The following is a 72,089-nucleotide window of genomic DNA, read 5'->3' as shown; positions in this document are numbered from 1 at the left end:
TGGTATCCAAAATATCCCGAAACTCTACCAAAAGTTTCGAGAAAAAAAGAAAGGAGAAAAGTTATTTCAAAGTGTTTGTATTTTTTTTCGATACGTCAAAACTGGTTGAACTACACGGATTTGATTCTCATCGGATGTGGGATACGTAGGCAACCCTCATCGGGTTCAGCCCCGCTTTTTAAAATCTTGAAGAAAAAAAAAATATGAAGTGTCGTCATTTTTGTCGTAAATAAAGTGGGTGATATCTTTTTTGTCTAAATAGCCGAATGTCCCAACAGGACGTCGGAAGGCTGTTTTTGCAAGAATAGCCAAAAACGGTTTCTTTTTGGCCATTTAGCAAACACAGCCCTAAAATCTTCCATTTCGAAGTGTTGAAGGGCCGTATTCGCAAAAGTATCCCTGATTTATTTTATTTTTTTATTTTTATTTTTATTTTTTTATTTTTTTAGATCAAAACCATGAAGGCAAGTGAAATATCCAAAGATAAGCTATCCCATATGTAGCAGGGAAAACAGTGTCAAACTCAGATGAAATTCAAATAGTTATCATAAATCCTCCATCATAAGATAATAATCTCAAATTGCAAATCTATCTTTCTACTGTTGTCTTGCTTCAACTTTCTTCTTTTGCCAGAGGCGATCCAGTGCGCTGTCAGCATCACCCTGAGCACGGATGAAACCGCAGAGAGCAAAAGTGGTGAAACTGCCAAGGATATACAAGCCCTTATCATCCAAATGGCCAACATTAAGTTGAACAGAGGCATGATCCTTTGAAGTGATCACCCATTTCCTAGGGATGTAAAGATCAACGTTTTGTCCCTCTTCGTTCTGCATCTTGGCTAGTGTTTCTGAATACTCCGATCAAGCTTTAACAACCTGAGATGAAGGGAGAGCTCTTCAAGGGGCCCCCTGATTTATTTGATTTTGTAAAATAAACCCTTTTTATCAGTTTTCAAAATAAGATTCATTTTGTCTTTAAACTAATCACCTTAATCGAAATGTACAGAATGAGCACGAGTCAAAATTTACTAATGAAGGTCATGACCAAGATTTTGTTGGAACTACACATGTGGTGGGAAGATTTAGGTAAGCCAGGACGAGACATGGTTAACCATTACTTGGGGGCGCTCACCGGATTGCTAAAGATCAGGCCTAGGGGAGATATAATAAAAGCACTAGTGATATTTTGGGATCCAGCTCACAACATTCTGCATTTTTCGGACTTCGAACTCACACCTACTTTGAAGGAGATAGCGGGTTATATTGGGAGTACCGAGGGTCTAAGACATAAATACCTGGTCGCTCCAAGGGTCATCACCCTGCACAAGTTTTTGGATTTGTTAAAAATAAGTAGAGGGGTCCAGTATGCAGATTTGGCAGGTGAGTTTTCCACTCTATACTTCATATACCACCAGTACGGACATGTAGGGGGGTTTGAAAACCCGGAAAGCAGAATTTGTAGTAAAGTGAACCGACTAAAATGGGAAGAGCATAGATGTTTCGCTTTTATGGTAGCCTTCTTGGGTCTTCTAGTATTTCCCAGGAAGGACGGGAATATTGATCTACGGGTAGCCCGAGTCGTCAATACTTTGATTGTCAATGCCAAGAGCACCCTTGCATCTATGATAGTGTTTAAAATATTCTGAGCCCCCACAGCTTGTAAAGCCGGAGTAGATTTTTTTGAAGGTTGCAATTTGTTGCTACAAATGTGGATGATTGAGCATCTATGTCATCGTCCTCGGTACATGAACTATGGGTCGACAGGGAAAAGCTGCATAGAGGAGTTTGATACAAGGGTCGATGGGTTCAAGATGCCAGAAGAGGTCGTAGATTGGATATCCTGCCTCCGCTCCATAACTGCTGATCAGATAGAGTGGACGTTGGGTTGGCTTCCTGTTAATAAGATTATATACATGCCTGCCACTGGTCCTCACTTCCTCCTAATGGGTCTCAGAAGTATCCAACCTTATACCTCATACCGGGTTTTGAGACAGCTAGGAAGATGTCAAATAATCCCCAAGGACGAAGACCTTAGCATTCATGTAGTCGAGATTTGCTCTGATGGCCAATTTCATGAAGCAGTGGTTCACCAGATCTAGAGTGAGTGCCAATACCTGACGGCAAACACCCAAGTGCGTGATTTATCTAAGGGTGAAGTCTCATCTGGTTACCTTGCATGGTATAAAAGAAGTGTTGAGTTTGGAAGACCAGCCAAAAGACCCCACCTCCAAGAATTTGTTGAAGCATCACAGGAACAATGGGATTGGCTGGCCAAAGAAAATGAGTATAGGGCCACCATAAGCAAGTTGGAAAAGCAAGTCAAAGATCTTCAATTTGAGAGTGGTTTGCAAGCCGCTGCGGATAAGGGTAAAAAGAAAAGGTTAGCCAAAGAAAATGATGCCCTCCGAGCCCAAATCCAGAAGATAAAAATAGCAACTGAAAACCCTGCCAGAAGTGAAAAGGATGAGAAACTTATAGACAGCCTTAGGCGAAAAGTATGTGATTACGGGTTTGATATGGAAAAGACTGAGGGCGAACTAGCAAAGGCCCGAGCAAAGTTGGCCAGGAATGCGGAGGAATGGGCACTTTTCGTTCAAAAGTTAAAGGAAAAATACGACAAAGGAATCATGGGGTTGGAGAAAAGGATCAATACCCTTGAGAACGAAATGACCAAGCAAGCAAAGAACTTCAAAACGGAAAGAGAACACTGCTATGCCTTGATGTCACAACTAGAAGAGGACTTGCAACAATTGCGAGAGCAAAATCATACGGCCACGCAAGTTTTGGAGGCTAGATCTCAACAAATTGGATGCCTGTTACAAGAGAAGGGCGTCGTCAGGGAGAGGGTTAGAAGGAATGCTGACTATATTGTGATGAAATGCAATTAATGCGAGGACATGACCAGGTCCATGTTCTTCGCTGCAGTTATGATTTTTGTCCGTCAGATAATGGATGACCTATATCATCTCTAAGAAGCTATGACACGTAGGCCCGCGACAAGACCGACTGATGTATCGCGGGCCCCTGGAGTAGTAGTATAGGTACTTATGTATTTCTGATTTTATTTTTCGAGTCTGTATTTTCAGTTTCTTTTGGAGTCTGTTGGTCCACTTTTGAGTCTGTATTTTCAGTTTCTTTTGAAGTCTACTAGTCCACTTTCGAGTCTGTATTGCAGTTTCTTTTAGAGTCTGTTAGTTTTTATGTTTAAGTCTATAGGATGGAGTCGTTGTAACAGAGGAAAATCAGAATGTTTTTATTTTATGAAAATTTGAAAACCCAAAAATATTTCTTCTTTTTATTTCGCATTTATCTCCTGAACTACGTAATGATCTGATTTATGTGGCGCCATGATATATAGGCAATCCCCATAGGATTCGAACATAATCATAAAATGAAAAAGAGAAAAAAGAGAGAAAAGAAAAAGAAAATAAACTGAGTGAAAGAAAGAATGGAAAAACAAGAGAACAAAAGCAAGAGAAAAAAGATGAGCGACAAGAACCGAGTGGAAAAATCAATAGTGAGTGAAAAGGGCAATAGTGAAAAAAAAAGAGAAGAGAAAGTGCAAAATGAAAAGAGTTGGTTAAGGCCGGGATGAAACATGCAACTGTTCAAATACATAGTAGAAACTTTTAACTGTTTAGGTGCATTGCATCCCAAACGTGCAGTTGCCTATCTGTTAAAATCTTAAACACTAACAAGTGTGCTGTTGTTATTGAGCACAGGAAGGTGGTTAGTTTGTTTGGCATCCTGGCAACCCACCCGTACAATACCAGGTCCAAACATAAGGTGATCATGGCTGGCAAAGAATTCAACGCGAGTGCTATTGACCCGCCAAGAGAGGAGGAGGAATTTGAGCCCGATTTGAAAGAAGAGTTACATAAGCTATAGCACCAAATGGCCGAAATGTACCGGGCATGGATGAAAGGGCATCCTCCACCATTATACCCTGCCAACCTTGCTTTCATCCCATCACTATCTCAATCTCAAGAGCCCCCCGTTGTTCATTTATCCCCGCAACATGCACCAAGCTTCACCCCTTACCACCATTATCATGGCACCACTTCCCAAACCATCCAAGCTCCACCATCCAAAACAACCACATACCCCCTCTTCGCCAGCCACCCTTGTGTTCTTAGCACCTCAACCAGCTACACTCCATCGATCTTCCAGTGAGCCGGTATTCCAAGCCCAAGATAACCAGTACTATGCCCCAGAGTCCACTTTCAAAGTCCCAGATCACTACTCCTACACTCCCCACTTTGAACTTCTTGTCGAAACTGAGAAGCCACCAAAAAACATGGAGCAAGAGGAGATATTTAGGAAGGTAACGAGCTTGGAGCAGTCGCTGAGAAATATGCAAGGGTTAGGGGGCCAAGTGAGCGTGGCTTATAAGGATCTATGCTTGTTTCCCGATGTCCAACTACCTGCCGGATTCAAGATGCCCAAATTTGACTTGTACGACGGGCATGGAGACCCCATGTCCCATTTAAGAGGATTTTGCAGCAAAATGAGGGGTGCTGGGGGAAAAGATGAATTGATGATGGCATATTTTAGTCAAAGTTTGAGTGGCGCAGCATTGGAATGGTACACCTACCAGGACATCAGCAGGTGGTACACTTGGGATGACTTGGCTCAGGCTTTTGCTTGGCATTTCCAGTTCAACGTATAAATTGTCCTAGATCGCCTATCTCTGACTAAGATGGAGAAAAAGCCCAGTGAGAGCTTCAGGGAGTATGGTTTCCGGCAGAGAGAACAGGCGGCACGAGTCGACCCTCCAATGAAGGAAGATGAAATAGTGGATTGCTTTCTTCAGACCTTGGAGCCTACTTACTTTGGTCATCTGGTCTCGTCCATAGGTAAGTATTTCAATGAAGTAGTGAAGATGGGAGGAATGGTAGAGGAGGGGCTCAAGTCGAGCAAGATCATGAGTTACTCTGCTTTAAAAGCCACAACACAAGTAATTCAGAACGACATAGGAAGCTTGCTGGGTCAGAAGGAACATGATGATGTTGTCATGGTTGTCTCAAGATCATGACATGGTCTAACAGGTCCGCCTCACCAATATACTCATCCTCAACCCCAACCCCAACCCCAAACCTATCCCTGAGCTCCACATAATCCACCCATGTATTATCCTCCGAACAATGTCCGATCATTTGTCCAACCACCGGGTCATTCCTTATGGCGAGCGCCAGCACCGTGTAATGCACTCTTACCTTCACAATGTTTTTGAGCTCCCAACAACCCTAGAAAACTAGGGCATGTAGGGGAACAAAGGCACAGAAATAGTTTTACGCCAATCGGAGAATCCTACACAAGCCTGTTTGAAACGTTAAAACACTCTGGCCTGATTGAGCCGCTCCTCGGCTATACTCTAGACTCATATGCAAAAGGTTTTGATCCTACTGTATGATGCATGTACCATGCTAACGTCCAAGGTCATAGCGTTGAAGATTGTCGTGCTTTGAAAAGGGAAATAGAAAGAATGATTCAAGAAGGGATAATTGTGATCCAGGACAGTGACACCCATAATATCGCGTAGAATCCTTTACTCGCACATGATAATACACATTTTGTGGGGATGATGCATGGTGATAGGGAGTATGCGAATCCTCTTAGGAACTTGATGACTGAAGTTAATGATATTGAAGTTGATAATGGTCTTGATAATTTTGATGTGGAACTTAGCGGCTAGGATGCCGAGCTTGGTAATTGAAAAGATGCTCCTTTCTTGGCTAGCCAAGGAGAAGTCTTGGTGGTTTATTTTGTTGTCATTTTTGTTGTCCGGTTTATTTCAGGGTTGTAATTCGGATATTGTCTTGTGGCTCAAACCCTTCTATCCTTTTATTTTGCCGAGTTCGTTTAGTCGTAGTAACTCATTTAGTGTTATCTAGGCTTATTCTAGGGTTGTAACCCCAGTTTATTTTGCTTGTTTTGTTGTTCAAACTCTTTCACCGTATGTCTAATGCAATTTTCTGTTTTCTGTTATTTCTAGTCATTTTTTGTTTAGTTCTCTTCTCCTTTTATAGTTCTTTTCATGCTGGCTCTAGTGACATGACATGCACGCATAATTCTAGGCCTGGTCTTAAAAGTTAGTTTAATCATAAAGCAATGAAACAATTTTGAAGATGATGGAAACATTTGAGGGAAATAAGTACAAATTTGGACATTTTGAGATCATTTAAAGCCCGAAATATGTGAAACTAGGGCATATAATTTGGGAAGTTAACAGGATGATAAGAATTCGTTAAAGGAGAATGCATCCCGAACAATTTGAAGCGAGCAGTTTTGAGCTCAAGTGCACCTCAAGTAACAAGATAAAGCCAAGAGAGTTTGCTCCGAACTGACGGAGGGTATCCATTATGAAAAAGAAATTAGCCAACGAGAGTTTTGTACCTGACAAGGCACTAAAAAGTGAAAGGCATATCAGTGATATCAATGCCGAAGCTGTAAAAGAAATGTTGTGTGTGCTCTTCCTTTTTTTATTTCAAGTTGCATGTGTTGTACTTGGCATTTTCAGGGATTGGGAGACCCTCTTTCAGCTACCCAAACACTTATACCATTCGATACCTTTTTGAGCCTCTACTGATTTCTTTGACCTGCCCTTTTTTGGAATCAAGTTAGAGTCATACGGAAAAAAAAGTTCATGATCGCATAGGTTTATTTTAGAAAGTTCATTCCAAAAGGAAAATTCAAAAAAAAAAGAAAATGAAAAATAGAGATAAAGAAAAAAAAGAAGAAAAAAAAGAGAAAAAAGAAAAAAAAAAGAAAAAGGTAAATAGTAACAAAAAGTAGTCTTGTGAACTACGTTCGACCTAATTCTTGTCACCACAAGATACGTAGGCAGCCTTAAGGTTCGGTCGCACCAAATAAAATATTTCATTATCCCACGAAGTCGAGAGTGGGGAAGTCTTTCTTAGAAGTTCCATTTCAAAAAGAAAAATAGAAAAAAAAGAATCAAATTCCATTGTTTTAGAAATTGGGGCAACATTTTTAAAATGGATTCCAAAAGTTGTAAATAAATTAACCCCATTGTCTTAGTTCTTTCTATTCTTGTCCAAAAGCCATATTACAGTCCAAAAAAGACCTCCCAAATAATATTTGAGAGTGTTGAGTCAGACATGCCAGGAGCATATGATATTTCTATCGTGGTTAATGCCTTGTCATCTGCAGAATCAAAGGGAAAAAAGAAGAAAAGAATAAATGAGAGAGTTTTATCGGTGAAAACCTTCACAGGCACCATAAGGCGACGGTAAGTTGAGAGAAAGAATGAAATGAGAGAGGCTTGATGGTGAAAACCCTTCGGGCACTACAAGTCGAATAAGGATCATGAATCATATAGTATATTGGAGCATGGAAGCCCAGTTTCACGACTCAGAGATACAACAAGAGTTGAACATTAAACATGCTTGACAGATTAGGCCACTTAGTCCAAAGGTGCATGTCATGTTCATTAGAGTTGGTATCCACATCTGATAAGTTTCTACTTTGTAGTTTTTCTTGTTAGGTATCATCTCTTTTCATTGTCCCTTATTATGTTCCCTTTGTTTTGTTTACTCCTTCTTCTTGAGTCTGTTTGGTCAGAACAAGTGAGAAATGACTTCAAAATTTGCTACCAGCCTTCCAATTGCACAAAACGGAATTTAGCTAGCACATCAAAGCGGCATAAGTCAGGAAAGAATAGTATGCGCACTGAGTGGGTAGCAATTGACGTACTTTGGGATTCATGTGAAATATAAAGGTTTGGTATATGTAAATGCATGAGAACAATGCAACAGATAGAGGGCTTGGGTTTGAACGGATCAGAGGTATTTTCTGTGATAAGGGTGACAGAGAAAGTGGTTAGTCAATAAACAAGAAAGGTCTTTCGAGTTGAAATCAAAGTTATCATGGGAAATAAAGGAGTAATAGCCCTCAAAGTCAAGGGCACAAACCAACCACCATGTTTAAACTCACAAGTTTTCTTTGTTTGAAAAAGGGAAGAAGACTATGTCCAAATCAAAGCTTGGAAGCTTGAATTTTCAAGTGTCGTGCCCAAATTTTGTCACCACAAAGGTGGTTTGAGAAGGGATAGAAAATTTGTTCGATCTGCAGGAACCCTCCATGAGGAAAGCATGGTTCAGGGGCAAGGAATTTTGTTCGTTCTGCAGAGATCCTCCAGGAAGAGAGCATGGCTCAGGTAAGTTCATTCTCGGCTTTTCAGGACTCTCCTGGATAATGAGATTTAGTTTCAAGTTTCCAGGACCCTCCTGGATAATGGGATTTAGTTTCAAGTTTCCAGGACCCTCCTGAATAATGGGATTTAATTTTGAGTTTTCAGGACCCTCCTGAATAATGGGATGTAGTTTTAAGTTGTCAGGACCTTCCTGGATAATGGGATTTAATTTCAAGTTTTTGCATCAGGCGCCCACCTAGATAACAAGGAAATACATTTCAAGTTTGACATCAGGCTCCCACCTGGATAACAAGGGAATACATTCCAAGTTTCAGCATCAGGCACCCACCTGGATAACAAGGGAATACATTTCAAGTTTTTGCATCAGGCGCCCACCTGGAAAACAAGGAAATACATTTCAAGTTTTGGCATCAGGCGCCCACCTGGAAAACAAGGGAATACATTTCAAGTTTCGGCATCAGGCGACCACTTGGAAAACAAGCGAATACGTTTTAAGTTTTGGCATCAGGCGCCCACCTGGAAAATAAGGGAATACTCTTCAAGTTTCGGCATCAGGCGTCCACCTGGAAAACAAAGGAATACATTTCAAGTTTCGGCATCAGGAGCCAACTTGGAAAACAAGGGAATACATTTCAAGTTTTGGCATCAGGCGCCCACCTGAAAAACAAGGGAATACATTTCAAGTTTTGGCATCAGGCTCCCACCTGGAAAACAAGGGAATACATTTCAAGTTTTGGCATCAGGCTCCCACCTGGAAAACAAGGGAATACATTTCAAGTTTTGTCATCAGGCGCCCACCTGGAAAACAAGGGAATACATTTCAAGTTTTGGCATCAAGCGCCCACCTGGAAAATAAGGGAATACGTTTAAAGTTTTGGCATCAGGCATCCACCTGGAAAACAAGGGAATACATATCAAGTTTTGGCATCAGGCGCCCACCTGAAAAACAAGGGAATACATTTCAAGTTTTGGCATCAGGCGCCCACCTAGAAAACAAGGGAATACATTTCAAGTTGTGGCATCAGGCATCCACCTGGAAAACAAGGGAATACATTTCAAGTTTTGGCATCAGGCGCCCACCTAGAAAACAAGGGAATATATTTTAAGTATTGGTATCAGGCGCTCACCTGGAGAACAAGGAAATACATTTCAAGTTTTGGCATCAGGCGCCACCTGGAAAACAAGGGAATTCATTTCAACTTTAAGTTGCAGGCACCCACCAGGAAAACAAGAGAGTTCATCTCAAAGTTTAAGCATCAGGCACCCACCTGGAAAACAAGAGAATTTATTTCAAGTTTCCAGTCAGTAGCAGGCACCCACCATGAGAATGAGGGAAGTCATTTCGGAATTCATTTCAAGTTTCAAATCGGAGGTAGCACGAGTTGCTTGAAAAATAAGGTCTTTATCTCGAGGCACGGGGGTTTGAAATGACCAAAGAAGAAGTCTCAATCCAAGAAAAAGAAAGAAAAGGAAAAAAGAGGGAAGTGAATCCAAATGCTGAAGTAAATGAAATATGTGAGTTGCTCAAGACATGGTTGAAGTCACGAGCACTGCATGTCCGGTCTTGATCCGAAGAATCCATGTAAGAATGAACTAACACTTGCAACTATCAAGCGTCAAGGTTCAAATCTAAAGTCTGCATGAAGAACCATTCAAGATTCAAGATCAAACTTCAGAAGACTTATAGATAGGAATTTTGTAACTCATAGTTGACATGTTTAGTTAGTCTTTTTCATTTATTGATTTTGATGTAATAACAGGACCGCAGACCGGAACCTCGACGGAACGGCACCTCAATCGGCTCTCCACCTCGGTATACTACATCATTGTTCCTACTTCTGAACTACATGTGGCATGATTCCTTTATAGCCAAGGATATGTAGGAAGCTCAGATACCAGGGCTCGGTCATATTCTCCTTTCTTTTAGTTTTAGGTCTCTCTAAATAAGGGTCGGGTCAAAAAACCTATCTCGTCATTTTTTGTCTGAAAACTCTTCGCGTTTCCAATCAAAGAGAGACAGCTGTAGACATGTAATTTTTGATCCTCCCCAAGATTTTACATATTTTAGCATTTAAATATTTAGTTTAGGTTTAATAGCGCTATTTTAAATAGTTTTGTCTCTTTAACTTTATTCTATCACAAAAACAAAAATTACAAAAAAAATATTTTTCATCTTTAGTTTAAAGTTAATTAGTATATTTATATTCATAGTATTATAACATTTGAAAATACAAAAATAGTTTCACTTTTAGTATTTAGTTTTATTCTAGTAATTTATTTTAATGATTTCACAATTTTATAGTTATTATTTTATGAATTAATATTTCTTAGTTAGTAGAGTTAAAGGGCCATTTTTAAAGGTAAATTTGGCCAGAATTTGGCCCAATTCAGATCTAGCCCATAATAACCCAAGCCCAATACTCCTAAAACCCTAGACTTGGACTTAAAAGTAACCCTAAGAGACCTAGACCTGGCAAAGACAAAAATTCCACACTCAAAAGAGAGCAGCCATCTCCCTTGATGGAAAAAGGAGCTAATTTTTAAACTCTTAATTCCTAATTCCGTATAACGGCAGACCTCCAATCTCCAAGCTCCTGCAATATACTTGATTGCTTTGGTGCATTTTGAGAATTCTGCTCACTTCATCAGGTCCACCATATCTTTGAAATTCATCACTGGAAAGGATAATTTCCCCACATCTGGTTCAGTTCTTGTTTTTCTTGGAAGGCTCTTTTCTAGTGTTGACATGAAGCACCAATCCACCAAAGGGGAGGTTGGAATTGTGCCTATCGTAGTAATTGATCTTGAGAAATAGGAAAAAGTAGTGTTAAGTATTCATTACCCAAACTGTTGTAACTAGCTCAAGGGTGTGAATGTGAAAATTTTATATTTCACTCACAATCAAGAGAAAGGAACAGCCTCCCCCTTCAGAGATTTCACAAAAATCGGCCATTTCCTGATAATTCCTTTAAGTCTTAGCACCTCATCCCTTTCCTTTTCCCATTCAAAAAAAACAGAAAACGAAAAATCATGAGTCCAAGTATTTTCTGACCCTTAGTCAAAGACTCAAAGGGAATTTGTCTCGTTGTTTTCACCCACCAAGATGGAGGGAACAATTGGTGCAATTGATGTTTGAAACATTTAACATCTAGGGGTTTTATGCCTCTGAGCAGGCAGTATTGTCTCTTTATGCTGTTGGACGCATATCTGGCTGCACCGTTGATGTTGGTCATGGGAAAATTGCCCAAGAGCTTGAATATTCTCGACTTGGTTGTCCTCTTTGTCGTGGCTTAGATGCGGTCGAGCAAAGCCTTATTCGAGGTTCCGATTTGTAATTTTGGTGTTTCAGTCCAAGGATTGTTGCTTTGTTTAGCCCGATTGATTTGCAATTTTAAGCTTTGTTCCATAATAAAAGGTTCATTTCTCAATTATCATTCTCATTTCATTGTGTTATAATAGCTTGGTGCGCGTGTTGGTTGATTTGTGATTCTACGTTGTTTGAGTAGCATGTCTTAGTTTTCATTTAAATTGTTTTAATTAGTTTTTATTTCGATTGTGATGTATGTAGTCTTGGTTCTTGAATAAATGCTTTTAATTGGGTAGATGGAAAAACTGGAGTTGTTTCTTTCTTGGCAAGGAATAAGAATGGGCCATAAGGTGGGTCTTGAACCATAGGGAATCCGGCCAAATAATAGATCATGTTAGCTAGCCTATTTGCTCCCCAATAATATCTTGTTCATAAATTTGTCATCACAACAATCTCAAAAGATTAGAAAAATAATTCAAATGCGCTAGTTGCTTTAGGCGCGAATAATAAATCATTACGGCTATGGGTACGGTTCCCGTGGCATGGTCGTGGTACATAATTCCCAGATTTGGGTGCACATTTCATGTGACCTGGCCACAACTTCTAATAATGCTAATAATTTAAACATGTTGTAAATCGTGGGTACGGTTCCCGTGACACGTGTCACTACCCAAACTGATGGGCCGCGACGGGCACCTGGTGCCTTACTCAACTGAATACCAACATAACATATCATAGATAACTGAGCTGGAAGGTGGCCGTGATATAACTAGAATACAACGTGAGATACCAACTTATACATAAGACATACGGTCCTATAAGACCAAATATCCACGCGTATACTGAACATAGGCCGACAAGGCCATACAATCTTCTACGTACATGACGTATGTCTACAAACCTCTAAGAATACATAATTTTCATAAAGGTCGGGACAGAGTCCCACCATAAAACAATACACGTCTAAATCATACTAACCACGAGCAACTTCGAAGCAAATGGAGCACACCAATATCTTCTGCTGAGCTGATAGCCTACTTGGAGGGATTTCAATCTGTCTATCGGGACCTGTGGGCATGAAACACAGCGTCCCCAGGCAACAGGAATGTCAGTACGAATAATGTGCCGAGTATGTAAGGAACATAAATAAGTACATAAAAGATATGGAAGAAATATAGAGTAAATGACTCAACCTGTAAGTCTAGATAACTCTGTAAATCATGAAATCGTTATAGTGTCATGTATATGCATATGAATGCCATGTTGTGCATAGGTACGTGTGTTTATAACATCATCAAGCCTCTGAGGGCATCCTATCATATCATCTCGGCCACTGTGGGCAATATCATCAACGTATACCAGCTGATCAGGTGGTGGTGCGTGTATAACGCCGTAACCTTTTTTCATATATATATATAAATATATATATATATATATATATATATATATATATATATATATATATATATATATATATATATATATATATATATATATATATATATATATATATGTGTGTGTGTGTGTGTGTATGTGTATATAACACTGTATGGTCATGGGTCAATGTATATGCATGCATACAAATATGTTAAAAATCTCAATATTCTTTCCGGATAAACTTTATCAACCGCGTATTATTTTGAGACCCATGAATAGAAGATATAATAATATGTCACATGGGGAATCAAGAACAAAGAGAACCCTAGTATTTCTATGAATAGAGTCGTTTATAAAAACTGTATATTTGCTTATTTCTTCTGTATAATTGGACCGTGCCAAAAAGAGGGAAGGGGTAGCCTTAACATACCTGGAGTAGGAAAAAATCTGTATGATATTCTTGAAAAAGGTTGCACCGTACTTTCTTAGAATCATAAAATCTCGCATTGTTAATGTGCTAAGAAAATTCGTCGGAATTGCTTTGTTGCGAGACTTTTGTTAAAAGCTTGTTAGATGGAGTTGTAGTGTGTGGTTTGGACATGTCTTGAATTTGTATTAAGAAGAAATCAGACTTGCATCAAACTTGTAAGAATTGCTCATGTTTTTTATTGTAGTACTTTAGTATATAAAATAGAAGGATTGAAGTGTTTGTTTTAGAATGAAATGTATTGAAAGCTTGATGAGAATGGCTAATGCCCCCACCCCCACTTCTGATTGTAGTATTTTATATGGAAAAAGATTTGAATTGAAATGAATGTGTAACTATCACATTTATTGCCACCGAATCAAAATTGTTCCAGAGTCGCTCTTTTAATATGTGGCATGCTGCCATGTTTTGGGGTTAATCTTATCCAATATATCCCCAATTAATTAGGTAATATCTCGTTATCTGGTAATTAACCAAATATTCGTATAGTTGAAAAATATTCTCACTTCCTTAAAATACTACTCACTTTTCGCATACTTTATACACCTTATTATCATGGTCATGTGGTACCTCGTATGGCACTAGTCCACAAATACCGAGTATTTTAGCTCGGACCGTATTTTATCCCAACATGCCAAACTTGGACGAAAATTCATTTTCTTTGACTTGCTTCCCCTCTCACCTTCACGAATTTACTTATCACTTGCTTAAAATAGCATAATGCTGAAAATCTCAAAATAATCCCATCTCCGAACATACGACGAAACTTTAACATATGAAAATGCGGGATGTAACAGCACGATTCGCAATATGTACCAAACAAACAAGTGTACGACAATCGTAACTTGTTCCAGAATAATTTCATAAATAATTAAAAGCGGTCAAAGGTTAAAAATGCACAATAGGTATAAAATATGTAATTAATCAGATAATTAGGCCAATAATAATAGTTGAGCGACCGTGCTAAAATCACAAAACTCGGGAATCCCTAACACCTTCTCCAGGGTTAACAGAATTCCTTACCCGGATTTCTGTATTCGCAGACCACAATTAAGAGTCCAACTTCCTCGATTCAGGATTTTAAACTGGTGACTTGGAACACCATAAATCATCCCAAGTGGTGAATCTGAATTTGAAATAAATAATCCTGTTTCGATTATTGTCACTTTAATTGGAAAAACTCCCTTATGCCCCTTCCGGGATAGAAAAAGAAGGTGTGACACCTTTGATTGGGATTGGATTTCATCGGCCTCGGGAACCGTGCTTCCTTAATGTTCCTCATCGCCGATACCAGCTCCACCATGCTGACATTGAAATTATACTCGGAGAGTCTAGGGTAGGTGGAATCCCGGGAACCTGATATCTCTTTGTCCTGCAATGATCAGCCTCCACCATGCTGACATTGAAATTATACTCGGAGAGTCTAGGGTAGGTGGAATCCCGGGAACCTGATATCTCTTTGTCCTACAATGATCAGTTATTCCAGCCATGGTCAACTCTCCTGTTGGTAGCGAGCCTATCTGTTGACCGAAAACCTCTACCACGTCTTTCATTTTTAGGGAAAAAACCTGCCCTTAGAAAATCGTCGATCTGTGTCAAAATCATCCTTTGACTTCTCCTTGTTTTTTTCTCGATTCTGACCCTTGGTTGATATCGGAAAACCAATATGGTCGTCTTTTATTCTTATCTTTGATTCGTAGCGATTGTGGACATCTGTCAATGTAGTTGCCTAGAACTCAACCAGACTTTCTTTCAGTTTTCGAGAAGCGTCGTAGCTCCTCGAGTTCAGCCCCTTAGTAAATGTCTCAGCTGCCCATTCATCTGGCACGACTGGTAGCAGCATCCTTTCCTTCTGAAACCTGGTCATGAACTCGTATAGCAATTCGAATTCTCCTTGCACAATTTTGAATATGTCGGCATTTCGAGCCTATACCTTCCTGGCCCCCGCATGGGCATTGATGAAAGAATCCGCAAGCATCTCAAAGGAATCTATTAAGTGCTTGGGTAAAAGTGAATACCATTTCAGGGCCCCCTTCGTGAGGGTTTCCCTGAACTTCTTCAGTAGGACTGACTCATGAATCTCGTGCGTAGCGAAGCTGTTTCCTTTCACCGCCGTTGTGTAAGTAGTGGTGTGCTCATGAGGATCCGAGGTCCCATCATATTTTGGTACGTCTGGAATTTTGAACCGCTTCGAGATTAACTCTGGCGCGCTTAGTTTGAATGATAACTAGGTGTATTCTTTGAGTACGTCCCCTTCAACACTGGAGGTGTGCCCAGAATTCGGTCCATTCAGGCCTTTATTTCCCTCATAAACCATATGAGTTCAATTTTAAAGGGAATCATTCCCGTTGTTGATACCAGATCGTTGTTGTCTCCCCCAGCCCCATCGAAGCCGATCTCACCCCCGGGGTATTGTTATCAACCCTTTACGCCGTTTGATTTGTGGGAGCACCGGGAGGGACTGTACCTCTTCCATTTGAGTTGTTGGAAGCACTCGACAACACTTGCCTCAACTTTGTCATGGCCTGGTCTTGGCGCGGGAGATGGCCCATAATAGCCTTTTGTTGTTCTCTCAGGATTCTCACCATTTTTGCAACGTGCTCGTCTTCAGCATCCTCAAGAGTTGCCTCCCATACATGTCGTGGATATTGCCCGCCATGGACAGGCATGACTAAGTCATTCTCATTGCGGGTATCACTAATCGAATCTTCGTGTTGAGGCGGATTTCATCGTGCCTCAACGTTATGTGCTATGTTGACATCGTTATCTGCCATCTTTTACGATTTTTTGCTAAGAAACAAAGAATTAAACAGATTATTAATAGATTCAATGATCAACTCAATTATGTAACTGTATAAGCTCCACGGTGGGCACCAAACTGTTTACCCATAAAATGGTACAGTTGAATTTATAACGTGGTTTATAGACAATCGAATCAATTTGATCCCAAAATGATAAATAAATTAAATAAAATATAAGATTAAACATAGAAATCGAGATAAGACAGCAAACAACTTGGTTCCGGAAGCAAAGCTTTCCAAGACAGCAATGAGAATATCAATAGACTAAAAATAAAGTATTATTGGTTTAGAATAATGTGTAGCATAAGTTTGTCAGAATTTTCATGTCTTACAATGGCTGTTGAAGTCACTATTTATAGCTACTCCTCGGGAACAAGGTCCTAGGATCAAGCCCCTCTTAAATAACAATTATGGGGGCCATTGATGAATGTGTAATGGCAGACTATGAATGCCAAAATTCTCTATAACGGATTGTGTATTTAATACTGAGGAATATTCTTCATTGAATGTCATCAGGTGGCAAATATTATTTGTCCCTATTAGCAATATTCCTTTCGGGGTTTGCCCGGTGCCAACCGAAGTTGTTGTCCCCGGTCTTGGTTTTCACTTGCCTCATTTTCCGGCTATCTCCGGTTCCACGTGTCGCTGTATTATTCGAGTATTTAATATAAATCGATTTTACCCTATACAACATGTCTAGCTTCGTTTTATTTAATGCCAACATACCCGTATAAGATTCGTTCACCTTTATCGATCTCGGATTGAATTATGAAAATTTTAAAAAAGGTGTATTATCACGTTTAGGCCGTACCAGAAACTATTTATACTTGATAGCTGAAAAAGTGTATATATATGTATATAAAATATATGTTTTTATTATTATTTTAATAGCGGTTATACAACATCATTTTCCTTTTAAAAATGGTAGGGAGCGTTATTATATGAGTCCAAAATGTGAATATTGAATATTCAAGTGAAAAATTAATTTTTTTAAATTTGTCTGCCTATTGTAAACCATTGGGCCGAGTCGAGTCCGAAACTGAAATGATGCCTTTTCGGGCATAAAATATGTTTATACAATTAAAAAAAAGTTACATTTCTATCTAAAATGCAGTATAATACTGCGTTTTACAACAATCAGGGCCCAACAAATAAGTGTTTTGCAGGACTGACAATTTGTTTGTTAGTGTAAAACATATTATAATACTACGTTTTACTTAAACATAGGCGTTTTACACTAATTTTTGGGCCCTCCAATAAGTGTTCCGCGGATAACTGACATAACAATAATTCAAATACATAAAACATGATATTATACTGCGTTTTACATAAAAAAAAATCTGCACCCCAAGCTAGGACTTGCCTTATTTAAAGGCGTTAGAATTTTATGAAAATCCATTCAAAACTTTCCTTCAAACTTCCGTTCATACTTCTCTTCTTCTTATCAAGTATTTTTTATAATGTCTGAAGAGCCAAAAATAAGGATTTCATTATATTGGGGGGTGAGGATGTAATGGAGAATAACTCTGTGAGGTATAGTTCACCTCCACAGTGTCATGTTAAATTGACACTTACAATGGAGTACGATGAATTGGTATCGTTGTTATGTAAAAAAATGAGTGTGAGGAAATGTTCGGTGAACCTTAAAATAACCGGTAGATTTCCGTATTCTTTGAATCCGCAGGGGTTTGCTTATTATTCTAAGTTTAACATCGAAGATGATAAAACTCTTAGAGATTTTTTGCGGATTCCGGATGAATACATGGAATTTATTGTAATAAAATTGTTGGAAATGTACGTAAAGGTTGAAGACGTTCCCAATAATGAGGGTGTGTATAGTAGGGATAACCCCCCAGTCATCGAGTGGTTATTCTGGAGCAGTTTTTGCCGGACAGATTCCTGATGAAAGAGCTTGCTTTGATTTAAACTTGTCACCATCGACGAATGAGCAGCCACAAAATAATTTTTCGACTTTATATAATCCACAAGACGACTAGTAAACTTCAATTTTTCTACGCTTTAGTGATGTTTATTTTATGTTTGAATTGGATTTGTATTAACACTCATATTTTTCATAGGGGGTACCATCCGGATATGAATTTTACAAGTTATGACCCCGCTCCTAGTTGGAATATGCGTAGTTCTGGTGTGTTGGACCATGGTGGTCCATCCGGGAGTCATCACCAACAAGAAAATATCCATCATGGAACGTCAACACAGTACGACTTGTAAGTAAAGTGATATAGCTATATGTAAAGTATTTATCTAGTTGAGTAGCTTATCATTTTCTTCTTTTTGTGCAGTGAAAACGAGCAATTTGATGTTCCTGACCTCACACAGTTGCCCATAGACGACGTATTGACTCGTGATTTGGCAGATGCGCAGAGTCAGGAAGATGATAGTGATTACGACAACAATGCCGATGAGTCTGGAGATGACACACCCTTCCTTGATGAGGGTGATGACGAGGAGGAAGTGGATGTCGAACCTAAGCTGACGAGGGAGCATGCTCCTCTACCTCCCGTTAGACCAAGAGTGTACGAGTCTCACATGCTGTTTCATGAGTGGAATATTCCCTACCTTTATAATCTGCCAAGTATGCCGGACATGGATGCCCTCACAAGGGATGGTGACGAAATTCGGTAGCAATGTGGGATGAGTCTAGACCAGCGGTGCTGGCAAAGGGCATGTATTTCCCCGATAAAGCTCGCTTAATCAGGGTTGTAAAAATCTACAGCGTAAGAGAGTGCCGTGAGATAATAGTAAGGGAGTCAACTACGGAGGTATACAAGGCTGTATGTCGTAGAGACTTTATGGGTTGTCACTGGATGTTGCGTGCCAGCAAGAAGAAATCAGGATTGTGGAAAGTGGGTAAATTTATTAGCACCCACAGATGTGAAATGGACACATTCAATGAGAATCACTTCAACTTGGATGTGGACTTGATTTCTCTTGTCTTGATTCCATATTTGGAAATGTCCATTAGGTTCAAGATTAAAGAGTGTATTACAGTCGTCCACCAGGAGTATGGTTGTACTATAACCAAAAGAAAGGCATATCTCGATCGCAAACGTGCCTTTGAACTTATTTATGGCGACTGGGATAAGTCTTTTTCATCTCTGCCCAGGTACATGGCCGTACTGCAACACTTTAACCCTGGGACTGTTGTTGAATGGAGGCATGAGCGGAGTCCGGACAGACCCGAATATATTTTCAACTATGTGTTCTGGTCATTTAAACCAGCAATTGATGGTTTTGTGCATTGTCGTCCTATAATTTCCATAGACGGTACTCATGTCTATGGAAAGTATGATATTAAGCTTTTGATTGCAGTTGCAGTAGATGCCAACGGACAAATATTTCCACTAGCTTTTGCCATTTGTGCCAACAAAAGCGAAGAGACGTGGATGCTTTTTTTGAACCATTTGAAGCAGCACGTTGTCAAACAGCATTCAGGTATTTGTCTAATATCTGATCGACATAGTGGTATTTTAAGTTCTGTACAGCATTTTCCTGAATGGCAGGAACCCTATGCATACCACCATTACTATGTGAGGCACCTGAAGGCCAATTTCCAGAAGAAATATCCTGACAAGGCCTTGCATGATTTAATGTGGATGGATGAAACTGAGCACCAGCAGTGCAAATCATAAGGCGCATGGAAGCGATCTGGCAGTTAGATCCACGAGCATATACTTGGCTTATGGGATATGAGCTTCACATGTGGACATTGCATGCTGATGGAGGCAGACAATAGGGAGCCCTGACTACAAATTTGTCGAAGTCATTCAATGGCTTGTTGAAGTCTGCCTGTGGATTGCCTGTCACTGCCATGGTCCGCATGACATTCAAACAAACTGCAGAGAGGTTTGTTGAAAGGCATGGAGCTGCATCGGCATTAATGGATAGGGGTGTTCAATTTATTCCAATACCGATGAGAAGATTTGAAAGGTATAGGAGGCGAGCACATTGGCATTTGTTTTTACAGTACGATCACGACTGGGGTGTTTTTGAAGTTAAGATCGTTATTCGCAGACATCGGGGGAATAATCTACAGACGGTGAATAAAACCAGCAGGTTGTGTTCATATGGGAAATGGACCATCTGTCACATGCCTTGCGCACATGCCTTGAAGTGCTTTCAACAAGTTGGTTTAGGGGCATCCAACTATATTGATAGGAAATATAGTGTTGCTGCATACGTAGACACGTATAGTGGGCAGTTGCAGCCATTGGGTGCTGAGCATTATTGGCCGTCGGAACCTTTTAAAATAGTGTGTAACAAGGACTATTTGCGCAAGCTGCAAGTGCAAAAGAGAACACATATATAGAACCAAATGGATGTTGGTGACACTGTTTATGCGCGTAAATGTGGCATATGCTCGCAAACAGGACACGACCATCGTAAATGTCCTTCAGGTGGTGTGCGTGGCGGTGGTAATCCAGCTACTAGTGCAAGTTCGTCGAATGTAACCAACTATCAAGGATACACCTAGTCTTTTGTTTTCGTATTGTTTTTTGTAATACGTGTCTGTACTTGTGTATGTTGCAATATCTATCAAATAAAATTACGTTCCACAATCTTGTTACATCTTATTTTTTAACATGACCATTTGAATTGGGATGTTGATATGGTTGTTCAAATATTCAACTTATTTGTGTTAGTAAAGAAGACGAATCTAAAAATTACAAAAAAAAAACTATAAAATCAAGACATCCTTTATTATCCTTCTTAAAATTTAATATGTAAAGCGTGGTACAATACTACATTTTGTGTGCTGAAAAAAGCTGAACCGACTGCGAAAAAGCTGTTTTGTTTCAAAAATTTAATATGTAAAGCGTGGTATAATACTACGTTTTGTGTGTTGTCTTGTCGTTCTGAAAAAAGCTGAACCGACTGCGATAAAGTTGTTTTATTTCAGAAAAATTTAATATGTAAAGCGTGGTAAAGTACTACGTTTTGTGTGAAATATTGCCTATAAATAACGGGCGCATTCTAGTTATTTTCGGCGCTTAACAATAACCAATAGCAAATATTTTCATAAAACCAAGGTTTCTCTTTAACAAATGTCTCAACAACCTATTTATGTCCCAAGGTGCGAGTGCGGCAAAAATGCATGATGCACAATTGTTGGGAAGAAACTGGACGCCGCTACTGGGCGTGTATGAACAAGTTTTATAGGCAACCCGATGAACCTACATGCAATTTTGAGGTATGGGTTGATGAACCTTGTCAGCAGGAATACTGCAAAGACAAGCTCCAAGATCTTGGTAATTTGTGTTTGAAGCATTGGGAAAGAGAGCGAAAATCCAAATAAGAAGTTGCGGAGTTGAAGGCGAAACTCAAGGAGGTGGAAGAAGAAGAAAAAAAGCTGGAAGACCAACTCAAGTGGTTGGAGCAGAGAATACTAGGCGGTTGTGACTAAACAATGAAACAATGATAGGTACGTGTTGAGCGTAGTAGTGTATCTTTATGTTTCCCTTGTCATGTGTTTTCATTAGTTGTACTGTTTGTGTTTGTTATGTGTATCTTTAGGTTTGCTATGTTTGTGTTTGTGTTGTTCTGTTAAAAATAAAATTATTGTTCAAATTCTGTTAATATAAGATTGTTGTTAAAATACAATCTTAGGCGAACCTATGGTCGCCCTGTAACACTAATATCTGATCCGCGGCTGGTCCAGGATGCATAGGCGGCAAGTCCATGTCGTCTACTTTAATTTAAACAATATTAATTGTGTGTTTGTGTTATAATAAATGACAGAGTAATTATCTATGGGTTCCAGGCTCGATATTTGAGGCCCAGTAGCACCAAGCTATCCTTAATTATTATGTGTGTCAATTTCAGTATTTTTAAAATTTTGTTAGTTTAATAAATTAAATAATTAATTTTATAATTGGACAGAGTAATTATCTATGGGTTCCAGGCTTGATATTTGATGCACAGTAGCACCAAGCTATCCTTAATTATTATGTGTGTCTATTTCAATATTTTTAAAATTTTGTTAGTTTTATAAATTAAATAATTAATTTTTAATTGGACAGGGTAATTATCTATGGGTTCCAGGCTCGATATTTGAGGCCCAGTAGTACCAAGCTATCCTTAATTATTATGTGTGTCAATTTCAATATTTTTAAAATTTTGTTAGTTTTATAAATTAAATAATTAATTTTTAATTGGACAGGGTATACAACTATGAGTTCCAGGCTCGATATTTGAGGCCCAGTAGCACCAAGCTATCCTTAATTATTATGTGTGTCAATTTCAATATTTTTAAAATTTTGTTAGTTTTATAAATTAAATAATTAATTTTTAATAGGACAGAGTAATTATCTATGAGTTCCAGGCTCGATATTTGAGGCCCAGTAGCACCAAGCTATCATTAATTATTGTGTGTGTCAATTTCAATATTTTTAAAATTTTGTTAGTTTTATAAATTAAATAATTAATTTTTAATTGGACAGGGTATACAACTATGAGTTTCACGCTCGATATTTAATTTGACAACATATATTAATTTGTTAGTTTTGTAAGTTTATTTTATAAATTAAATAATTAATTTTGTAAAGTGTAATTGGATAGAGTTTGTAGTTATTACATACTTAAACTATAGAGACTCTACGCTAAAGGGCTCTATATTATACTACGCTAAAAGGCTCTATATTTTACTATGCTAAAAAGCTCTATATTTTACTACGCTAAAAGGTCACTATTCTTTAAACAAATAAATAATCTAAACTAAATAAAAACAACAAACATAAGAACATAACATTCACGAAATTACATATAAAAACAGTAAAAGATATTTGTGAACAATTTCATTAACAATAAAAATTATTTATCAAGTTTTAATTATTTTTTAAAACACTAATAATTCAATCCGGATAAAAATAACATACAAATTTAATCGCAAACATAACACAAATCAACGTGGAAATACATTCAAGAAAACAAATATGTATATGCTCTACGAGTTTCGACATAAACTAAATCGGAATACCTCGATTTATGTTTTTTGAAATATCAAAAATTTGAAATTTTGACCCCGAAAGAAGGAATCCAAGGCTTGGGTTGTATGCGAGACCTACGCTCTTCACTTCTTGTGTGACGGGTGGGGCCCAAGATTTTTTTTAATTGAGGGGGGGGGGGCAGCAGAAATGGTGGGGGGGAGGGTTTAAAAACTCGACTGAACCCGTCGTGGGGAAGAAGGAGGGTTATATTTAATTATAGGAAAACGCAGTATAATACTATGTTTTGCTTAAACGTAGTACTATACTGTGTTTTTCTATATAAAAAATTATTTTTTTAGTAAAACGCAGTATAATACTGCATTTTACTTTAACGGCTAACTTTCTGTTAAAGTTAATATTGCGTTTTATGTAGAAATGTAACTTTTTTTAACAGTATAAACGTATTTATATATAAAAATACATCATTTCAGTTTCGGACCCGAGTCACCTCTAGTTGGAAAGCACTTATTCATCGCTACAAAACCAAAATCAACCCCAAAAAGGAATTATAATTAAACCCAAAATAGAAGAGCACAACAAAGCAACAACAAAACTATTGCAGCATTCTCCATCTACATCTAATCTTTTATTTATATACTAATCAAGATAGATCTACACCCATTCTTTTCCTAATTTTATAATACCAATAACTCTTCCACCATAAAATTCAACTCTCCCCATCTCTAGCATTGGTTTTGTCGATTTCATCAAAACCCTATATTCCTCGCTTTTGTAACACCCAAGTGATTCGCTTGCTTTTAACATTTATTCTTGTTATCTATTTTTCATCATGAGACAGAGGAAATCAGCAAAATCTGACGCTCAACAGCTAGACCAACATCAGAATGGCCACTTGTCTAAATTCAGAAAAGTTTTCGATCCCGAAGCTTCTTGGGACAAGGTTCGATTTTTCACTTTTTTCGTTCAAGCATGGATACTTACTCTACATGGCTTTCTGTTATGGATATTCTTCTTCTTTTTTTTCCCTTTTATGCTGCTGATTGAGAATTTTAACTTCTGGGTCTTCGTTTATGGTAGATTTCTTTCCGTCATTCTTGCATATCTGAGAGGAAAACTATATATCTTAGAATCCCACAAATAGAGAAGCACTTCGTAAGCTTTTGGTTGTATTGGAGTGTTTAGTGGGAGATTTGGAGTGGTGGGTGGAGCGACTAAGACATTCGAAAGGTTTTTCCTTGCTTTATTATTATGGCTGCTCTTCAGAAAACTGCATAGGTTAGAGATACCAGTAGCTTTAGATGTATTGCATCCTAGGGTGGGGCCTAATGGTCAATAAAGTGGAAGGAGAACCATGGGTTCTCAGCTTCAAATCACCTAGGCAAGAATGCCAGGTGATTTCTTTCCTTTATGGGTGGGAGATACTAGTAGGTACCCGGTAAAATAGTTGAGGTGTGAGCAAGCTGGCCCGGGCACCACTGTATGAATAAAAAGAAAAGTAGCTGTAAATTTATTTACTATTTTTTAACTTTAAAGCTTGGAGACTTTTCAGTCAGGAGATGTTTTAATTTTTCTTTTGTTACAACTTGCAACATTAACCTGAAAAGGAAAGATCTTTAGACTTTTTGCTTCTCCTTTAGCTTTCTGGTAGCAGATTGTGCCACAGCTTGATGTGTCAGTTTCAGTCTTTGGGTGTATTATACATTAGTAAATCCAGTAATTGTTTTTATCTTGTAATTGCAGGATCAACTGGGTGATGTATTGCATTGGGCTAGACAATTGATGGCCCTTGTTTGTGGGTTAATATGGGGTGCCATTCCTTTAGTTGGTGGTGTCTGGTTTATGTTGTAAGTTTTCTTCTGTACCTTCTTCTTTTTCTTGAAGGCATCGAATCTGCTATTAACTTGCTGTATGTCAAGTTCTCTGTAATATCTTCTTCATTCCTGTAACTGCACTTCATTTCTGTGTGTTGTTATTACATGATGAGTTTTTTTTCCCCACTTCATTAGCTCTTGTCAATTGTTGTTTGTATGTTGAGTTTATTTCAATTCATTAGCTCTCGTCCATTGCTTATTATCAGTTGAGTTTATCTCAGTTGACACACATTGGGCAACTTTCTTACTTCAGTTAGCTTATATGGTAACTCTTCGTGTTTGTACATACTGTTCTGCTTTGTTTACATGGACTTGGACAAACTGTCATAGCATGGAAATTGCTCCAGACTATTATGTCAATATTAAAATTATGATGGTCTGTAAACATTCATTCATCTAGGAGGCATGGGTGTAAGGTTTTTTCAAAAATAGGGGCTGTCTGTCTGAGGACATGTTAAGACAACCAGGGACATGTGTTGTCATTAACAAGAAAGGAAACTGAAACAGGCAGAGAACAGAAAAATTAGTTTTATTCTCACTATTAAAGTAGTTCAGGAGAAAAGGGTGAAATCTGAGCGTATATGAGTGAGAGAGAGGGGGGGGGGGAGATTAGTTTGAAGACAAAGCTGACTAAGAGGCTATAGCCTTTCACTCAATGCTAGTGAAAGAAAGCCCTTTCATCCTGATCACGTCTACTGAGGAGGGGGAATCTCTTAGAAATGCATAGGAAAGAATGTCATATTAGCTCTGAAAAAGTGATCCAAAAATGGATTGAACTTAATAAAAAAGGATAATGGGAGGATACACAAGAAACAAGTATAAGAATGTATGGGAGCATGCGTAGTTGTCATGAACTTCTTTGATCATCAATGTACTTCAATTTCTGTAGGAGCATTTCAATCTTCAATCTTATCTGTATTTGAGCAAGTCCCTCTTGACTTCACTAATTTTGGGAAAGTAATTTCAAAAAATTCCATTTTGGTAGTTTAAATGGCTTCATTAAAGTACTTCAACAACTTCTTCTAGACTATTTAGACTCTTTGATTTGGATTCTAAAAATGTTTCTAATTATTCTTTGGGTAAGAAATTAATGAATATTTGATTTAGTTTCCTTGAGCCGAGGGTCTATTGGAAACAGCCTCTCTGCCCTATCAGGGTAGGGGTAAGGTCTGCGTACACATTACCCTCCCCAGACCCCACTTTGTGGGATTTTACTAGGTAGTTGCTATTGTTGTTGATTTAGTTTCCTTATTGAAATAATAAATTGTTATTAATAGAATATTTAGATATGATTAAATCAGGTAAAAGATTCAAAAAAGAACAGGTCTTTATTTAGAGCCGGCATAATAATTCTTTGCTCGAGCCTTTAATCGTCAGATGACTTGAAGGACGGCTTTTTTTTTTTTAAAATATATAATGGTGGAGTTTGAGTCTGCTTGCTCGCATCTCGACTATTCCACCATGTACCTGCTATCTTCCACTAGAACTTTTGTCTCTAGCTCTCTACTGGAATTTGAACCCCGGTTTCCCATGATTTTTTCCCACTTTATTGACCTCTAGGTCCACCCACTTAGCCCTTAGGTGCTTACTGGAAGGGGACACTGTTCTTCTCCTGGAGTAAGAATTTCTCTTTGAGGAGTGAGGTGAATGTCCGTGTCCTTTTTTGTTTCTCTCTATTTCTTTTCTAAGTGATAGTCTTTGAAAATTGTTCCAATTAGTTAGAAGTTTCAGATTCTACAACTAACAGTCTTTAGACCCATTCAGGTAATAAGATTTCCAATTACTTTGAATAGCCTCTCTCTAATGAAAAGATAAGTCAGTACATCTAACTGTCTCTAAACCCTTTCAGATAGGGACTTTATGTCTTCCTCAAAAACACAGGCATTGAGAATTACCTTACTAAAAAAAATATACAGGCACTAAGGAGATTGATCCTTTTTTTGAGTTACCTTGAAGCATTGGGTGTTGTCATTTGTCAATGAGTGATTGAACACGGAACTTTTGATTAGGGAGAGAAAAGTTGAAGGAGAAGACTTAAATGTAGGAGGGAGGCTTGTCTCACTCATTCCAACCTGCAAAAGAGGGGATTTCAGCTTTTTAGTAAGTGCCCCAATGTGAAGATCACTCTGAAGATGTTGGCCACCTCTTTTTTGCATTGTAGAGTTACTAGTCAGCTGTGGAGCATGTTTCTGGCAATCCTTGGCATGTTCTGGACCATGCCAAAATCCACTAAGAAGCTACTGCAATGTTGTTGGTACAAGGAAGGGTTGTGCAAGAAATGACAATAGACTTGGAATACCAACCCTCAAGCCATTTGGTGGACTGTTTGGCTTGAAAGAAATGAAAGAATTTTTGAAGGCCGTAGGAGAAGTCTACATAGCCTTAAACGAAGCTCTATTTTTTTGGTAGCTTTTTGGTTGATGCAATTTTAGATATAATAGGCTATCTGCGCAATCCGTAGTTATGTTTTGTCACACTGGCATAGTGCAAGCATTTATAAAATCTTTGATTACTTATCATAAAAATACTTAAATGTAGGACAAAGGCAGAATCTTGAACCCAAGGTAGTGTCTTAGGAGCAAATCTGCGATAATTTTGCTTCATATGGTGGAGATCTATGGTAATGGTTAAACATATAAGATTTGAAGCTCATATTCTTTTTGCTATTTGGTAGTCACCTAGCATTTATAAGACTCATGCCGAGGTAAACCGATTAAGATGTTCATGGATGCTGAACTTTTTGAAGCCTATTCTTCATATAAACAGTTTCTAGTTATACCATTTGATGCATGATGAACCACAATATACAGTAATCCAAATTCATATTTATAAGTTCCCAATATGTGAAGTGAAATTCTCTGCTAGTTTTTTGTTTGATAACCGTGGTGTTTGGGCCAGCTTGCGCGCACGTTGACTAATTCCATAGGGCACCTGCTACCTTCCACTAGCACATGTACCGGGTAACAAACAGAATTAGAACCCAATTCTGCAATTTTTAATAAACAAAAGACCTTATATACAACCATAACCCCAATTTTCTGTTTCAGAGTTATCAGGGATCGTAGCAGAATGCCAGAATGTATTGCCATTTCCTTCTTTCCAAGACTTAGCACTCTATGTTACTAATTTTTCTGTGTATGGAGCTGGTTCTTAGAAAGGTTTATTCTTTTAATGGGAGAAATGTATATGTTATCCCTAGGGCAAAAAAGGAAGAAGTGAATGGGGAATAATGTAAGAAGAGAGAGAGAAGAAGGAAATATCAGCAAGGCTCTTTTGCTTCCACACGTTGAGAATGAGCACTTATATTTCACTAGAAATATTTCTTTGCGTTCGGTAAGAATTAAGATGTGTTGCTTCTAAGGAGAGAATTTCCGGGTGCTTAATAGCTGAGACCACATGGTTGGGCAATTTATACAACTGACAGGAAATCGAGTTGGAATCTGCTTCTCCTTCTTTTAATGGAAGGATGTTGGTTGCTTGAATTGAACATCATCCTAATTTTCAAATATTTGGCCGTAATTTTAAATCCTGTAGTGATTAAACTAATCACTTGCAATAATAGTTGTATTTTTCTTAAACTTAGGTTTCTTGCACTTTCAACGGGTATTATCTATTGTTATTATGCAATGGTGCTAAAAGTTGATGAAGAAGAATTTGGTGGGCATGGAGCTCTCCTGCAGGAAGGGCTTTTTGCTTCTGTGACACTCTTTCTGGTACTTTGAACTTCCTTTCGACCCCTTTTTTACCCTCTTGTATAAGTGAAAAACAAGTTATGTCCGTTACCATTGTCTCTCTTATTGCTAATTTCCTTTGTTTTTCTTCCTGTTGCTTGTATTACTTTTCGCACAGCTTTTGTGGACCCTAGTCTACAGTTTGGCTCACTTCTGATGTAGGCTTCTCAACTTGGCTGCTCTTGCTCTTCGTAGCACTTTTCAACTCAGAACTCATATTTTGGAAGATGCACAAGGTGTTATTTCTGTTGTTAAGATGAACTTCCCTCAATGACAATGTTGGTTGATATTCACGGCCACTTTTCGACTGTGCAATATTATCTTCAGTATAATCTGGAACATGGTAGCTTTACCATTGCAAAAGATAGTTTCTTAACATGTATTTGTTCAGCATTCTTTGCTCTTCTTCAGAGTGCAGACCATGCTTTTGACCCAATAATTATGTTTGTTTCATAGCCTCTCTTAGGTAAGTAGGATTTGCTTTTATCCTTAATACTCTTGGTAACAAATTCAGCAGTCTCTCCTTATCGCCACCCTTAAATAACATGTCCCCCAATTCCATCTCAACTAAAGCATTTTAATCAATTTGTCGTCTATCAATTATATTCTCAGCTTTTGCACAAGCGGATAATAAGCTTATCAGGTGACACATTCTCTGTTTGCATTTGAGGGAAGCACCTCATAATATCTCTAATCTGCTCATTATGCATTAGGCCTCCAATTACTGTATTCCAAGATGCAACATCTCCCCAAGGCATTTCGCTAAATAATGTTAAGCCAGTCTCCTTGGCAAGCAGCCTCAAATTGCATCGAGGCAAAATATGGAAAGCAAAATGTTGATATGCCAAATTACGATACCTTTGCTTGTATCTTTTCAAACACCTTTTCCTTGTTAAGTAGTTAAACTTGATCAGGATAGTATCGCCTTTCTTCATCTATTAATTTGCCAATTTTGAAGAGCCTGCTAATGATTTTCATTGTTTTGAATTTTAAGATAAATTATACTATATGATTATGATGTAAATGGACATAGAGGTAGAGATGCTGAGCGAGAGGAGCCAGCCTGATCCTGGATTATGCTACTACCAACTGCCAGTTCACATATAGACAAAATGAGATATTATTGATTTAAAAAAAAAAAAATTATCTGTTCAATTTTAACCAAAATAAAATAAAATCTGTTCACTATATTTTCTCAAGCACGAACAAATACATTAACGTTTCCAGATATATGGGCAGAATTTTTCTATTACACTAGTTTGTGTTTTCATGATATGAGATGTGGCGCTGACTTGGATTTGAGACGGTAAATGAGAAGATCTTGCTGTACATAACGCTTCGTGACCTTCAGGATTAACAGAGGGGAATGAAATTAACATCATCGTCATGCCCATCGTTGCCTCTGTCTAATTAAGTAAACGCGACCATAAACCCAACGTCTGCCAGGTCTTGAGATGGATTGCTGCAGTAAAAGCACATAGTATTAGCTCAATTATATATTTGGACGAGAAAAGAATGTGAATGGTGAAGAATCGAAATTAATTAGGCATTTTTTAAAATGCAGAGAGAAAATTGATAATAACGAAAAAATAAAAAATAGTAAAGAAGAGTTACAATATTAATTTAAATAGTAAGTCAGATCATCACTAAAAGAAAAACTATTCAACTTATCTATGGTTATGAACTAAAATAACTAAGAAAACACATCCAAACTCAAGAAAAACAAATCCATCTAACACCTTAAGATTTATGGTTTTATCTTGCTCTTATAAACCATTCGATGGCATAACATGAAATGATCTTGCAATAGTTCTAAAATTGAAAATAGAATAATCATATCATAAAAAAGACTCATTATTTTCAGACACAAGAAACAGTAAATATGACGACTACACCATTACTTACATGTAATGAGATAAGCTGAAGCAGTAAGTATACAAGGAGTTCTATGACTGCTTTAAGCAAATGTTAATTATAATTATTTAGAGTAAAAGCTTAAGATCTATCATCACAACAAATTATTTGCTTAATCATACTTATGGATTATCATGTGTTTGCAAACTAGTGTATCCAAAGTAAAGGGAAAAAGCCCAAGTATACATGAATTATGAATATAACATTATCTGGACCTGTAAAAAGAATGATCTCCACTTTCTAGCAAGTAACAAAAAATGTAACAGTGACACCAAAAAGGAAATGTACAAAATTCTTTCAACCAAATAAGCATGTAGTGTGGAGTATGAGAATCAAAGTCATGGTCAAAAGTACCTCAACCTTGGTCTGAAATTCTAGTTTGCTCCCACAAACATGACAATCAGCTCTATGTGGGGAACGGTTGGACTTCTCTGATTTCACGAAAGCAAACACCTGAGAGTAATAGTGCCAAGAGCTATAAGATTCATCCATTTCAGTACAAGAAGATTTAACCCTTCTTCACTTGAAGCATATCAATAGCTTCTAGAAATATTTGTGGACGTGTGAGAAGCTAGTTCTTAATTACCTCCTCACCACAGTTTGGGCATGCCCCTTTCAGAGCGACCAAGTCATTTTTCCAAAGTCCTTGAAGTGCTCCAACTGTGATTAATTATCTCAAGTTATAAATTGTACTTGGAATGCATTGAAGAAAAAAGTTCTCAGAAAACTATGGACAGCCTTGCTTTAGACATGGTTCAACAATCACATTTACACTGGTGACCATCACCCAACAGTAGAACATGGAGGCAAGTCATAACAATTATAATTTAAGAAACAACAATCCCTAACAGACACCTTCTTAAGAAATTGTTGCAAACCTCACTCTAGTACCCATTTATGCAGCAATGCCAATATAATGCAAAATTAGAAAGGGCAAAGAAACTATTTAGGATCTTATACAAAATTTTCCTCTCCAATTCTTGTCAAAATATGATTGAGCTTTCTCCTTTTCAAAAGCTAATCTAGCATAGCTGGTTCAAACAAGGATTTTAAAATTAAAATCTCTTTCAGATGCTTAGATCTTTCTGTGTACACAACTGGAGGTATCCTTTTGTGTAACAAAGCTTTAGATAATAGCAGGTAAATTGAGATGGATAAAGAAAAACATTTTCTCCTTATAAGTAGCCTTTTCCCATTGAGGAACTAAAGATGCTCATATTTCTCACCAACTTATATTACTTGCACTAGAACACCTAACTAATGAATACCAAGGAAACCAAAGAATGATGACGTCAAAGAAAGGAAACAGACTTGATATAAACTAAGTTAAATATCGCTGAACTAAACTTTCTAGAAGCACATCAAAGTAATTTATATATCAGTATTAGGCCTCATGTCAAACAATTAATAATGATTAAACTTGAGAAATGAGGATTCAAAAAGAAAACACATTACCAGAGGCTGAAGCAATTGGAAAGCCTATGATAGATCCCAACACCATGAAAAGGATTCCGTTGAGCACTGTAAACAACTCAAAAGATTGATAGGTGTAGGACATTCCTGAATCAAACATGTCTTGATAAGCTTGAGCGATGGTGTAGATTATAGGCACAATCCAGAATGAACTCCCAAACCCAAGAATCAACAACCATACGCTTGCTAATGCAAACACCTGTGATGGATCTTCCTGCCCTACATCCACATTGATCAATATTCAAGTGTAGGAAGAAAACCTGGTCTACAGGTAGAAAAACCACTGTAGGACAATAAAATCATTATTCTATTATGTCACAGCTGAACTAGATTTGCTAATAGCGCAGCTAAACTGTGGATATAAGTAATGATTGAACAATAGTTAGTGATCCACAACGTTTTCTTTTTCCCTTTCCCACGGCAGATGCAGAGGCTTCATCTATAGAGGGCAATATTAGGTCCAAGAAAGATATCTGTCTAATAGGATATAGTGAAGACATACGAGACCCAGGCAAGTACGTGAATCAAGTTTGAAACATGAAAACTTTGTAACTGTTAATTTGAGAAACAAGTTAGAGAAGTTACATTTTTTAGAAAAGAAACAGCAGAGGCTAATATTATAATAAGGTACAATCTTGAAGCAAACTTCAGATACCTGCATTTGGAGTTAAAAATATTTGCTTACAGTATCCTAAAATGAATGGAACAAGTATTCCAAGGCACAAATAGATATCACCAATCCAAAAAAAAAAAAAAAATCAAATGCACATATCATAAAGCAATTCATATTACAGTAGTATCACCTCTGCATCAGCATAAGTTGAGTGCCGCCTGAGACTACAACGCGGGTACTTGACGACATGCTTTGAACCATACCACCGCAACTTTAACTGTTGTACCAAAAAATTGCATGAGGATTTTAACAATAACATGAAAAATATAGTTTCCAATGGCTATCAACTACATTGAGAAATTCATTACCAAAAAAAAAAAAATCAACTACATTGAGAAACTTACCTCTACTCTGTCAAACATATCATCAATTATTAAAGGTGTCCCACTGTAATACGCATCACGTGCCTAAGATAAAACGGAAATAGAAGATCAGAGAGCAGCAGGACAAGGGAAAAAAGATTTTAAAAAGGAAAAAGAAACCAAGTTTCTCTCTGCTACCAGCAATCTTTGATAACTTCAGAAATTTAAAGGGGATTTTCACAAACACCACCTTCTAATAAATCCTTGTTGAATAATATACTTCATAAGGCCAGTATTTGGGGCAGGGATTAAAACTGATCCATCATGAACTAAGAGTCACTGAGACAGACCTCATATATATAGAGTCACTGAGATAGACCTCAAACAAGTACAAACATAAAGTACGACAAATCAAGTAGATGAGCTCATATATACTCCTCCTGTCTTCTTTAGCTCTTCATCAAATTATCAAATTTTCGAACAACAAGGACAAACACAAAGTAGTCAACAATCAGTTAGCTTTTAACCACGAAAACATACTAGTAAGATTTAGGCAGCCATTGAGCACAGTCATTAAGCTCAGTCAATCAACACATGATATGTATTTGAACGTCTGAAGAGTGAAGACACATATGAGCGATCATCTGTTTGACTTAAAGCAAAAGCAGCTCAAACATACAGTACTCCAAAGATAATCAATATCGAGAGTATAACATGGTAATTTTGGTCTTCAAAGAAGTCAATTAGAGCAAACTCCTTCTGATCCAATTGCATAATCAATCAACTTTAATTTACTTAGTAGTGCAAATTAACAGTGCTCAGTGAGATGCGCATTACCTGACGGTAGAGAGCTTCTAAGGTTTCTTTGCTAGCTGTTTCAATAGGTCCGACGAAAATACAGGAAGGTCCTTGAGGTGCCTCTCTCTCTTCAAAGGCGGATAAGCCATAGCTCCTTGTGGAGATCCGGACCGGAAATGAAGCTCCGGTGCGGGAGCTGCTGCTGGACAGCTCGATGACAGTGGAACCGAACACGCGACGAGCGACAGGAGAGCACGCGCCCGCCATGAACCGCCGCAGTAGAGTTGAGAACCGGCAGAGGAGAAATTTCGAACAAAAGGAGTGGTCTGAATGTTGTGAATTGACGGGTAATTTTGGTTCCGGTTCGTCATGGCCACGAGTTCTGGAGTTTATAAAAGAGGACCAAATGACGAAAATGCCCCATGTGGTCGTAATTTGATTTGCTAAAGTAAATATCTCGTTAGTGGCTGATATTTTTGTCCAACTGTGTGATTTTGGCCACCGGTGAGCGATTTTGGAAAATTTCCTTTTGCAGGACAAGAAGCCTGTGGACTGTGGAGTGAGGACAACAAAAACTCATAAAATTCAATATTATTGAATAGACACAAACCAATCGCGTATGTTAAATCTTATTCGGATTTACGAGTACTTATCTTGTTTTAATTGAAGACATCATTCAACACTCAACTACTACGTCCCTTTCAATTATATACATATTTTGATTGGTCACGAAATAAATGAATAAAAAGACGCAAGTTCCGTGCATGGGAGCAACTAAGGAAAAAGCAAGTAGAACATATTATGGCGAGATGCAAAGTTAATCAATATAATGTCTCAAGTTAAACCTTTGTGTGGCCTTAAATATATAATGAGATGTTTGTAATTATAAAAGTATGTTACTAAAATAAATGAAAACTTCAAAGTTAAATTATTTTGAATATATAGAAATGTGCCCTCTTTGGAACAAAAATGAATAAATAATGTCAGGGTAGGTTTATATATGGGGTACGCGAACCCATGGTCTCTCCGCTAAGTTAGGTATTTTATGTACATATTTTCTAAAATTGATCTAATATTATATGTTGGCACTCATACTCCAAAGAGGCTAAATGATGCACTTGGTTGAATGTCTTATTTAACTTTCTTTTTTCTCCTTTTTTAGTGGTGCACCCATATTATAAAGATTCTAGATCCACCTCTAAATAATCTATATTTATATTAAAAGTATGAAGCCCTTGACTTAAAAATTACATCACTAGAATGTACTTCTAAATTATTCAAATACCTTACTTTAAAAACAATAAAAAAAACTGTTACTCCTAAGTCTAACTAATCTCTAAAAGGTGTGTTGAACGGTTGGCATCCTTGAGAAGTTGAAGCATCTTTTCTTTAAGCCTGCTTGGTCCCATTGAGTCATAATGATTGGGAAAGTCTATAGACTAACGCTGATTTGGACACGATAGGCAAATCATTCAAATAGCTTACAAACTGATGAATATGCTTACTAATTTTATTTTTCCAAGAGGTAAGTCTTTCATTTCCTTTTAGTTTATTAGTTCTCTTTTATGCGTATTTTTGGTCATTCTCCTATTTTTTTCATCACTAGCTGAATGACAGTTTTGGTTTTTAAAACTTCTGTTAGAATTTATAGCAAATTTGTCTGTATTTTGCTTTTAATCTTGCATGGCTACACGTGTTAACAATTTCTATATTTTCTTCCATGTTTGTATTTTTTCACATTTTTGATTAAATTACTATTATTTCTACGGGCATTTATAGTGGTTGGCTAATCATTCAAAGTTTAAAATCCAATATATATCGGTCATTCGTTCTATGGGATTACTATTCTAATTGTTGTTCGGACAGTTTATGAAGTCATTCGTTCTATGGGATTACTATTCTAATTGTTGTTCAGCCAATTCATGAAATTTTCAAGTCACCATCAAGAATTTGATTTAACTTTATTTGTTTCTTTATTACTCTGATTTCATTCTAGAGTTAATTTCTTGTAATAATGAAATGCTACAACATTTGTTTTCAATTTGTGAAGTTTACAACTAAACCAAGGCTTATAATTATGAACTGAATTTGTCTAAATGCTACGCTAGGATTTCTATGTAGTTTGAATATTATAATATTGTTATATTTCTAGAGATGACAAATTCGTTAGCAGAAGGACCTTCTTGTGCTTTTTTTCTCTAGAAGACATTTCTCCGCAAGGTTGCATACAATTTCTATGGGTTGCACCTATTGACTTGTCTTATGACTTCATGTAACCACATGTATCCTTTGTATATTTAGTACTCTACTGATTTATAAGAGAGACAAGGTTCCTATCGATTAAGAGCTCTCCCCGTCAAATGGCTAAAATACTGCACCTGTCCAACAACTTTGCCAGAGTGCACTCACAGGCTACGCATTCTATAAAGAGCAAATAAAGAGAATTTTATGCGTCTTCCCGTTTGGCCCAATCAGGATTGAAACGGGTTGACATCATGTAATATGAGTACTATTTGTTAGAATAGTCATAGCTTTATGTTGCAATATGCATGCAACGAATTATACAGTCACAAGAAATAACTTTCTATTTGAAAAAAATATATTTTTTATGGTAATACTGGTGCCTCATATATATATATATCAACGAAATTTGCATAGGAGCAGCCTTTCAACTACAAAAATTGCCTTGCCAGGTCAGTGGCAGCTAGAAATTTACTCAAGGGTGTTTAAATTTAAAAAAAGTAAAAAATATTCTCCGAGAAAGAGTGTTCAATATATGTTATATACCCCTAAAATTTAATATTTTATTTATATACCCACTGTAATTTTCTGACGACTGACCACCTTTTATAACATGTAGCTTAGCCCATGTGCCAGGTAGAGCCAGGATTTGAAACTTATGAGTTTGATAGTTTAATTCATTTAAGTTATTGGTTCTAAATTAATAACTTTTTTATATTCAATAAATTTATAAAAACAAATACAGAGTTTAAATCAAAGCTATTGCGTGCTAGCTCTGCTCATGCTTGCCAAGATTGATGATGTTGATGCAACCACTTTTGAGGAAGAAAGAAAATTTGCAAAGATACGAAGGAAAAATGACAAAAAAGAGAAAATTAGTTATCTTTCTTGATAGTAAAATAAATTATAAACTAAATTGATATCTAAAGTTGTATTTGTCTGAAAAATATTATTGTTGGTGTGTCAATCTACAAGAGTCATGTTCATGATAGGGTGATTGAAACGGATGAATGACCGTAAATTCATCATCCATAAGAAAGTATTAGCTGAAATACAGTTCATCAAATATTAAAAATTTCACATGTATCTCATTAAAATCTTGACCTCGACAAGAAAGTCACCATACTATAATCACATTAATCATTCACAGAAACTTGTACTTTATTCTTTTTTTAAAATTAAAAAAGCTTTCATTGATCATTGATGTGGTCCTGTAGAAAAATTACAATCTGAGTTTAACATACCAAATTTTGTACATGGTTATTGAGGGAAAAATACAAAAAATGTCCTATCCAAAACAATTTTGCAAAGAATTGTTTTATTAATATTGATATTATTTTACAACACCATGTAATAAAGGATTTGTCATACACGTGCAACGCACATGCCGAGAGACTAGTATCATGTAAAATGTAACCTCTTTTATGTAAGTCCTATACTGTTTTAATTTGAAAGATTTTTTTTTAATTTGCCAAACCAAGATAATAATTCCATTTAGGAAACTTAAAATCAATGATCTCCTAGAAAGCACTGAAAAAAATAGAACTCCAAAAGTAATTACGCATCTGAAAGGAGTAATATTTACCCACCTAGTACAGCATCTTTTGGGAAAGCCATAAACAAGTACTCTTTCCCCTTTTTGGTTCGTTCTAAAAAGAATAATCTCTTTCTAAATTTGAAAATAATTTAGTTTAAACTTATAATTCTATCCTTTTGGGTCCTTTTTGACTTGTTTAGGACCACAAATTTCAAAATTCTTCATTTTTTCTTAAACTCCGTGTCCAGTACTTATATCTGATTTAAGAGAACAACTTTAGTTTTTCAAATTATTCCTGGAAATGAAAAATATTAAGTTGCCGTTTGGACATAAATTTAGTTGAAACTTGAAAAAAGAGTTTTTAAAGTTGTGTTGGAAACTAATTTTGAAAGTTTAAATTGTGTTTGAACATGAATTTTATTTGAATTTTTTTTAAAGTTTTGTGAGTGAAAGAAAAAATTTCATCCAAAAATTAATCTGAACTAGTTTTTTTTTATCATATTCCATGTAGGTTTTTGGAATTAACGCAACTAGTTTTCCAATAGCTAAAAATGACTAAACTAGCTTAGGAAGAAACAGCAACGGACCAATGATATACCGCCATGTTTGCATCTTGTAACAGTATGAGCCTGCCACCTTTTCCAGAAGAAAGTGTACGTAATTGGAAAACGTGGTGCGCCATTTCTTGTTCTCTCTCACTCTTTCGATAGACAAATATAATCAACACTCAGATTCGCGTAAGATGTTATCACTGGAATAGTATTGATAAAAAGTACTTGCCTCAATTATCAACTTCTTCAAGTAAGTTATGGTTTTATATTGGGATGTCCAACTTGTCGAATGCAGTTATGGATAAAGAAAGGGAAAAGAAGCAGATATTGTTGTCTAAAGAAAAAGAGTTAGGATGATGCGTTGAAGTTTCAGTCAAAATAGTCAACATCAAAGAATGGTTTTAATTCTTGTGAAATGCAATATGTACCATCAATCTCTTCTCATCCTAAGCATAGATTGCTCACGTGCTTCACATATGCTCCACGGCTGGACTCCAACGGATAGAAGGAACTTGTACATAATTATGTATACGAGCCAGATTTATATGGAAATTCAAATATTATAAAAGTGTATATAGTACTAGACAATTAAAAATAGATATATGTATAGGTATTAGAATGTTCCAAATATTCCATTCATCTATATAAATACACTAGGATGCACAACATATTATTCAATGAATACCATCAGCAATTTTCTCATCTTTGTTTTTAATTGGTATCAAGAGCAGAGTCTTTCCAAATCTCATTCTTTCAAATGTCTTATATATTTCAAGTTTCAGATACAACTTACTCTCTAATCAAAAGTTGTGTAAATAATTTAATTGTCTGCTAATTTTCTCTTCCAGTGTTATGATGCAGGGCTCTTCAATGAAGAGGCTTCTGGTTCTTGGTGAAGTCAAGAGAGGTCTATACATCTTGCAACCTGGTCAGTCTAATTCTAAGAATAGAAATCAAGGTGTTTCATAGTTTAAGGTCAATTGTAAGCAACCTAGTAATGCCGCAATTTCTAATTCTGTTTTCAATTCTAAGAAGCCAGTAAATGTTGCAATTTCCAATTCAGTTTCTAGTCTTCTTAGAGGGTCTACTGATGTAAGCCTTTGGCATAAGCGTTTGGGGCATATGCCTTTTTCAAACATGAATAAAATCTCAGTTATTCCAAATGCTTCTTTGTCTCAAATACATGATCCATGTCAAGTATGTAGGTTATCAAGGCAAACGAGATAGCCTTTTCAATCCAGTGCTATCTTCTCTATTTCTATTTTTGAGCTTATACGTATAGATACTTGGGGATCCTATAAACAAAGCACACGTGATGGGTATAAGTATTTTTTAGCTATAGTTGACGATTACAATAGAGTAACTTGGACATACCTTCTTAATACCAAAAGTAATGTCTTTACTTTTCTCAACTTTTTTTTGGCAATGGTTGAAAGACAATTCAACACAAAAGGCAAAATAATAAGGTCAGACAATGCTTTTGCTAGGTTCTAGCAGCTCAACCTCACTTTTTTTCTCTTCACGGGGGATTATCCACCAAACAACTTATGTGGCTATCCCTCAACAAAATGAAATTGTAGAGAGGAAGCATAAACACTTATTGGGGAGATTGCCTTCTTACAACCACTTTTCTTATTAATAGGTTTCCTACAAGGTTCTACATTCAAAAATACCTTATGAGAAGCTGTTTGGAAAATTTTCTAATTATTCTTCTTTAAGAATCTTTGGTTGTTTATGTTATGCTTCCACTCTATCACAACATAAGTCTAAACTAGATGTTAGATATGTGCCATATGTATTATTGGGTTACCCTTTTAGAAATAAGGGTTACAAATTGCTGGACTTTCAATCTAAAAAGTATTTTGTGTCTAGAAATGTGATCTTTTATAAAAATGTCTTTCCCTTTTCATCTCAGATTAATCCTCCCATGTTTTCAGTCAATAACATATACATTACACCTTCTTGCATTAGTACACCTAATCAGTCTACTCCAGATCCTACATCTCCTAAACATCCAAATCATTCTGAACTTTCAGAGACTGAATCACAAAATTCCCCTAACTCTTTTCATCCTACTCATATCCAACATTCGCCTAATACCCCTTTAACTTCATCAATGTTGGATACTATAATTAAGAGATCTAGCGGGCCTCATCAAACTCCATCTTATCTAAGTGAATATGTATGCAACACTGTGATTTTATCTGATCTCACATATTCTTGTTTTCTTTCACCTCCTTCTCATATTGTTCTACCTTTTGCAGCCTTAACTCTCACCAATCAGAATATACTCAATTCTATAATACATATTTCATAGCCAACTTCCTATTCTCAGGCTATTTTACATCCAGGATGGCTAGAAGCTATGGATATAAAATTTGCAGCTTTAGAACAAAATAAGACTTGGAAAGTAGTGGAGTTGCCCAAAGGGAAGAAAGCTTTGCCTTTTATGTGGGTTTACAAGGTAAAATATAATTCAAATGGAAGTGTAAAAAGGCTAAAGGCAAGACTGATAATCAGGGGAGACATTCAACGTGAAGGAATTGATTTCAATGAAACATTTTCACCAGTGGTAAAAATGACAACCATACGATATTTATTGGCAATTGCAGTTAAGAAAAACTAGGAGCTTTAATTAGATGTCAACAATGCTTTCTTATGTGGAGATTTACAGGAAGAAGTTTATATGAGGTTTCCAGCTGGTATGCAACCACCTTCACCAAATCATGTATGTCTTTTGAAAAAAAATCTCTTTATGGGTTGTATCAAGCTTCACGACAATGGTATGCTCGACTTACAGCAACCTTGAATTTCAAAGAGTACTCTCATTCACTAAATGATTACTCTTTATTTTATAATAATTATGGAACTACGGTGTCAATATGTATTGTAGTTGTATACGTTGACGATTTACTCCTTACTGGGAATGATATTGATGAGTTTAGCCTACTAACGGAGTTTCGTAATCATGACTTTAGAATTAAGGATCTAGGTCATGCATATTATTTTCTCGGTGTGGAGATAATCAGAGAACCAAATGGACTCATACTTAGTCAGAGAAAATTTACCTTGAATTTCCTACAAGAATTTGACTGCATTGATTCAAAGCCAGTATCTTCTCTGCTTTACCCAAACTGCAAACTCCATGCCAATTCCGGGGGAACCTCTATCTGATTCAACTACATATCAGAGAATTTTGGGAAAGTTAAATTTTTTAATCCATACGCGACCTGATTTATCATTCACAGTGCAACATCTAAGTCAATTCATGCAGGACCCCCAACGACCTTACTTTGATGCTACAATCAGATGCCTCAAATACCTTCTAGGAAATCCCAGACTCATCTCTCTCTCTTTTGTCCTATCCCCATCTCAACTTGCGGATATATTTACTAAACCCCTCAACGGGCCAGTTCATCACTTGATAATCAGCAAATTGCGGATATATTTACTTAACCTCTCAACGAGCCAGTTCATCACTCGATAATCAGCAAACTGGGAGTGTCTTCGACGCCCTCCAACTTGAGGGGGGATATTGGGATGTCGAACTTGTCGAATGCAGTTGTGGATAAAGAAAAGGAAAAGAAACCGATATTGTTGTCTAAAGAAAAAGAGTTGGATGATGTGATGAAGTTTCAGTCAAAATCGCCAACATCAAAGAATGGTTTTAATCCTTGTGAAATGCAATTTGTACCATCAATCTCTTCTCATCCTAACCATAGATTGCACACGTGCTTCACATGTGCTCTACAATTGGACTCCAACGAATAGAAGGAATGTGTACATAATTATGTATATGTGGCATATTTATATGAAAATTTAAATATGACAAAAGTGTTTATAGTACTAGACAATTAAAAATAGACACCTGTATAGGCATTAGAATGCTCCAAATATTCCATTCATCTGTATAAATACACTAGGATTCATATCATATTATTCAATAAATACAATCAGCAATTTTCTCATCTTTGTTTTTAATATTTTATTTCGCTGAAACTCTTCTAAATTTTGTTGATATATATAAATGAAACATTCAAATCTATTCAATATCATCTTTAGCGTTTGGTTTTGACGTTAGGGTTTCTAAAGTTGCATTGATGAACCGCCTTCATTCCGCTACTTATTTTTTGCTGCTACATTTCATTTTTGCTTGCTGATTATTACTTTTAATTCCGACAATTTTTGTATATCATCTCTTTTTGATAAATTGGAACGTTTTTATGGACGTGTGTGTATGTGTGTATGTGTGTATGTATGTAGGTAGGTAGGTAGGCCAAATACATAAACAAGCCCTTAAACTTGTCACCAAATTTCATTTGGACACTTTAACTAAGACCTTTTCCTATTAGACACTTCAACTTCAATCAATGTGTGTCAATTAAAGCCATACATGTCATTATAGAAAAAGCCAGAATTAAAAGAAAAAGAATAGAGAATAAAGAGTCTTTGAAAGAATTTTACACTACCGTCGCTCATCCATATATACCTTCCATATCTTTCCACCATTGAAGCACCCCAAGAGTAGCATAAGACACTCACCTTCTTCTTTCTCCCCTATTTCTTATTCCATTTTTACTCCCCTCCCATGTGTCTTCTTTATTTCACCACCACCATCCATCATTTCTTCTCCATTTGACCACCATTAAATTTCATTATTATTTCTCCTCTTCCCTCTGATTATAGTAGCACAATATGAAGCAGGCATACAACACCCATTGGAAAAACATAGGAATGGAAAACGAAGTGTCTTCGAGTTCTCAGAAACGTCAAAAAAGAAGTTCTGATAGACCACCATTACAAATCTAATCTGTATAAAACAACTCCACTACAGCTAAAGTTCATGACTTCTATCTTGCAGATGTCTCTCTTTTTTTAACAAAAAATACTCGAAAAAACTAGGAGAATCCTTCTTCCTTTCTGTTACAGTAATATTACCATTTCACAATCCCAAATATCTATTATTGAAGTGATGAATCTTGGAAAGTATATATTTTAATCTCTTTATTAGCTAGTTTACGAACATATACATTGAGGAGCTCCGGCGGGTCCGACAATCGGAGACTAAAGATCACGAGCGGAGAAGGATTCAACAACATCTTCCAGAAAAGAAAAAGGATAATGCTGACTTTTTTAGAAAGTACATGCTATGGAACTCTATTTCTCAAAAAGAAATGAGGAACAGATCTAGCGAGAAATGCAAGAGAGAAGAAAAGTAAAAGGTAAAATGGCCAAGAATAGCTGAGGTAGGACGCCGTTTAGAGAGAAGAAAGTGAAAGAGCAAATTTTTCTCTGTCAACACTTATTTTTTGGCCAATGACTGCCTAACATAAAACTATTTCACGCTCTCAAATATTGTGTGAAACACGCATGGTGCCACATAAGCAACATGTGTTCAATTGACACATTTTAAGTAACATCATGTGTTCAATAGGTCAACCCCTTAGTTAAAGTGTCTAAATGAAATTTCATGACAAGTTTAAGGGGTTGTCTATGTATTTGGCGGCCATGTATGTGTGTATGTATATATGTATATATGTATGTATGTATATGTATATGTATGCATGCAAAAATGTATGTATGTATGTATGGATGGATGGATATTATGTGTGCGTGAGAGAGAGAGAGGATGCATTGTGTGTGTGTGGGTGACTCGTGGAAAGATATAGCTAACATTATGACAATCTCACAGTTGTTCACTCTTTGTGTAGAATTTACTGTCTTGTGTTGTGATCACACCCAACTATGCCTTATATAAAGGACACATAGATGTTGCAAATATAATCTGAGTATTTAGCCCAGAGTCGAACCCACAAGGAATTAACCTATCAATTACTTTTCGGTAGACTTACTAAATTCCACAGAATCAACTTCTCAAACGTTGTAAATAACAATTGAGGGTATTTCTACTAACTACGAATGAATGTAAATAAGCAACTGAAAACTAACTATAATTGAGTTGTAAACAATTAAGAGAAGGTTCTAAGGCTATGATTTCCCCTATTGATGGTCTCCCTTCCGGTTATGCTTCACATAGAATCACCAAATCATCTCTATCAATCATGAGCACTCTTACTACCGTAAATCTCTCCCGAGTAATCACGATAATCTACTAGACGCACTCTCCCGAGTTACGCTAGCTGGCTTTGTTTATTACCGCTCACTTTAGAATGCACCCAAGGCTTCGTTATCCCTAATCCCGCCTTTAAACTCGCAATTATTGATCCCTCATATATTTTGGGAGTGGTGTTGTTCAACAATTACCTAAATATGCACTCTCTACCGAGTTATGCACACTAAATAGGCACAACCAATTGAGGATCCAGTCAATTAACTACAACAAGTACGTAGTTGAACAAATAGAGATTAAAATGGCAAACTATATTAATATAATCAAGAAGTTCATCCTTCAATAGGTTCCACCAAACCTTAGACTAAATATTTAGCTACTCATACTAGTGTTCATCACAACAATAATCAAATTCATCACAAATCATAAAACAAAAGGAAGAAAGGAAGAACTTGATGTTGAATTCTCCTCCTTGCCTCTTGCCTCTCCTTTTTCTTGCACTAAGCTATGAAAAGTTGCATATATCCTCCTTGGTCGAGCTTAACCTTCTATAGGTTAAGTGAATTTTTCCCCCAGATTTTCAAGTTTACCCCTGAAACTTAATATTCCGGAACTGGGCTAGCGCGGCCAAGCTAATAGCCGCGCATATGCCTTACCATTCTGCCTTGACCATCTGGACTAGCGCGGTCGCGCTAATGGCCACTCTAGTTCATGCCTTCATTTCAACTATTCTTTTTCTCGTCTTCTCGCGTACCCAACTCCTAGGGGTTTTTCTTGCTTCAATGTAGCTCCAATCACAACTTTAAGGCCTTATACAAGCTCCTCACTCCTGCAACGTGTGAAATTCACAATTAGAGCTCATTTTTCATCATTTAACTATATTATAACATTGAGACATAATTAAGCCGGGGCATAAATAATCGCCAAATTATATAAATCTAGCCTATTGTCATGTTGTAGACGTAGGTGATGGTTCGTCTGATTGCAGAGGCGAGGCCAAGGCTTCAACTGATAAATCAGTTTTGGACAATGATGACACTGCTTTTTTGAAAATAAATGAGACGAATAAGATGATGAACAATCTAGAAGCAACTAAAGTTATCTCTGTAACTAAAGGTTCAGAGGAGGCTTATGTGGCATTAGCAATAAGTGAGCAATATGTGAAAGTTTATTACGATGATGGAACTACCGTATAGGAAGAAAAGAGTATAACTAAAGTTGAAGTGCAGAATGAGGAGTATTCTTTAAATGAAGTCGAAAGTAATCAAACAGATGGTGTGCTGGGAGAAGGGGAGAAAATTATGGTGAGGAAAGGAACGAGGAAGATTCCACTGATAATAGTGAAGATAATCTCCTACAAAATGGAAAAAATACAAAAGAGAAAAATGAGGGAGGAGCTGAAATGTTGAATGGAGAGTGTTTGTTAAAGAAAAATGGATATGATCGAATAGATGCAGTGGTGAGAGAAGAAGATGAAGAGAGTGGAATTGATAGCAGTGAAGATAATAACCAAGAAAATGTAAGAAATATAGAAAATAAATGAGGAAGGTATTGCAGGTGTAGATAAAGATAACAAAGGTAATACAATAGAAGAATATGCCATTAATAACGATGAAGATATTAACCAATAAAATGGACAAATTATGGTAGAGAAAAATAAGGGAGATGTTGCGAGTGTAGATAAAGATACAAAAGAGACACGGGTAAACATGAATTTAAAGGAAAAACAGAGAGAAATTGCAAATCAAACAAACCGAAAAAACTAAGAAAGTGAATAAAAGGAAGAGAAAGTCAAATAAAAGCTATGGAGATAATAGTAAAAATAAGTAGGTCATGAAGAAAGTAGCCTCAGAAGGCAAGGGTAAGGAGGACAATGGAAGCTTGGATGACAATGAGCAGGATTCTAAGGGAACAGAAAGGGGAAATTCAGTCTCCACAGGTAACGATGAAAGATGCTCAAAGAAGGTTGCCTCTGGAGATGAAGCTAAGATGAGCCTTGAAAAAGTTTCTACTGAAGGCAAAGATAGTCCTGAGCTGTCACATAAGAAGAAGAAAAAGAAGAAGAAGAAGGAGTCCGCTGAGCACGTTTATAGCGTGGGTATGATTTTCATGTGCAACTCTAAGACAAAGAAGGACTGTTATATACAAGGTTCTGGGACAGCCGGCAAACAAGAGAGAAATGGTAGAAAAAGTTCATAAAGGGATGAAACTCTTTCTATATGATGCTGATTTGAAATTGTTGTATGAGATCTATAGAGCTACAGGACATGGGGTTTTTAACATTGAACCAAAGCCTTTTAAGTCAAAATTCTCATCTCAGGTCCGCTAGTATGACTTTGAATCCCTTTGAGCTCCACCTTTTTACTATTTTACAGTTCGTTTGCTTTGAAGAACATTTCTAGTCGTCAAATGCAACAGTAAAAGTGTCCTCTGACCAATAAATAGTAAGAGCTAAAAATATCTCTATGATCTTTAAAGAATGGAGTCATAAGACCTTGAATACATTATAAATAAGGTTAACATTTTGTGTAATAGCTTGTTCTTTTGCCACCTCCTCCACTTGCCCTGCTTCTTTCTCTATTTTCTCTGGTGTTCTCCTGTTTGGATTAGTAATTGCTTTACTCACGACCTTCCCTGAGTAGGGAATTTGCACAGTTAATTAACTCTATGATTTTGTTGACATTGTTACTTGTATGAATCGGTCATAGAGATAAATTATATTCAATTTAGGTTGAGGTACTTCATTTTTCTTCCAATAGGCTGTGACTCGCTAAAAGTATCTGCTGACGTTTTTTTCTTCTTTCGTGTGGAATAACAAAATGTTTGTTTGCATCCGTAAGAAATCTGATTGAGCTTGAAAAGTATTGTTGGAAATAATGAGCTATGTAATAGTCATGTTCCAGGTTGACATTGTATAGGTTAACTTAACAATAGATAGGTCATCTTATAACTATAGTTAGTTGTTAATATTAGTAGTTGACTATAGTTAGTTGTTAATGAGGGATTAGTCGGTTATGTTAGTTATAACTGTAGATTGTACAGTACTTGTCATTTTTAGTATTCATAAAATGAGATTCACTCTCCCATCTCTCGCTTCTCTCTCTCTCTCTCTCTCTGATATGTTTTCTCTCTTTGTAAGAGGAATTTCTCTTTACTCAGATCCACAAAATTGATATGGTATCACAGCTTGTAGACGATTGAATCTAGAGGTTTTCACTGAGAATTGTAACGAGAAATTCGTTGTTCATTTCTCAAAATTTTCAGCCGGAATTATTAATTGCTCACCGGAACCCTAAATAGTCATGGCCGGAGATGAAGTTACAAATCAAACAGAGGAAGTCACATATCAATCGACAATTGTGATAGATCACAATCATCCGTTATATTTACATCCATCGGACATACCAAGAGCGTTGTCACTTGGTTTTTAGCTATAAGAAATGGAAAACTACACGATCTGGAGCCAAGCTATGGAAGTTTTGTTGCTAACACGGAACAATCTAGGGTTTATAGATGGTTCAATAATGCATGACACCTATGGAGACAATTATGTAAATATGTGGGATCGCTGCAACGCTATTGTGAAATCGTGGATAATGCACGATGTGAGTTGTGATTTGCTGAGTGGAGTACTGTTCCGGTCAAGTGCACATGCAATTTGGTTGGATCTTAGGAAACGCTTTGATAAGGTTAATGCATCACGAATGTATTACCTACACAGGGAGATTTTTATATTAACACAAGGTACATCCTCTGTTTCAGTTTACTACTCAAAATTGAAGGATTTGTAGGATGAATATGACTCGATTATGCCTCCTCCTGTTTGTTGTGATAAGTCAAAAAAGTTCATTAAACGACAGAATTATCAACGTTTATGGAAATTCTTAATGGGATTAAATGATGGCTATAGTCAAGCTCATAGCTAAATTATAATGAAATCCAAAATCCCTACGGTTAATCAAGCTTATGCTATGATCTTTCAGGATAAAAGTCAAAAATTAGTAGCATGTGGTAGTTATAGTGCTGAGTCCATTGATCCTATAGCCCTATTCAGTTCTAAATTTGGTTAAAAACAAAGGAGAAATTTCAATGTTGAATGTGACTTCTGCCATTTGAAAGGACATGCTAAGAAGAATGTTATAAGTTGATGAAATGTGATTACTACAATAAGAAAGGGACATTTGAGGGCTAATTGCTATAAACTGATAGGGTATCCTATAGATTTTAAGCCTCAGGAAAAAGCAAATATAGTTGGAAGTTCAAAAAATCAACTAATCTTACCTTCATCAGTAATGATGACACAAGAGCACCATTTGGCACCTGTACAGGGTTTCACTCCTGAACAACACAATCACCAAGGGCAATAAACCTTAGGGTCTATGCAAATGTTTACTCCTGAGCAATATAGTCAGATTTTAAGCCTAATAAATAAAGCATCAATCTTTGAGTAATCTGCCAGTGCACACGTGGCAGGTAATGTTTCTTATGAACCAAACACTGATGAGAAATAGATAGTAGACATTGGAGCTACAAACCATATGGCTGGTAATGAACAACTTTTACATGATAAATCGTTAGTAGGTAATGCAGGAAATGTACAGTTGCCTATTGGAGAGTCTACTAAGGTGTCACATATTGGTAGTTGTCAATTAGATGGAAGTGATACTATTAATAATGTCTTGTGTGTACTAGCTTTCAAGTTTAATCTTTTGTCTGTGTCTCAATTGACAAAAGCTTTGAACTGTTATGCTGCATTCTTTCCAATTTTTTGCATATTTCAGGATCTCTTCACTAGGAGGATGAAGGAGATTGGTAAAGAGGAAAAAGGTGTCACGATCCCAGTTCGCCCTCCGTAAACTATCGTGATGGCACCTAGTCTCTACGATTAGGTAAGCCTAACAAGTGCGGGAAAAGGGAAAAAACAATAGATAAAATAAATAAAAATTGCGGAATAAACATAGTGAAGGTTTAAAGATGCCGCTCGGCATATACAATATAGCTCTCAAACTGAACAACTTCTCCAAAACCTGGAATCTCATGAAATCACAAGCTGTTGAATAACTACAAGTGTCTAACTCCAGAATGTCTAAAAAAAGCAAATACATAAGGGCTAATACTATAAGAGAGAATGGAAAGGGACTCCTCGGTCTGCGGATGCGGCAGATATACCTCGAAGTCTCTGGAGAATCGCCTCGCCTCAAGGGTAGCAGGGCTGAGTCGAAGTACCTGGATCTGCATATGAAAAACATGTGCAGAAGGGGCATGAGTACACCACAACGGTACTCAGTAAGTGCCAAGCCTAACCTCGATCGAGTAGTGACGAGGAATGTCAGTATCCTACTAATTATAGCTGAAAAACGAGGTAAAACAGTATAGAATATGACAATATAATTAAATGCTAACAGTATGAAGTAACACAGGATAATAAGAATAACAACAACTATAACAGAGGCAAAATAATCACAGAAGGAATACAGCTCAACACAAAGATTACAACCGGGGATCTCCTAGGATACTGTCCTTTAGTCCCCAAATGTAAATATCCAGTGGATCTCCCGAGTGTCATCCCGTAGTCCAACTCATAGTGCACGAGGATCTACCGGAATCCCGATCCGTAGTCCCAAATGTAAATACCCAATACTAGGAAATCTACCAGGTGCAGTCCCGTAGTTCCAATATAAATGAGCAGAGGGATCTACCGGAATACAAATCCGTAGTCCCAAAGTAAACATGCAGGGGGGATCTCCCAGGATACCGTCCCGTAGTCCCAAAGTAAACACACAGCAGCAACATGAAGAATACTCAATTCAATTCAAATTTCATGCCAAGGTAGAACATGTATTTCTAACCTAGCATGTTGCACATGATCCAAATAAGGCAGTTTGAGCAAGTAAAGCAATTAAGGCAAATAGACATGCTCCCCTAAGCTAACAACAGGCTTAAATTGGAAGTAGTATAAACAAGAAAGGAAACACAATTATAGTTACTTAATGAAAATAGGATTTTCAACAATTAGCACAAGTACGCACTCGTCACCTCACCTATAAGGCATTTCAAATATCAATAATACCAAATCCTAAGGGGAGTTCCCCCATACAAGGTTAGGCAAGCCACTTACCTCGAACCCGGTCAATCAACTCAATATCACGTTCTTCCCGCGAGTATCCGACTCCGAATGGCCCAAATCTATTCAAAGTAATTGCATAATGTAAATATAACTTCAAGTAACTAATTCAACTAATTAATTCGAAGCTAATACGCGAAATTAGGAAAATTGCCCAAAAAGCCTCCTGGGCCCACATCTTGGAATCGGGTAGAATTTACAAATTCGGAATCCTCACACTCTTACGATTTCATATTTATAGAAATTACTCCAATCCGACATTAAAATCTTGATCAAAACTCCAAAATTAGGCCTAAGAACTTCTCCCAATATTTCTCCAAACTTTCACCCCAAATTCGAATTCAAAGGATGAATTTAAGCATAGATTTGTGGAAATTAATCAGAATCGAGTAAGAAATACTTACCCAAAACACCCAGGTGAAAATCTCTCTCAAAATCGTCAATGCCGAGCTCCCAAATCAATTTTCCAAGTTTTGAGACTAAACCCTCGTTCTGTCCCTTTTCTGAACAGTGAAATCGCATCTGCGACTATGGGACCGCACCTGTGGTCCCGCTTCTACAAAGACCAAGTCGCACCTATGACTTTTCATTAAACGGGGATCTCCGCACCTGCGACTTCCATTCCGCAGATGCGGTGCCACTTCTACAGTGCATGGGCCGCATCTGCGGTCAAAACCAAAATGCCTCATACCGCACCTGTGGTCCTCCTACCGCTTCTGCGGTGCCGCACCTGCGGTCCAATACACGCAGGTGCGATTATGACAGGTTCAGCTAACTTCATTTTCATCCTAAGTCCAATTCAATTTCTGTTAAGCTCCCGAAACTCACCCGAGGCCCCCGGGACCTTAACCAAACCTGCCAATCAATCCTAAAACATCATTCAAACTTGTTCCAACCTTCGGAACACTCAAAATAATATCAAAACACCAATTTAACATCAGATTCAAGCCTAAGAACTCCAAAAACTCTCAAATTACGCTTTCAATCAAAAAGTCTATCAAACCTCATTCGAATGACCTGAAATTTTACAAGCACATCACATTCAATACTACGGAGCTACTCCAACTTCCGGAATTCCATTCCGACCCCGATATCAAAATCTCACTATCGAACCGGAAACTTCAAAAATTTAACTTTTGGCATTTCAAGCTTAAACAAGCTACAGGCCTCCAAAACACAATCCAAACACGCCCCTAAGCCTGAAATCACCCAACGGAACTAAAGAACTAGCAAAATTCCATTCCGAGGCCGTCTTCACACTGTTCTGACTACGGTTCAAATTCTAAAATTTAAACTCTCATTTAGGGACTAAGTGTCCCAAAACTCTCCGAAACTCCAAATAAATCCTCCCAGCAACTCGCAATAGCAGAAACAAACACGGGGAATGCAGTTAATAGGGGATCAGGGCATTAATTCTTAAAATGACCAGCCGAGTCATTACATCCTCCTACACTTGATTTGTTCGTCCTTGAACGAGCATAGAGACATACCTGAAGTAGTGAAAAGATGAGGGTAACGGCTACGCATATCGTGCTCGGTCTCCCAGGTCGCCTCCTCGACCGGTTGACCCTACCACTGAACCTTCACTAATGCAATATTCTTTGACCTCAGCTTCCGAACCTTCCTGTCCAATATCGCCACCGGCTCCTCAACATAAGATAGATCCTTGTCCAACTAGACTGGACTGAAATCCAACACGTGCGGCGGATCACCGTGATACTTCTAGAGCATCGAAACATGAAGCACCAGATGAAATCCTGCCAAGATGGAAGGTAAGGCAAGCTCATAAGCAACCTTCCCAACACGCCGCAATATCTCAAAAGGACCAAGAAACCTTGGACTCAACTTCCCTTTCTTCCCAAATCTCATAACACCCTTCATAGGCGAAACCCGAAGTAGAACCCGCTATCCAACCATATAGGAAATATCACGAACCTTCCGGTCTGCGTAACTCTTCTATCTGGACTGGGCTGTACGAAGTCTATCCTGAATCGCCTTAACCTTCTCCAAAGCATCCTGAACCAAGTCTGTGCCTAATAATCTAGCCTCACCTAGCTCAAACCAACCTACCGAGGATCTACACCGCCTACCATATAAATCCTCGTACGGTGCCATCTGAATGCTGGACTGATAGTTGTTGTTGTAGGCAAACTCTGCCAATGGCAAGAACTGATCCCAAGACCCTCCAAACTCAATCACACACACCCGGTCTCTAGTGCTCGTGCTTTACCTACTGACAATTGAGGCACCGAGCTACAAACCCAACTATATTTTTCTTCATCCGCCTCCACCAATAGTGCTGCCTCAAATCCTGGTACATCTTCGCGACACCCAGATGAATGGAATACCGCGAACTATGGGCCTCTTCTAGAATCAACTCCCGAAGCCCATCAGCATTGGGTACACATACCTGACCCTGTATCCTCAATATCCCGTCATCACCAATAGTCATATCTCTAGCATCGCCATCCAGAACCTTGTCCTTGAGGACAAGCAAATGAGGGTCATCAAACTGACGCTCTCTAATACGATCAAATAAGGAAAACCGAGAGACCACACAAGCTAGAACCCGACTGGGCTCCAAAAAATCCAATCTCACAAATTGGCTGGCTAAGGCCTGAACATCCATCTCCATAGGCCTCTCCGTTGTAGGTAAATAAGCCAAACTCCCCAAACTCTCTGCCCGGCGACTCAAATCATCGACCACCACATTGGCCTTGCTCAGGTGATATAAAATAGTGATTTCATAGTCCTTCAGCAGCTCTAACCACCTCCTCTGACGCAAATTAAGATCCTTCTGCTTGAACAGATGTTGCAAACTCTAGTGAGAAGTATAAATCTCACAAGGCACACCGTACAAATAATGACTCCAGATCTTTAAGGCGTGAATAATAGCAGCTGACTCGAGATCATGGACATGATAATTCTTCTCATGTACCTTCAACTGTCTAGACGGGTAGGCAATCACCCTATCGTCCTGCATCAATACTGCTCCAAGTCCAATCCTCGAGGCATCACAATAGACAGTATAAGACCCCGAACATGTAGGCAATATCAAAATTGGGTTGTAGTCAAAGCTGTCTTGAGCTTCTGAAAGCTCGCCTCACACTCTTCCGTCCACTGGAACGGAACACCCTTCTGGGGTAGCAATAGATGAAAATCCCTCAACAAATCGACCGTAATAGCCCGCCAAGCCAAGAAAACTACGGATCTCTATAGTTGAGGATGGTCTGGGCCAACTCTGCACTGCTTCCACTTTCTTCGGATCCACCTGAATACCCTCACTCGATACCATGTGGCCTAACAATGCCACGGAATCCAACCAAAACTCATATTTTGAGAACTTTGCATATAACTTCTTTTCCCTCAAAGTCTGAAGCATTGTCCTCAGGTGCTGCTCATGGTCTTCCCGACTCTGAGAGTCTACCAAAATATCAATAAAGACAATGACAAACGAGTCAAGATATGGCCGGAACACACTGTGCATCAAATGCATGAAGGCTGCTGGGGCATTGGTCAGCCCAAATGACATAACAAGGAACTCGTAATAAGCATACCGAGTCTTGAAAGCAGTCTTCGGGATATCTGGCTCCCGAATCTTCAATTGATGGTAACCTGAACGCAAGTCAATCTTAGAAAACACTCGTGCACCCTGTAGTTGGTCAAACAAATCATCAATATGGGGCAAATGATAACGGTTCTTCACTATAACTTTATTCAACTGGCTATAATCAATGCACATATGCATAGAACCATCTTTTTTCTTTACAAACAAGACAGGAGCACCCTAAGGTGATACACTGGGCCGAATAAAAACCGTATCAAGCAATTCTTGTAACTGATCCTTCAACTCCTTCAATTCAGGAGGGGCCATACGATACGGAGGAATAGAAATGGGCTGAGTGCCCGGCAACAGATCAATGCCAAAATTAATATCTCTATCGGGTGGCATGCCCGGAAGGTTAGCTGGAAACACATCAGAATAATCCCGTACTACTGGGACTGAATCAACTGTAGGGGTATCAATACTGACATCTCTCACATAATCTAGATATGTGTCACACCCCTTCTCAACCATATGCTGAGCCTTAAGGAATGAAATAACTCTATTGGAAGTATGATCTAAGGTACCCCTCCACTCTACTCGCAGTACACCTGGCATAGCCAACATCACGGTTTTGGCGTGACAATCAAGAATAGCATAATGGGGCGACAACCAGTCCATGCCCAAGATAACATCAAAATCTACCATGATGAGCAATAATAAATCGGCTCTAGTCTCAAAACCACTAAGAGCAACCACACACGATCGATAAACGTGGTCCACAACAAAAGAATCTCCCATAGGAGTAGAAACATAAATAGGGGAACTCAAAGAATCCCAAGATACACCCAAATAGGGGCAAAATAAGAAGACACATAAGAATAAGTGGAGCTTGGATCGAATAAAACCAATGCATCTCTATGACAAACCAGGACAATACCTGTATGACATAATAGGAGGTGATAGCCTCGATACAGGCGGCATAATATCTGGCCTGGCCTCCCCCTCTAGGGTGACCTCTACCTCCCCGACCTCCACCTCTAGCTGGCTGAGCAGGTGGGTAGAAACTGGAGTTGTAACCATAGCCTGAGAACTCTATGGGGCACGTTGTGGTTGAGAAGTCTATGGAGGTGCACCCTTCCTAAGTCTGGGGCAATCCCTCACTATATGGCGTGTGTCACCACACTCAAAACAAGATCTGGGAGGACATGGCGGTTGTGACTGGCTCAGGCCAAGTCTGCTGGGCTGACCACTGAAAGCACCCCGCCTAGGAGGCGTGCTAGATACTAGAGGTGCATAATAAGGCTCCTGAGGCCTAGGAGGAGCTAGAATATCACTGGTTGCTGGAAGAGTTGAATAAACGGGGCGACTCATATAACCCCTACCATGACGGCCTGCAGCTGGAGTACGGGCACTAAAATAATGGCCTGACTTTCGAGACCTCTTGGCCTCCCTCTACTCTCTATCCCTAGCATGAATACCCCCCACTCTCCTAGCAATGCTCACCACCTACTGATAAGAAATATTCATCTCCAACTCACGAGCCATGATAGACCTAATGCTGGGAATAAGCCCCTTAATAAACCGGCGAACCCTCTCGCGAATAGTAGAAACCAAGGCTGGTGCATGTCTAGCCAAGCTAGTGTAATGGACAACATACTCCGAGACAGTCATAGTACCCTATCACAAATGCTCAAACTCTGCGCATCATGCGTCCCTGAGGCTCTGAGGAACATACTCTCTCAGGAACATATCTGAAAACTGAGTCCAAGTCAGGGAAGCTGCCTCATCCGAACTGTCTAACTCATAAGTACACCACCAATCATAGGTGGCTCCTCGAAGTTGGAAGGTAGTGAAGGAAACCTCGCTCGATCCTGATATACCCATGGTACGGAGGATACGGTAGCACTCATCTAGAAATCCCAGAGCATCATCTAATGCTAGACCACTAAATACATGAGGTTTGTACTTCTTGAACCTCTCAAGCCTCAGCTGCTCATCCTCGGAAATTGTTGCCCTATCCTCGGGCTAATCTGGGACTGCAGGCTATACAGGGATAATCTCTGGGACTTGATCAACATGCACTCGCTACTCAGAAGTGCGGGCGGCGGGAGTCTGTGCTCCTCCCCCAGCCTGAGATGTAGCTGCAGCAAGAGGAAGCAACCCTACCTAAGCCAGAGTGGTGTACATGCTCATGAACTGTGCAAGAGTCTCCTGGAGAGTTGGAGTAGTAGTAGCAGTAGGCGTATCAGTTGCCTGGACTCCAATTGGAACTGTTGATGGCACCTCAGTGGCAGCTCGCGCGAGTGATGTGGTTGTACCACGTGCGCATCCTCGGCCTCTACCCCGGCCCCGACCTCTAACGGCTCTAGTAGGGGCGCGGGTGCCTGATCATCTCTGGTAGCACATGTCCTCACCATCTGTGAGAGAATAGAAGACAAAAGTTTAGAATTGTGATATCAAAAATCACGCACGACAAGGAAATCAAATGAAGTGGAATTTTCCTAGCAGTTACATATCCTCTCGTAGATAAGTACATATGTCTCTGTACCGATCCGCGAGAATCTAATAAACCGGCTTGTGATTCATGACTCCTATGAACCTAGAGCTCTGATACCAATTTGTCACGACCCCAGTTCACCCTTCGTGAACTATCATGACGGTACCTAGTCTCTACGACTAGGTAAGCCTAACAAGTGAGGAAAAAGGAAAAAAAAAACAATAGATAAAACAAATAAAAACTGCGGAATAAATATAATGAAGGTTTAAAGATGTCGCTCGGCATATACAATATAACTCTCAAACTAAATAACTTTTCAAAACCCGAAATCTCATGAAATCACAAGCTGTTGAATAACTACAAGTGTCTAACTCTAGAATGTCTAAACAAAAGTAAATACTAAAGGGCTAATACTATAAAAGAGAATGGAAAGGGACTCATCGGTCTGCAGACGCGGCAGATATACCTCAAAGTCTCTGGAGATTTGCCTCGCCTCAAGGGTAGTAGGGCTGAGTCGAAGTACCTGGATCTGCACATGAAAAACATGCACAGAAAGGGCATGAGTACACCACAGCGGTACTCAGTAAGTGACAAGCCTAACCTCAATCGAGTAGTGACGAGGAAGGTTAGGGCCCTACTAATTATAGCTAAAAAATGAGGTAAAACAGTATAGAATACGATAATATAATTAAATTCTAATAGTATGAAGTAACACAGGATAATAAGAATAACAACAACTATAACATAGACAAAATAATCACAGAAGGAATACAGCTCAACGCAGAGATAACAACCGGGGATCTCCTAGGATACCATCCTGTAGTCCCAAAATGTAAATATCCAGTGGATCTCCAGGGTGCCATCCCGTAGTCCAACTCATAGTACGCGGGGATCTACCAGAATCCCGATCCGTAGTCCCAAATGTAAATACCCAGTACTGGGGGAATATACCAGGTGTAGTCCCATAGTTCCAATATAAATGTGCAGGGGGATCTACTGGAATAGAAACCCGTAGTCCCAAAGTAAACATGCAGGGGGATCTCCCGGGATACCATCACGTAATCCCAAATTAAACATACAGCAGCAACAGGAAGAATACTCAATTCAATTCAAATTTAATACCAAGGTAAAACAGGTATTTCTAACCTATCATGCTGCACATAATCCAAATAAGGCAGTTTGAACAAGTAAAGCAATTAAGTCAATTAGACATGTTTTCCTAAGCTAACAACAGGCTTAAATTGCAAGTAGTATAAATACGAAAGGAAACACAATTATAATTACTTAATGAAAATAGGATTTTTAACAATTAGCATAAGTATACACTCGTCACCTCACGTACAAGGCATTTCAAATATCAACAGTACCAAATCCTAAGGAGAGTATCCTCACACAAGGTTAGGCAAGCCACTTACCTCGAACCCGCTTAATCAACTCAATACCATGTTCTTGCCACGAGTATCCGACTCCGAATGGCCCAAATCTATTCAAAGTAATTGTATAATGTAAATATAACTTCAAGTAACCAATTCAACTAATTAATTTGAAGCTAAACGCAAAATTAGGAAAATTGCCCAAAAAGCCTCCCGGGCCCACTTTTCGGAATCGGGTAATTTACAAATTCAGAATCCTCACACTCTCACGAGTTCATATATACAGAAATTACTCTAATCCGACATCAAAATCTTGATCAAAACTCCAAAATTAGGCCTAAGAACTTCTCCCAATTTTTCTCCAAACTTTCACCCCAAATTCGAATTCAAAGGATGAATTTAAGCATAGATTCGTGGAAATTAATCAAAATCGAGTAAGAATTACTTACCCAAAACACCCAGGTGAAAATCTCTCTCAAAATCGCCAATCCCGAGATCCCAAATTAATTATCCAAGTTTTGAGACTAAACCCTAGTTCTGCCCCTTTTCTGAGCAGTGAAACCACATACGCGGCTATGGGACCGCACCTACGGTCCCGCTTCTGTGAAGACCAAGTCGCACCTGCGACTTCTCATTAATGGGGATCTCCGCACCTGCAACTTCCATTCCGCAGATGTGGTGCCGCTTCTGCGGTTCTTGGGACGCATCTGCGGTCAAAACCCAAAATGCCTCATACCGCACCTGCGGTCCTCCTACCGCTTCTGCGGTATCGCACCTACGGTCCAATACATGTAGGTGCGATTATGACAGGTTCAACCAACTTCATTTTCATCCTAAGTCCAATTCAACTTCCGTTAAGCACCCGAAACTCACCCGAGGCCCCCGAGACCTCAACCAAACATGCCAACCAATCCTAAAACATCATTCAAACTTATTCCAACCTTTGGAACGCTCAAAACAATATCAAAACACCAATTTAACATCGGATTCAAGCCTAAGAACTCCAAAAGCTCTCAAATTACGCTTTCGATCAAAATGTCTATCAAACCTCGTCCGAATAACCTGAAATTTTGCAAACACGTCACATTCAACATACGAAACTACTCCAACTTCCGGAATTCCATTCCGACCTCGATATCAAAATCTCACTATCGAACCGGATGCTTTAAAAATTTAACTTTCGGTATTTCAACCCTAAATAAGCTACAAACCTCCAAAACACAATCCGAACATGCCCCTAAGCCCGAAATCACCCAACGGAGCTAACAGAACCAATGGAATTCCATTCTGAGGCCATCTTCACATTGCCAACTACGGTCCAAATTCTAAAACTTAAACTCTCATTTAGAGACTAAGTGTCCCAAAACACTCCGAAACTCCAAATAAATCCTCCCGGCAACTCGCAATAGCAGAAACAAATACGGGGAATATAGTTAATAGGGGATCGGAACGTTAATTCTTAAAATGACCGGCCGGGTCATTACATATGGACTATATGTGTTGCACTCACAAAGGAGAAACAAGAATACAACTAGATCATTAGTGGTGGTTGTACGCAGGAATGAAGCTGAGATGTGTTACAAGAGGATGGGATATGTTCCAATTCAAGTTCTCAAGAAAATTCCTAGTCTTAGTAGCAGTAGTAAAGCAGAAATAAGCACATGTGGCATATGTCCTTTAGCCAGGCAAGTTGGGACTCCTTTTCCAGTTAGTAATAACAAAGCAGACAATGTCTTTGATTTGATACATATGGATGTTTGGGGACCCTATAAATTTCCTACATATAATGGAAAGAGATATTTTCTCACAATGGTGTGAGCACGTGATTTTTGCTTCACACGACAATCGCTCCAAAAAGAAATAAAAAATATATAATTGGCCCCGCTGTACAATTTCGAATTTCTGTGCGGCACCTTGTGGGTTTATTTGTGATTTTGGCCCATTCTTATTTATTTACTTTATTAAAATAAAATTCAAAAAAAATATATATGTGTCCTGCGTAATTCAAACCGTAATTCGGTCGTTAAATAGAAAATCGTGAACAGGCATTTTTCGTCCGTGATTTTGTTTGGTTTGACTTTACCGGTTTTGAAATACTTTAGTATGTGCGCAAATAATTATATTTGAGTGTGTATTTAATTTTAATTTGATTTTTTTGGCTTAGTTTTGTTTTAAAATAAATAAGAAAAGAAATAAAAATAAAAAAAAAAGAGAAAGAAAAGGCCCTTCCGGACTTGGGCCAGTTTGTTAAAATTGGCCCAACGAACTCAGCCCAAGCCACCAGTCCAAACAGCCCACCCCCGCCATGAAACGACGTAGTTTAACACCAAAGCTACGTCGTTTCGATGCCAACCCATCACAACCGTTTAAACCAAGCCGATCCAACGGTCCAAGATCAATCCCCATAACCCACCAATAAACCCGACCCGTCTCACCCGGACCGACCCTAACCCTTCACCCTTGGAACGACATCGTTCCCTGTTAGCCGAAGGATCCTGGCCCTTCATCTCGTCTCATCCAACGGCCAGGATCCACTTGCCCACTAACTATATAAGTACATAACACTACCCTACCCCCCTATCCAATACCCCAGCTGCTTCGTCTCCCCAAACGAACAGCCCTAAACCCTAGCCGCCTCTGCATACTTCCGCCATGAAAGCCGGCGGCATGGACGCCGGTGACCTTCCCTTGAACACCATAGGACCCCCAGGCCATCCTGAACCCAAATCTACCAACCCCATGTTTCGAATCACCCCCCAGGTCCTCGAATCTTCATTCGAAGATTCGAGTCAAAACTCGATCTGACCCAACCAATCCCAGTTTTGTACCAGATACTCCCCAGACCACCCTCGTGACCGAACCATACTTGGTTTGGTCCGAATCTGACCAGGGAAGCATGAATCCCAGATCTGAGTTCTGAGAACTTTGTAGTTCTTCATCGCTGGCCCATGCCAGTCCGAGCCAAAGAGATTAAGGTTTAATGGACCTTAATCGAAGTGTTTCTCATCTGAGAAACACTTCGATTAAAGTTCGTTCAGCCTTAAGAAAGGTCTGTCCAAATCCGGGTTCAAACTTTTTTAACTTTTCAAGTTTAAGGTGAGTCTGCTTTCTTTCCTTTATTTGCTTTAGTCCGTATGATTTGTTTTAAAAGACTGTTCATATTTGTTCTAATTTTATCTACTTTTGTTTGTCCACTTTGTTTGAACCTCTGTGTTTGTCTGAATCCCTCCCCTCCTATTCTGTTAAGGCATGTGTATTGGTGGTATTCCGAATTTGTACTGACTAAATCCTCAAAGTACAATTCTGTTTTAATCAGTATAAGTTGAGTCATGTGTCCCATACTTCTGAATGTCTGATTTTTGGCTACGATTGTGTATGTTAATACTAATATAGTCGAGTCGACATGTGTCGTCAATTAATTTCAACTGTCTGAGCGTAGTAAATCGATTTGCTTCTGTTGAACATTTGTTGAAAACAATTAAGAACCAAGTCCAGTTACTTATAGCTGTTAATATGATTTCAGAAAAGGCTTGGTCTGTTAATTGAAATCTGAGTCGATGGCATGTGCACTTGTGCACAGCATGTGCATTGTGCACAGCCTGTTTCCTTCTTAAAAGGGGCTTTCAAATTTAAAATGTGTTGACAGCATATGCTGTCAGATAGATTCTGCTGCCCATGCTTGCTTTTAGTTAATAAAATGGGAAAGTTTAAGCCTGCCAGGGGAAGGATGGGGTTTAATACTTAATTAGCTAAAGTGGAACTGAAAATGGAAGGCACATGGGAGGGACTGGGGTATTCTGAAAAAAAAGGGCTGTTAAAAAAGATAGTTTTGAGACTTATAAAAGGGGGGACAGGAGGACCATCTAAAAAAGAACAGACAGGGATATAGAGAGGAGGATATACACACTGGACCTTGAGGGCTGTAAAAGAAAAAATAAACACACAGTGAGGATTTTCTGGGGAAAGAGAGCTGAAGAGGAAAATAGATACACTGTGAGGAGGAGCATAAAAAAGATAGAGAGAATCAGAACTAAGAAAGAAAATACACACACTGTGAGGAGTGTTGAAAGAGAAAGCTTGAAAGACATACAAAGAGATACAGAAATTATACAATCTACAATCGGGAATTGTTTCCTCCTATTTGTTATTTGGATTTTCAGTCGTTTAACTCGCTGAAATCCATTCTGATTGTTTGAAGTTCCAGCTGTGTCTATTTAGTCAAGTGTTTTCCATTGGTTCACTATTGGTTTGGTCTGCTTGGAGTTCTTGATTCTACTTCACTGGGTTGTGCTCTCGTTTGGCTATTTCTTTCTATTGGCCATAGCTGCATTTCTGCACTTGAGCCCTTTTTCTGCTGCTCGTTTTGTTCTGCTGCTGCTCTGTCCTGTTGCTATTGCTAGTCCTGTTTATTTTGCTGCTGATCTCAACATCTTCTTCTTTTTCTCCTGTGCACATTCAGCATTTCCAGGTACACATTTCAGGCCCATATTGATGTAATTGAAACAGCTTGAAAGCATGAAATGAAAAGGTTGAAGAAGTTCAGAATCATTTGTTGTAATATTCATGGCATATTAAGGGGCCTGTGTAGTTGTTAGTTCCCAGTTCAATAGTACGAAAATGTATTGTTAACTAATACACTTCTGAGTTTGGTCCTTCAGGTTTTAGTTCGTAGCTATTTGTTAATACAAAGTATGGATACTCCAAACTTACACTATGCTGACTTGTTTCATTTTAGTCTTTGCTGGGTCTCGTTAGGCAGTACATAATATCATGTTCAAATCCCATTAGTAACAACGCCCAGTAGTTAATTCCTTCATTTCAGCCCCAATAAGTCTAGTAAAATTCAATTCAAGAAACGTTTGGACACAAGTATAATATTGGGTCAATCTCGAATGTAATTTCTTTGTCCAATTAAAGTATGTTTCATAAGTTATGGCATCCTTCCGCTTTGTAAATAATCAATCAGAAATCGATAAGAGTCCGGATTAGACAAAAGCATATAGTTAATTTAGCATTTTTCTTCTCTTTTTTTTTTTTGACGCAAATATATAAAAATGTAGCCACTTTAGGATACCCTTTTCTAAAATAGAGACAAGCCTCGCCAAATAAAGGTGCAAAATTGCGGGGCCCTCAATAAATAACCCTGATAATTATCTAGAATTCAGGATGGGCCATTTAATAAATTTCATGGCCTTCTACAAAGATAATAGCGCGTTAGACTCTGTTGGCGCGGTTTAATTAAATCACATTCTTAGATTCGGGTGCACATTGATGTGACCCAAATCCAAATCTCAATGGAGTCCAAATGTGTCGACAATCACGGGTGCATTGATTGTGACGTGGTTCGAGACGCATTTTCACGACGTTGCAATTCTGTAAAATAATTGATAATAGTAAAAGCAATTGAAACTTAATAAAAGCACATAGGTCACAACATGTATTTAAATCGGATATTTAGCCATTATAACAATTTAAGCGACCGTGCTAGAACCACGGGATCCGAGGGTGCCTAACACCTTCCCTCGGGTCAACAGAATTCCTTACTTAGAATTTCTGGTTCGCAGACTTCATTTGGAAAAGTCGAAAATTTCCTCGATTTGGGATTCAAGATAAACCGGTGACTTGGGACACCAAAAACCAAACCTTTCCCAGGTGGCGACTCTGAATTAAATAAATAATCCCATTTCGAATATTGTCACTTAAATTGGAAAAACTCCACCCGCGCATCTAACCCTTCGGGGCAGGGCGCGCAAAAAGGAGGTGTGACAGCTCTGGCGACTCTGCTGGGGAAAAGTGGACCCAGAACCACTGGTTCAGGGTTCAAGAATTCGAGCTTAGAATAATTGTTATATTTGGCTTTATTATCTGATCTTTATTACATGTTTTTGCATAATGCTGTCTTTTACCGCTTTGATATTATCTGAACTGTATATAAACTGTGCCGAAACCCTTCTCTTCTTACCTCCGGGGAGAAGCTCGCTGGTCGAGACTCCCTATTCTGTTAATGTCAATACCTAAAATAAGAAAGAGGACGGACAAGTTACAAAGCCGGACGATCTCGCGGGTCCCCGGTACGTAGCCCCTCCTCGACTCGAGTTGGTCCGCTCGGGTACACAGTCTAGAACAAATACCAAGGTTTAAACCTAGTATAACGAAACTTCATGCCGGATCCCTAGTAGGAACGTTTATTTGCATCATGATGCACTTGACTTAGGGGGCTCAACACAGGGGTTGGGTCCGTCTAGGACAGGCAACCTGAATTGAAAAGACCACCCTGCTGCATCCTATTTGTTTTGTGCATTTATTTGCTTCGGTTCCGCATGCTGACCGGTTTCTAAAAAAAAAAGAGGAAAATAGCAACGTGGAAGGATAATTACTTATTTTGGAAAAATAAAACCAATGTTCAAGTATTGTCAAAACCTCACCGGAATTGTTCTAAAAAAAAAGAAAAAGAAAGAATAAAAACAAAATTTGTCTTCTTAGTTTAAATTATTAAAAAAGGGGGGTATATATAAAATAAAAAAAAAATTCTTTCGCTTTCAAAATAAAAAAAAAAGAAATGGTATTTATTTTTAAAAGTAAAAAAAATGGAAAACTCATAATTCAAAAAAATTTTCTCTTGTAATACCCTTTTTATAAATTCAGACTGATAGTCCAAATATTGCAAAAAAAAATTATTTTTTCTTTAGTCTTTATCTTTCTTCAAGAATAATAAAAAAAAATACTTATTTCTGATTTTTAGGTTTATTTAATTTTCTCTATTCGCGGTATCCCCGAACTACGCCGGTTTGATTCTCACCGGATGTGAGATACGTAGGCAACCCTCGTCGGGTTCAACCCCCATTTTGCTAAAATAGCCAAAATCAAAAAAAATATGTTTCAAATTTTTTAAAGAGTCATAAATAAGTCAGGTGATGCTGTTTTTGACATGAATAGCCGAATGTTCTCGAAAGGGACGCCGGAAGGTTGACTTTGCATAAATAGCCACTTTTGGGTTTTCATTAGCATTTTTAGACCCACACAGCCTTAAAATCTTCTTCCCCGAAGTGCTTAAAGGCCGTGTTCAAAGCTTGGTCCCCTCTGTAAAATATTTTGAGTCAGTCATTTTTGTTAAAATCACCTTAATAAATGTGCAGGATGAGCACGATGCAAAATGAACATTTTTCAATAATGACCAAAATCCCTATCAAGTTACGGCTATGGTGGAATGATCTAGGTGTTGAAGGGCAAAATGAGGTTAAGAAAAATCTGAAAGGTCTTGTGGGTCTGTTGGAAATCCAGCCTCGGGGAGATATCATAAGAGCTTTGGTTACCTATTGGGACCCGGCGCACAATGTTTTCCATTTCTCTGATTTTGAGCTCACCCCAACTTTAGAAGAAATGGCCGGATACATCGGGAATACTGAACTTCCGCTGAGGGAAAAATACTTGGTCGCCCCAAGAGTCGTCACAGTACATCGGTTCCTGGATTCATTGAAAATACCTAGAACAGTCCACAACCCGGATCTAGCAGCCGGATTCTGTACTCCATGCTTCATATATGATAGATACGGTCACGAGGGGGGATTCAATAATCCAATCAACAAACTGTGCAGCAAAGGAGTTCGTCAGAAGTGGGACGAGCACAGACGGGTGGCGTTCATGATAACGTTTCTGGGACTTCTGGTATTTCCCAGGAAAGATGGAAACATTGATTTGAAGATATCGGGGGTCGTCAGCACTTTACTCACGCAAAGTGACAGTACTCTCGCGCCTATGGTGGTATCCGACATCTTTCGAGCTCTCACAGCTTGTAAAGCTGGGGGAAATTTCTTCGAAGGTTGTAACTTGCTCCTGCAGATATGGATGACCGAGCACCTTTGCCATCATTCCGAGATTTTGAGCCGTGGTTCCCCGGATAAGACCCGCATAGAAGAATCTTACGCAAGAGCCAAAGAGATCAGTTTGCCCGAAGGAGTCCTGGCTTGGACCTCGTTCTTTCAAGCTCTTACTGCCAGCCAAATACAATGGAAGTTGGGATGGTTGCCCGTTGATGAGGTCTTATATATGTCAGCGACTAAAACTCATTTCTTGCTAATGGGGCTTAAGAGCATTCAACCTTACGCACCCGGCCGAGTTTTAAGACAGTTCGGAAAATGCCAGACAGTACCTCGTGAGGAAGATCTAAGCACTCAAGCAATCGAGATAAGTCCTAACGGACAGTTCCCAGAAGCAAAGATTCGCCAAATCTGGAATGAGGGTCAATATTTGAAATCAGATACTTGCGTGCGGGATCAAGCCAAAGGAGAAACGGCGCCAGGTTACCTTGCATGGTACAGAAGGGAACTCGAGCACGAAAGGCCAGCTAAGAGACCCCACATCCGGAATTTTACCGAATCATCACAAAAGCAGTGGGATTGGTTAGCAAAAGAAAGAGGCTATTGCACCGAAATCAGCGGGTTAAAGCAACAAGTGGAAAAATTGAAATATGAACACAACGTGCAAGTTGCTACCGATCTGGGAGAACGGAACAGATTGATTCAAGAAAATGAAATGCTCAGAGCCCAGATCAAACAGATAAGGTGGGATGCAGATAGACAACCAAGGCGTCGATCGGACGAGCAGCTGATAAAAGGGCTAAAAGGTGAAATCAGGGAATGGCGAGATGGTTTGGAGAAATCTGAAAACATCATAGCAGAGCTCAAGGCACAGTGGGATACAAGAGCAGATAAGCATCGCAGACACCTGAATCAATTGGAAGGCGACCACGAGAAGACTATTGCTAAAATAAAGAGAGAGATGGCAGCACTTGAAATCAAAGCAGCTAGTCAGGCCAAGGATTTCCAAATGGAAAGCAGATACTGGTATGACACAATAGCCCATATGAAATTGGAAGTACGGCGATTGAAGCATCAACACATGCAAGATGTTCAAGTCTTCAAGATATGCAGCGATCAGATAAAGCACCTGCTTGTAGAGAAGAAGCAAACCAGAGATAGGATCAAAGCCGTTGCCCACGCCATCACCAGACGATGTCTACGATGTGAGAACATGTCTAGTGTTACCTTCCTCTCGGCAGTAATGGTTTATGTCAAGCAGACTATGCACGAGCTAGAGCAACTTGAGAGGGATCTCACGCCTAGGACCGCGGCGAGGCCGAACGACGCCCCGCGGAAACCAATTTTTAAAACCATAATGCATTCATAGGTCAAATCTGTATCTTAGCATCTTCTGCCTGTTTTTTTTTCATCAGGGTGATTTTTAGTCTATTTTTTGAGTCTAGGTTTATTTTCAAAGTTTGCTTTTTCTTTTGCAAAATGTAGTTTGTAATAGACTGCTTCAATAATAAAGAATTTGCTTCTTTCATGCTCATTTGTGTTTTCGAACTACGTAATGATCTGATTCACGTGAGTATCGTGATACGTAGGCAATCCTCATCGGATCCGATCGCATTTTATTTTGCTACAAAAAAAAATATAAAAGAAAAATAAATGAAAATAAAATAAAAGAAAAAAAACAAAAGAAAAAATAAGAGGAAAATACCGGAATGACGCGTGCTCTCGTAGCAGACATATAGTAATCCACTTAACTGTATAGGTGCATCATGCCCAACGTGAGATTAACTATCTGTTATTTGCTGCAAATTAACCGTGCGCTTGTCATTGAGCATGTTTCCAGGGTTTTTGAAAAGACGGTTGGTTTGGTGAAAGTCTGGCCTCGCACTCATACTTCACGAGGTCAAGGAGAGGTGTTCAACTACCTATTTTTAGGACCAGAAACAGTACTCACACCTACTTCACCAGGTCAAAAGGAAGTGTGGAAATGTCTTCGGAAATTCCATTGCAAACAGTCCCCGTCTCTGAGGAGAGCTCAATCTCAGCCGTCCTCACGCCTGAATCCGCAACTGCAGAAGAAAATAGAATCCTGCGGCTCCGCATGTTGGAAATGCTGGATGATTGGAACAATGGGAAAGAGCCGCCAAGTGTCGTCCCCGGATTCCCTGAATTATTCTCCAGGTCAGGTGGGACTTCTAATGACCCCATAAATTACCCTGCTACCCCATTCGGGTACCCAGCCAACTCCGTTTTCTCCGCCGGATCACCTTCTGAGCCTCATCCCCGAATGTCGGCCACCGATGCAAGCATGAATATCTTTACTGCATCGCCTTGCCCGGCTACGGCACAGCCTGCCACATACAAGCCAAGCTTCGACTCATCCTCTTTTACATTCCAAGCACCATCGTTCTCAATGGAACCAACCAGGTTCGCTACCAACAATAATCCTCTACCGCCTCAGTGCGAACTCGCACCGGGACAGGATCAGAACCCCAGGATTGCAGAACAAAATGAGATTGCTAAGAGAATGAGAAGCCTTGAACAAAGTTTGAAGAATATGCAAGGGTTGAGTGGACAAAAGAGCGTCTCTTACGCCGACCTGTGCATGTTCCCTCACGTGCACCTGCCAACGGGTTTCAAGACCCCCAAATTCGAGAAATATGATGGGCACGGTGACCCCATTGCACATCTTAAGAAATACTGCAACCAATTGCGGGGAGCCGGCGGAAAAGAAGAACTGCTCATGGCATATTTTGGGGAAAGCTTAGTAGGGATAGCTTCGGAATGGTATATGGATCAGGAAATGTCCCGATGGCATATATGGGATGATCTCGCCAGAGATTTTGTAAAGCAATTCCAGTATAACATCGACATTGCGCCAGACCGAAACTCTCTGTCGAATTTGAAGAAGAAGCCTTCGGAAAGTTTTAGAGAGTATGCTATTAAGTGGCGTGAACAGGCGTCGAGAGTGAAGCCTCCCATGGATGAAGTGGAAATGGTCACTACCTTTCTCCAGGCTCAAGAGTCTGACTATTTCCAAAACATGATGTCGGCCATGGGTAAGCCATTCGCGGAAGCAATCAAGATAGGAGAGATGGTAGAGAATGGGTTGAAAACGGGTCGGATTCTGAGTCAAGCAGCCATAAGGGCAACCTCCCAGGCCGTCCAAAGCGGGTCGGGAGGAACGACAAGGGGGAAGAAGAAGGAAGAAACGGCTATGGCAGCCTCTGAAGCAAGGGAGTATCGTCATCCCAGGCCCCATTTTCCGGAAAGGGCCCCACAACACTACTACCCCCACTCAAATGTGGCATATGCTCATCAACCTTATATGGTCATGAATGCCCAACCTTATAACCATTCACCACAACAAGCCAACCGAGGCCCAGCTCCACCTCCCAGAAATCAGCCTCCTTACCGCAACCACTATAACCCACAACCCCCGCAAAATAACTACCGCCCCCAAGAGCCGCCTCGACGGCGGACTTTCACGCCCATTGGTGAACAATACTCCACATTGTTCCCTAAGCTAGTCCAGTTGGGTTTTTTGCAACCAATTCCCCAAACGAGGCAAAACCCGACATCTCCTTCTTACAAAGCCGGAGTCAGATGCGCCTATCATTCAGGGGCCGAAGGACATGATACAAACGACTGCTGGTCATTGAAAAGAGTGGTCGAAAATTTGATAGAGCAGGGGAAGATAGTGCTAAGGGACGAAGAGATCCCAAATGTAACTAACAATCCATTGCCCGCTCACAATAATGGGCCGCTGATCGGCATGATTTGTGAAGACAAAGAGTTCGACCCTGCCTTGAAAGCCATAATTGCCATTGTCGACACAGGGAGGAGGCCTGAAATAGACCAGAAATCAGAAAGGGGGAAGAGGCCAAGGCTGCAGAAAGCAAGCCTGAAAAGAAGGTGGAGAAGAAAGTAGTACCAGCAAAGGGTGGAGTTCTTTACGTACCGCGGGGTCAAGCCAAGAAGACGCAGAACTTCGGGATCAAAAAGGCAAAACCTATGTACGTGCCAAAAGGGGCCTATGTGGTCCGGGGGACGATTCAACCACCTCGGCTGAATGAGCCAGTGGTTATCGGACGCGTGCCACAAAAGCCAATGACCAACCCGTCCACAGTGCCGTGGAATTATCAAAAGACTTTGGTAACGTATAAAGGTAAGGAGGTCATGGAAGAACTTCCAGAAAATACTTTCGTTGGAGGGTACTCAAATACCCAAGAACTAAACAACGCCACACAAAGGCGTTTCCCTCCAAAGGAGCCTGTGAGTGTTGAAGAAGCGGAAGTGTTCTTCAAGCAGATGAAGATGCCGGATTACGAAGTGATAGACCAGCTGCGCAAGCACCCTGAGCAAGTGTCCATGCTGTCACTATTAATGAGGTCAACCGAGCATCAAAAGATCCTGCTGAAAACCCTGAATGAAGCATACGTACCGGTCAAAACCTCGGTGGAGCAACTAGAGCGGATGACAGAAAGATTCTTCGCCGTCAACCAAATCTCCTTCAGCAAGAACGATCTACCCCCGGAAGGAGCAGCACACAACAAGGCATTGCATTTAACAGTCAAATGTGAGGACTACTATGTCAAGCGGGTGATGCTGGATGGGGGATCAGGTGTTGACATCTGCCCGCTCTCCACGCTGCAAAGAATGGAAATTGAGACCGGAAGAATCCGACCCAACAACGTTTGCGTGAGAGCTTTCGATGGTATCAAGAGAGACACCATGGGAGAAATAGACCTGTTGCTGGTCATAGGACCAGTCGAATCTCGAGTCACTTTCCAAGTGATCGACATGGACACATCTTACAATTTCCTCCTTGGAAGGCCTTGGATCCATGCGACAGGAGCCGTGCCTTCTACTCTTCACCAGATGGTGAAGTTCGAGTATGAAGACCAAGAGATCGTGGTCCATGGAGAAGATGAACATGCCATTTATCGGGACCCATCTATCCCGTATCTTGAACCAAGAGAAGGGAGTGAGCATACGGTCTATCAAGCTTTCGAGGTGGTATTGGCAGAGCAGCACGAAGAGGGAGTACCTTGCCCCCAGCCTTTCTTGTCTAACGCTTCGGTTATGGTGGCCAAAGAGATGATCCGACACGGATTTAGGCCGGGGAAGGGGCTTGGACGAAATCTTCAGGGAACGACGGAACCCATTACTTTACCAGTCATCAAGAAACCTTTTGGACTAGGTTTCAAACCTACTCCAGCAGACGAAAAATGGGCAAAGAAAAGGAGAAATGAGGGCTGGAAGTTGCCTCAACCACTGCCGGATTTACATGCGACTTTTGTCAGGCCAGGGTACACTGAAGAAGAAGAAGATGAGGTCTTCACAGTTGAGGAAATCGAGGAAATATGTGGGGCAATGAGGGAAATGCTCTACGAGGTCCATATGGTTCAACCAGGCGAAGGCACGAGCACTGCTGAGATGATATACATGGGGCCAAACGCCAAGCTCCAAAACTGGGAGATCACGCCATTCCCAACTAGACGGAGGTCCGGGTAGACCTGTCCTGCCACCTTTCTTGTATCACAAGTTATCTCCGGGACATAACTTGAACGTTTTCTTCTTTTCATTTTTTGTTCCGAATTCCTAGTTGTAAACGTTGTTGTCTTCCAATTTTCCAAAGAAAATGAAAAAAAAATCTTCATTGCTTTCCTTTCTTTCTTTCGTTCTGATTTTATTACTTTTCCTCTTATCTTCCTTTTCAGTCCTAATAATGCGGCTTTAAATATGACATGCTTGCGGACTTCACGCCCGGATCACAATGAGCTATTTAACTGCGAATTAATGGATCCAGAACCAGAATATGATGCGGAAGAGGCTTTTAGGGAGATAAACCGAGAGTTGGAATATTTCGAGAATAAACCTAAGCCAAATCTGAATGACACTGAACCGGTAAATTTAGGAACCCCGGAAGAAATCCGGGAGACCAAGATAAGCATTCACACGGACAAGAAAACGCGAGAGGCGATAATTCAACTTCTTCTTGAATTTAAAGACGTGTTTGCTTGGTCATATGATGACATGCCGGGACTAGGTGTCGATCTAGTGGTTCACAAATTGCCGATTCATCCTGATTGTCCTCCGGTTCAACAAAAGCAACGAAAGTTCAAAACCGAGGTCAGTGACAAAATTAAAGAGGAGATCACCAAGCAACTGAAAACAGGAGTTATCCGGGTAGTCCAATATACAACATGGTTGGCGAATGTGGTTCCAGTACCGAAAAAGGACGGGAAAACTCGAGTATGTGTAGATTACCGAGATCTGAACAGAGCAAGTCCTAAAGATAATTTCCCGCTGCCCAACATCCACATCCTCGTTGACAATTGCGCCAAGCACGAGATACAGTCTTTCGTAGATTGTTACGCTGGGTATCATCAGGTATTGATGGATGAAGAGGATGCCGAGAAAACTGCCTTCACCACGCCTTGGGGCACCTACTG

The 72,089-nt window shown here is 38.9% G+C and overlaps 2 protein-coding genes across 3 annotated transcripts; one reads left to right on the top strand and one right to left on the bottom strand.

The window, feature by feature from the left end:
- The first annotated feature begins 23,774 nt into the window (after positions 1–23,774).
- LOC107832768 (uncharacterized) lies at positions 23,775–29,170 on the top strand. The gene is made up of 4 exons (XM_016660643.2): positions 23,775–24,055; positions 24,856–24,959; positions 28,570–28,699; positions 28,836–29,170. Exons 1-4 carry the CDS (start codon positions 23,945–23,947, stop codon positions 28,872–28,874), a joined length of 384 nt encoding a protein of 127 aa, XP_016516129.1. The 5' UTR covers positions 23,775–23,944; the 3' UTR covers positions 28,875–29,170.
- A 649-nt stretch (positions 29,171–29,819) lies between these two features.
- On the bottom strand, positions 29,820–34,257 carry LOC107832767 (PGR5-like protein 1B, chloroplastic). Of its 2 annotated transcripts, none has more exons than XM_016660641.2 (7): positions 33,917–34,257; positions 33,122–33,184; positions 32,908–32,994; positions 32,087–32,318; positions 31,218–31,291; positions 30,986–31,084; positions 29,820–30,179 (listed from the first exon to the last, which is right to left on the bottom strand). In XM_016660641.2, exons 1-7 carry the CDS (start codon positions 34,142–34,144, stop codon positions 30,102–30,104), a joined length of 861 nt encoding a protein of 286 aa, XP_016516127.1. In that variant the 5' UTR covers positions 34,145–34,257; the 3' UTR covers positions 29,820–30,101. The 2 variants fall into 2 exon arrangements, with proteins under 2 accessions (XP_016516127.1, XP_016516128.1); XM_016660642.2 differs by having other exon boundaries at positions 30,992–31,084.
- Between the last annotated feature and the right edge of the window lie 37,832 nt (positions 34,258–72,089).

The sequence above is a fragment of the Nicotiana tabacum genome, chromosome 8, assembly GCF_000715075.1.
Source record: "Nicotiana tabacum cultivar K326 chromosome 8, ASM71507v2, whole genome shotgun sequence".
Taxonomy (NCBI): Eukaryota; Viridiplantae; Streptophyta; class Magnoliopsida; order Solanales; family Solanaceae; genus Nicotiana; species Nicotiana tabacum.
The sequence above is the reverse complement of the archived record's forward strand: the minus strand, read 5'-3'. Positions and strand labels throughout refer to the sequence as shown.

Coding starts and splice junctions, on each gene's coding strand:
- LOC107832768 (XM_016660643.2), top strand. CDS start 23,945: ATGAGACAGAGGAAATCAGCAAAATCTGACGCTCAACAGCTAGACCAA. Junction 24,056..24,855: donor CCGAAGCTTCTTGGGACAAG/GTTCGATTTTTC, acceptor TTGTAATTGCAG/GATCAACTGGGTGATGTATT. Junction 24,960..28,569: donor GGTGGTGTCTGGTTTATGTT/GTAAGTTTTCTT, acceptor TCTTAAACTTAG/GTTTCTTGCACTTTCAACGG.
- LOC107832767 (XM_016660641.2), bottom strand. CDS start 34,144: ATGGCGGGCGCGTGCTCTCCTGTCGCTCGTCGCGTGTTCGGTTCCACT. Junction 31,085..31,217: donor GCCCAAACTGTGGTGAGGAG/GTAATTAAGAAC, acceptor TATTACTCTCAG/GTGTTTGCTTTCGTGAAATC. Junction 30,180..30,985: donor AATTTCAGACCAAGGTTGAG/GTACTTTTGACC, acceptor CTTTTACTGCAG/CAATCCATCTCAAGACCTGG.